General features: G+C 45.0%; 3 protein-coding genes across 3 annotated transcripts; 2 read left to right on the plus strand and 1 right to left on the minus strand.

Annotated features, from left to right (window-relative positions):
* Positions 1-19,618: 19,618 nt before the first annotated feature.
* On the plus strand, positions 19,619-25,797 carry LOC125529384 (hydroxyproline O-arabinosyltransferase NOD3). Its single transcript, XM_087524052.1, has 8 exons — positions 19,619-20,453; positions 20,527-20,594; positions 20,676-20,877; positions 21,287-21,384; positions 21,467-21,536; positions 21,627-21,698; positions 21,896-22,009; positions 25,383-25,797. The coding sequence occupies exons 1-8, from the start codon at positions 20,049-20,051 to the stop codon at positions 25,446-25,448; spliced, it is 1,095 nt and encodes a 364-aa protein (XP_087380178.1). The 5' UTR covers positions 19,619-20,048; the 3' UTR covers positions 25,449-25,797.
* Positions 25,798-44,395: 18,598 nt separating this feature from the next.
* Positions 44,396-45,685, plus strand: LOC147991573 (protein ANTAGONIST OF LIKE HETEROCHROMATIN PROTEIN 1-like). Its single transcript, XM_087538733.1, has one exon. It carries the CDS (start codon positions 44,396-44,398, stop codon positions 45,683-45,685), a length of 1,290 nt encoding a protein of 429 aa, XP_087394859.1.
* Positions 45,686-47,903: 2,218 nt separating this feature from the next.
* LOC147991574 (protein LATERAL ROOT PRIMORDIUM 1-like) lies at positions 47,904-50,936 on the minus strand. The gene is made up of 2 exons (XM_087524057.1): positions 49,811-50,936; positions 47,904-49,708 (listed from the first exon to the last, which is right to left on the minus strand). Exons 1-2 carry the CDS (start codon positions 50,370-50,372, stop codon positions 49,374-49,376), a joined length of 897 nt encoding a protein of 298 aa, XP_087380183.1. The 5' UTR covers positions 50,373-50,936; the 3' UTR covers positions 47,904-49,373.
* Between the last annotated feature and the right edge of the window lie 21,153 nt (positions 50,937-72,089).

Genomic DNA, 72,089 nt, shown 5'->3' on the forward strand with positions numbered 1-72,089 from the left:
CCGCTTGACATGTATGCACGGAGGGATTCGACATTGGCAGGCGGTTTCTTAGTTGCCCCTTAGAGGTTAGTGCTAAGTTCATCATTTTACTTGAGTTAATGCCACCGCTCATCTGAAATACTATTTAACATTGGTAGGGATATGAGGCTTGTGCCTTTGTTAACTGGCTGGATGAAGAATGGCATGGCAGGGCTTGGAGTGTTATCACCAAGCTCACAGAAGATAACATAAAGCTGAAGAAGAAACTGGCTGATCTGGAATGTACAATCAGTACGATGAAGCAAGAAAGAATCAATCATAGGCAACAGATGAAAGCAAGAGACAAGAAGGAACTAGCATGTGTAGTTGTGGTTATCGCATTAGCCATGTTCTATGCGTTGTTTGCAATGATGATTAGGGGTTTTGTTTGACAGTATTTATAAAGCACATCTAGATGTGCTCTAAGTAATGCACATCTAGGTCATCTGCCATTGATGTTACGTGAAGATTCATGCAGATATTTTCCTTTGATTTTTTCTTTTCCTTTGTAGTTTGATTATTACGGCTTCATCAATAAGAAGAGCTCAATGTATTGCTTGCCAACTATCCTAATCCATTCGTACCGGTACCGGTGCATAATCCCAAAACTCATTCCTTGTTTTTGTCCTGAAAAAAGAAATCAGCCAATAGGAGTCATGCGGCTAGTATGCATTCAATGACTTCAGACTACTTAGCATACATGCATGCAATGGTCATCGGGCATCCTATCAATCTCATCGCAGACGGTTAGTAATATGTATTCGACAGAGATCTTCTACATTATCGCCCACGGGTTGGTTTGTGGAACTGTGTGCCTTGATGAGCACACAATTCCTAAAAAAGATAGTGTGGGTTGTCTATAATGATTGCACACAATTCTGATTACCGACATGTTTGCCGGGTATCACATACATCTTGTTACGTCGAATTGTTTGTGTTCACCTTGATCATCGCAAACAGTTCATTGGAGTGAACTGTATGCCTATATCGCACAAATCTTGATCTGGCTACCCATTTTTGTTGGTCTGTCTAATCGCAAACAGTTCGTATGGATCAACCGTATGCCCCGCATCGCACACACAAGTAAAATCAGAACCGTGTTTGATGTATCATTCATCGCAAAATGTTTTGCATCTTTTTTGATTGTTTTTACATCATTGTTTGTGATTAATGCATCGCACACAGTGTCGTCAAAGGGTCTCTGATCGTAGTGTCGCGTTAGCAGCATCCTACAGTAGTGAAAGGTGGTCAATGGACAAAGAATTAAGCACTATATCTCAGGTACACCTATTAATGTTGAAACCAATATTATCCAAACCATGACACCAGAGGAACACATAAAAGAAACCTTCCAGAACACTCCAGAACCCTGAAAAAGATTAGGTATGATACGATAAGTAAACAGACTCCAAAAAATCCGCAAAATTATTTTCTGTTAGTTCTAGAATATTAGAAAAATTAGGAAAATAAGAAACAATCAAGAAGGCAACCTAGGTGGGCACGATACACCAGGGCGCGCCCTGGTGGGTTGTGTGCCCCTCGAGAACCTTCTCGACTCCATTTTCCTTTCGTTTGCTTGTTTCCCAAGATAAAAAATCTTTATATATCCCCCGGACGTATTGACCATCGCATCGCATAGAAATCCTCTATTCTTGTTTCATGTTGTTTTCCTGACAGATTTGAAAATATGTCATCTCAAGATTCGGATGGAGAGAGCTATGTCGCAGACTATATCTCTAATCCAAAAGTTTATGGGGATGCGGAGCATTATGGTTGGACCATGGAGGAAGAAGAAGATTATGATTTGAAGGGAAAAGAAGAGACAAGCTCAGATGAAGATGAAATCCCATTACCGCAACCTGGGGACATGCAGGTGGAATTTAAGAAGTCGAGTCTCCCCAATAAAGCAAAGAAACCTAAGATCCAGTTTATCCCTTTTCATCTTATGTAGGAAAACAAGCAGGAATTATGCAAAAAGATATTAAGGCTTGAGCAGGAGATCGATGACTTGAAGGAGGAAAATTCCTTCCTCAAGCGTAAGATGGGGAAAAAGCTCGCTACTACCTCATCACCACCATCATCATCATCTTCCCCACCAAAGGAGACTTGAGTACATGGGTATGGGCACTCCCCTTTGCTTTTGCCAAGCTTTGGGGAGGTGCCCCGATATCGTATCACCATCACTTTTATTACCTTTACCTATTCTTAGTTTGATCTTTAGTTATCTCATGAATTAGTTGAATAAAAATTTAGCATGATCTATTTTTGAGTGTTAGTTTTGTGATCTATCTATGTAATCGAGTGAGAGTTATATAGTAAAGTTTAGTTTGAGTTTTGCTTCTTTACTTTTATGTTTCAATCAAATAAAAGAAAAATAATGAAAACGACCATATGCTAATCTTATGGTAAGTAATGACATCACATAAGGAAAAGTATAAGTGGTAAAATTTATTGAAGGTTGACAAACATAGCATTGGTCAATGATGCAATTCATGAAAGAATTAATAAGGGAAGAGAAGATTCACATGCAAATACACTATCTTGGATATCTTTTATGATTGTGAGCTCTCATTAAATATTATCGCACCTTGGTGGGTGGTGGGCCCCTTGGGCACCTTCCCAACTCTGTTTTCCTTCCATATGCTTGTTTCCTGAGATGAAAGATCTTTATATATACCTCTGGACGATTTGATCACCGTATCACGGAGAAATCCTTTATTCTTGTTTCGTGTTGTTTTTTCGACAGATCTAGATCGCTATGGCTATCCCAAGCTCCTCCAAGGACAAGTTCTTTGAGAAGGTCATCAACCCCTACTTATCGGAGGTGTTGAAGCACCCTTAAGCCATTGAGATGCATGAAGGCGTGCTCCACATCCGGGACGTTCAGGGCCCCAAGAAGACGGGAAGCATGGAGGCCAGGCTCGAGGCGGTGGAGCAGGAGATCTTCAAGTGCCAGGGGATGGTGGAGTGTGGACTCAATGCCAATCACCTCATGATCACGGAATTCACCCGTGATCACAAGGTGGATGGTCGATCTATGAAGGACATCATCTTCACCTTCAACGAGCAAATCAATTTTCTGCAAAGCCAAATCTATGATCTCCAGAATCAAGTTTTTGAGTATGAAGCAAGATTTAAAGGTATGAACTTAGTGTTGGAAATATGCCCTAGAGGCAATAATAAATTGATTATTATTATATTTCCTTGTTCATGATAATCATTTATTATCCATGCTAGAATTGTATTGATAGGAAACTCAGATACATGTGTGGATACATAGACAACACCATGTCCCTAGTAAGCCTCTAGTTGACTAGCTCATTGATCAATAGATGGTTACGGTTTCCTGACCATGGACATTGGATGTCGTTGATAACGGGATCACATCATTAGGAGAATGATGTGATGGATAAGACCCAATCCTAAGCATAGCACTAGATCGTGTAGTTCGTATGCTAAAGCTTTTCTAATGTCAAGTATCATTTCCTTAGACCATGAGATTGTGCAACTCCCGGATACCGTAGGAGTGCTTTGGGTGTGCCAAACGTCACAACATAACTGGGTGGCTATAAAGGTACACTACGGGTATCTCCGAAAGTGTCTGTTGGGTTGGCACGAATCGAGACTGGGATTTGTCACTCCATGTGACGGAGAGGTATCTCTGGGCCCACTCGGTAGGACATCATCATAATGTGCACAATGTGACCAAGGAGTTGATCACGGGATGATGTGTTACGGAACGAGTAAAGAGACTTGCCGGTAACGAGATTGAACAAGGTATCGGGATACCGACGATCGAATCTCGGGCAAGTATCGTACCGCTAGACAAAGGGAATTGTATACGGGATTGATTAAGTCCTTGACATCGTGGTTCATTCGATGAGATCATCGTGGAACATGTGGGAACCAACATGCGTATCCAGATCCCGCTGTTGGTTATTGACTGGAGAACGTCTCGGTCATGTCTGCATGGTTCCCGAACCCGTAGGGTCTACACACTTAAGGTTCGATGATGCTAGGGTTATAAAGGAAGTTTGTATGTGGTTAGCGAATGTTGTTCGGAGTCCCGGATGAGATCCCGGACGTCACGAGGAGTTCCGGAATGGTCCAAAGGTAAAGATTTATATATGGGAAGTCCTGTTCTGGTCACCGGACAAGTTTCGGGGTCACCAGTATTGTACCGGGACCACCGGAAGGGTCCCGGGGGTCCACCGGGTGGGGCCACCTGCCCCGGGGGGGCCACATGGGCTGTAGGGGTGTGCACCTTGGCCTATATGGGCCAAGGGCACCAGCCCCAAGAGGCCCATGCGCCAAAGGATAAGGAAAGGAAGAGTCCTAAAGGGGGAAGGCACCTCCGAGGTGCCTTGGGGAGGAGGGACTCCTCCTAGCCGCACCCTTCCTTGGAGGAAGGGCCAAGGCTGCGCCTCCCCCCCTCTCCCTTGCCCCTATATATATGTGGGGGGTGGGAGGGCAGCCATACCAATGTTCTGGTGCAGCCCTCCCCTTCTCCCAAGTCCTTCTCCTCTCCCGTGGTGCTTGGCGAAGCCCTGCAGGATTGCCACGCTCCTCCACCACCACCACGCCATTGTGCTGCTGCTGGATGGAGTCTTCCTCAACCTCTCCCTCTCTCCTTGCTGGATCAAGGCGTGGGAGACGTCACCGGGCTGTACGTGTGTTGAACGCGGAGGTGTCGTCCGTTCGGCACTTGGTCATCGGTGATTTGGATCACGACGAGTACGACTCCATCAACCCCGTTCACTTGAACGCTTCCGCTTAGCGATCTACAAGGGTATGTAGATGCACTCTCCTTCCCCTCGTTGCTAGTTTCTCCATAGATAGATCTTGGTGACACGTAGGAAAATTTTGAATTTCTGCTACGTTCCCCAACAGTGGCATCATGAGCTAGGTTTATGCGTAGTTTCTATGCACGAGTAGAACACAAAGTAGTTGTGGGCGTTGATTTTGTCAATTTACTTGCCGTTACTAGTCTTATCTTGATTCGGCGGCATCGTGGGATGAAGCGGCCCGGACCAACCTTACACGTACTCTTACGTGAGACTGGTTCCACCGACTGACATGCACTAGTTGCATAAGGTGGCTAGCGGGTGTCTGTCTCTCCCACTTTAGTCGGATCAGATTCGATGAAAAGGGTCCTTATGAAGGGTAAATAGCAATTGGCATATCACGTTGTGGTTTTGCGTAGGTAAGAAACGTTCTTGCTAGAAACCCATAGCAGCCACGTAAAACATGCAAACAACAATTAGAGGACGTCTAACTTGTTTTTGCAGGGTGTGCTATGTGATGTGATATGGCCAAAAGGATGTGATGAATGATATATGTGATGTATGAGATTGATCATGTTCTTGTAATAGGAATCACGACTTGCATGTCGATGAGTATGACAACCGGCAGGAGCCATAGGAGTTGTCTTTATTTATTTATGACCTGCGTGTCAACATAAACGTCATGTAATTACTTTACTTTATTGCTAACTGTTAGCTGTAGTAGTAGAAGTAATAGTTGGCGAGACAACTTCATGAAGACACGATGATGGAGATCATGATGATGGAGATCATGGTGTCATGCCGGTGACGATGATGATCATGGAGCCCCGAAGATGGAGATCAAGAGGAGCAAAGTGATGATGGCCATATCATGTCACTATTATTTGATTGCATGTGATGTTTATCATGTTTATACATCTTATTTGCTTAGAACGATGGTAGTAAATAAGATGATCCCTCATTACAATTTCAAGAATGTGTTCTCCCCTAACTGTGCACCGTTGCTAAAGTTCGTCGTTTCGAAGCACCATGTGATGATCGGGTGTGATAGATCCTTACGTTCACATACAACGGGTGTAAGACAGTTTTACACATGCAAAACACTTAGGGTTAACTTGACGAGCCTAGCATGTACAGACATGGCCTCGGAACACAAGAGACCGAAAGGTCGAGCATGAGTCGTATGGTAGATACGATCAACATGAAGATGTTCACCGATGATGACTAGTCCGTCTCACGTGATGATCGGACACGGCCTAGTTGACTCGGATCATGTAATCACTTAGATGACTAGAGGGATTTCTATCTGAGTGGGAGTTCATAAGATGAACTTAATTATCCTGAACATAGTCAAAAGGTCTTCGCAAATTATGTCGTGGCTCACGTTTCTGTTCTACTGTTTAGATATGTTCCTAGAGAAAATTTAGTTGAAAGTTGATAGTAGCAATTATGCGGACTGGGTCCGTAAACTGAGGATTGTCCTCATTGCTTCATAGAAGGCTTATATCCTTAATGCACCGCTCAGAGTGCTGAACCTCGAACATCGTCTGTGGATGTTGCGAACATCTGACATACACATTTTGATAACTACGTGATAGTTCAGTTAACCGGTTTAGAGTTGAGGCACCGAAAACGTTTTTGAAACGTCGCGAAACATATGAGATGTTTCGAGGGCTGAAATTGAGATTTCAGGCTCGTGCCCACGTCAAGAGGTATAAGACCTCCGACGATTTTCTTAGCCTGCAAACTAAGGGAGAAAAGCTCAATTGTTGAACTTGTGCTCGGATTGTCTGAGTACAACAATCGCTTGAATCGAGTGGGAGTTGATCTTCCAGATGAAATAGTGATGGTTCTCCGAAGTCATTACCACCAAGCTGCTAGAGCTTCGTGATGAACTATAATATATCAGGGACATATATGATGATCCTTGAGATATTCGCGATGTTTGACACCACAAAAGTAGAAATCAAGAAGGAGCATCAATTGTTGATGGTTAGTGAAACCACTAGTTTCAAGAAGGGCAAGGGCAAGAAGGGATACTTCATGAAACGGCAAATCAACTGCTGCTCTAGTGAAGAAACCCAAGGTTGAACCCAAACCCGAGACTAAGTGCTTCTGTAATAAGGGGAACAGCCACTGGAGCAGAATTACCCTAGATACTTGGTAGATGAGAAGGCTGGCAAGGTCGATAGAAGTATATTGGATATACATTGTGTTAATGTGTACTTTAATAGTACTCCTAGTAGCACCAGGGTATTAGATACTGGTTCAGTTGCTAAGTGTTAGTAACTCGAAATAAAAGCTATGGAAGAAACGGAGACTAGCTAAAGATGAGATGACGATATGTGTTGGAAGTATTTCCAAGGTTGATCAAATATCGTACGCTCCCTCTACCATCGAGATTGGTGTTTGTGTTGAGCATAGACATGATTGGATTATGTCTATCGCAATACGGTTATTCATTTAAAGAGAATAATGGTTACTCTGTTTATTTGAATAATACCTTCAATGGTCTTACACCTGAAATGAATGGTTTATTGAATCTTGATCGTAGTGATACACATGTTCATGCCAAAAGATAGTAATGATAGTACCACCTACTTGTGGCACTGCCACTTAAGTCATATCGGTATAAAATGCATGAAGAAGCTCCATGTTGATGGATCTTCGGGCTCACTCGTTTTTGAAAAGTTTGAGACATGCGAACCATGTCTATTGGTGTATATGCATGAAGAAACTCCATGCAAATGGACCGTTTGGACTCACTTGATTTTGAATCACTTGAGACATGCAAATCATACCACATGGGCAAGATGACTGAAAGCCTCGGTTTCAGTAAAATGGAACCAGAAAGCAACTTGCTGGAAGTAATACATTTTGATGTATGCAGTCCAATGAGTGCTGAGGCGTGTGGTGGATATCGTTATGTTCTTACTTCATAGATGATTTGAGTAGATGTTGAGTACATTTACTTGATGAATCACGAGTCTGAATTATTGAAAGGTTTAAGTAATTTCAGGGTGAAGTTGAAAGATCGTCGTGACAAGAGGATAAAATATCTATGATATGATCATAGAGATGAATATCTGAATTACGAGTTTGGCACAGAATTAAGACATTGTGGAAATTGTTTCACAACTAATACAGCCTGGAACACCATAGTGTGATGGTGTGTCCGAACATCATAACTGCACCCTATTGGATATGATGCATACCATGATGTCTCTTATCGAATTACCACAATAGTTTATGGGTTAGGTATTAGAGACAACCACATTCACTTTAAAAGGGGCACCACGTAATTCCGATGAGATGACACCGTATGAACTATGGTTTAGAGAAACCTAAGCTGTCATTTCTTAAAAGTTTGGGGCTGCGACGCTTATGTGAAAAAGTTTCAGGCTGATAAGCTCGAAGCCAAAGCGGATAAATGCATCTTCATAGGACACCCAAGAAAGTTGGGTATACCTCCTGTCTCAGATTCGAAAGCAGTAAGGGTTTGTTTCTAGAATCGGGTCCTTTCTCGAGGAAAAGTTTCTTTCGAAAGAATTGACTGGGAGGATGGTGGAGACTTGATGAGGTTATTGAACCGTCTCTTCAACTAGTGTGTGGCAGGGCACAGGAAGTTGTTCCTGTGGCACCTACACCAATTGAAGTGGAAGCTTATGATAGTGATCATGAAACTTCAGATCAAGTCACTAACAAACCTCGTGGGATGACAAGGATGCGTACTACTTCAGAGTGGTACGTAATCCTGTCTTGGAAGTCATGTTGCTAGACAACAATGAACCTATGAGCTATGGAGAAGCGATGGTGGGCCTGGATTCCAAAATGGCTCGAGGCCATATAATCCGAGAGAGGATCCATATATGAAAACAAAGTGTAGACTTTGAGAGAACTACTTGATGGTCGTAAGGCTGTTAGGTACATATGGATTTTAAAAGGAAGACATACAATGATGGTAGGTATCACCATTAAGAAAGCTCGACTTGTCGTTAAGATGTTTTCCGACAAGTTCAAGGAGTTGACTGTGATGAGACTTTCTCACTCGTAGCGATGTTAAGAGTCTGTTGGAATTATATTAGCAATTACTGCATTATTTGTGAAATCTTGCAGATAGGATGTCAAAACATTGTTTCCTCGACGTTTTTTTGAGGAAAGGTTGTATGTGATACAAACCGGAAGGTTTTGTCAATCCTGAAAGATGCTAATAAGTATGCAAAGCTCCAGCAATCCTTCTAGGGACTGGAGTAAGCATCTCGGAGTTGGAATGTACGCTTTGATGAGATGATCAAAGATTTTGGGTTTATACAAAGTTTATGAGAAACTTGTATTACCAAAGAAGTGAGTGGGAGCACTATAGAATTTCTGATAAATATATATTGTTGACATATTGTTGATCAGAAATGACGTAGAATTTCTGGAAAGCATATAGGGTTATTTGGAAAGTGTTTTTCAATGGAAAGCCTGGATTAAGCTACTTGAACATTGAGCATCAAGATCTATAAGGATAGATCAAAACGCTTAATGGGACTTTCAAATGAGCACATTCCTTGACATGATCTTGAAGGTGTTCAAGATGGATCAGTCAAAGAAGGAGTTCTTGCCTGAGTTATAAGGTATGAAGTTAAGACTTAAAGCTCGACCACGGCAGAATAGAGAGAAAGGACGAAGGTCGTCCCCTATGCTTAGACATAGGCTCTACAGTATGCTATGCTGTGTACCGCACCTGAAGTGTGCCTTGCCATGAGTCAGTCAAGGGGTACAAGAGTGATCCAAGAATGGATCACAGGACAGCGGTCAAAGTTATCCTTAGTAACTAGTGGACTAAGGAATTTTCTCGATTATGGAGGTGGTAAAAGAGTTCGTCGTAAAGGGTTACGTCGATGCAAGCTTAACACCTATCCGGATAGCTCTGAGTAGAGATACCGGATACGTATAATGGAGCAACAATTTAGAATAGCTCCAAGTAGAACAGTTATTTGGAATAGCTCCAAATAGAACGTGGTAGCTGCATCTAGGAGATGAAATAGAGATTTGTAAAGCACACACGGATCTGAAAGGTTCAGACCCGTTGACTATAACCTCTCTCACAAGCATAACATGATCAAACCCAGAACTCATCGCGTGTTAATCACATGGTAAATGTGAACTAGATTATTGACTCTAGTAAACTCTTTGGGTGTTAGTCACATGGGGATGTGACCTTGAGTGTTAATCACATATCAATGTGAACTAGATTATTGACTCTAGTGCAAGTGGGAGACTGTTGGAAATATGCCCTAGAGGCAATAATAAATTGATTATTATTATATTTCCTTGTTCATGATAATCGTTTATTATCCATGCTAGAATTGTATTGATAGGAAACTCAGATACATGTGTGGATACATAGACAACACCATGTCCCTAGTAAGCCTCTAGTTGACTAGCTCGTTGATCAATAGATGGTTACGGTTTCCTGACCATGGACATTGGATGTCGTTGATAACGGGATCACATCATTAGGAGAATGATGTGATGGACAAGACCCAATCCTAAGCATAGCACTAGATCGTGTAGTTCGTATGCTAAAGCTTTTCTAATGTCAAGTATCATTTCCTTAGACCATGAGATTGTGCAACTCCCGGATACCGTAGGAGTGCTTTGGGTGTGCCAAACGTCACAACGTAACTGGGTGGCTATAAAGGTACACTACGGGTATCTCCAAAAGTGTCTGTTGGGTTGGCACGAATCGAGACTGGGATTTGTCACTCCGTGTGACGGAGAGGTATCTCTGGGCCCACTCGGTAGGACATCATCATAATGTGCACAATGTGACCAAGGAGTTGATCACGGGATGATGTGTTACGGAACGAGTAAAGAGACTTGCCGGTAACGATATTGAACAAGGTATCGGGATACCGACGATCGAATCTCGGGCAAGTATCGTATCGCTAGACAAAGGGAATTGTATACGGGATTGATTAAGTCCTTGACATCGTGGTTCGTTCGATGAGATCATCGTGGAACATGTGGGAACCAACATGGGTATCCAGATCCCGCTGTTGGTTATTGACTGGAGAACGTCTCGGTCATGTCTGCATTGTTCCCGAACCCGTAGGGTCTACACACTTAAGGTTCGATGACGCTAGGGTTATAAAGGAAGTTTGTATGTGGTTAGCGAATGTTGTTCAGAGTCCCGGATGAGATCCCGGACGTCACGAGGAGTTCCGGAATGGTCCGGAGGTAAAGATTTATATATGGGAAGTCCTGTTTTGGTCACCGGACAAGTTTCGGGGTCACCGGTATTGTACCGGGACCACCGGAAGGGTCCCGGGGGTCCACCGGGTGGGGCCACCTGCCCCGGGGGGGCACATGGGCTGTAGGGGTGTGCACCTTGGCCTATATGGGCCAAGGGCACCAGCCCCAAGAGGCCCATGCGCCAAAGGATAAGGAAAGGAAGAGTCCTAAAGGGGGAAGGCACCTCCGAGGTGCCTTGGGGAGGAGGGACTCCTCCTAGCCGCACCCTTCCTTGGAGGAAGGGCCAAGGCTGCGCCTCCCCCCCTCTCCCTTGCCCCTATATATATATGTGGGGGTGGGAGGGCAGCCATACCAATGTTCTGGTGCAGCCCTCCCCTTCTCCCAAGTCCTTCTCCTCTCCCGTGGTGCTTGGCGAAGCCCTGCAGGATTGCCACGCTCCTCCACCACCACCACGCCGTTGTGTTGCTGCTGGATGGAGTCTTCCTCAACCTCTCCCTCTCTCCTTGCTGGATCAAGGCGTGGGAGACGTCACCGGGATGTACGTGTGTTGAACGCGGAGGTGTCGTCCGTTCGGCACTTGGTCATCGGTGATTTGGATCACGACAAGTACGACTCCATCAACCCCGTTCACTTGAACGCTTCCGCTTAGCGATCTACAAGGGTATGTAGATGCACTCTCCTTCCCCTCGTTGCTAGTTTCTCCATAGATAGATCTTGGTGACACGTAGGAAAATTTTGAATTTCTGCTACGTTCCCCAACACTTAGCTGCCAGTTGCAGGACTCAGGAGACTCGGGCATCCTCTTATGATGGTGAACCACTGCCATGGAAGCCGGAGGATAAGTTTGCTACCACCTCATCACCACCACCTCCATCTTCATCACTAAAGGAGACTTGAGTACACGAGTATGGGCACTCCCCTTGGCTTGTGCCAAGCTTGGGGCAGATGCCTTGGTATAGTATCGCCATCACTTTTATTATCTTTACCTATCTTAGTTTGATCCTTAGCTATTTCATGATTTAGTTGAATAAAAGTTTAGTGTGATCTATTTTTGAGTGCTAGTTTCATGACCTATCTATCTATGTAATCGAGTGAGAGTTATATAATAAAGTTTAGTTTGAGTTTTTGCTTCTTTACTTTTCTATTTGAATCAAAATAAAAGGAAATAACGAGAAAGATCATATGCTAATCTTATGGTAAGTGATGACATCACATAAGGAAAAGTATAAGTAGTAAAATTTGTTGAAAGTTGACAAACATAGCATTAGTCAATGATGCAATTCATGAAATAATTAATACGGGAAGAGAAGATTCACATGTAAATACACTATCTTGGACATCTTTTATGATTGTGAGCCCCCACTAAATATCTTATGCCAAACTATTGACGTTGGACAAGGAAGACAACGCAATGATCTATGTTTGTTCATATTCACATAGCAGTTATATTGTCATAGATCCTTCAACATGTGGTGCTTGCTCAATATATTTTCTAGCCAAAAATCCGCACTAAGTAGAGATACTACTTGTGCATCCAAAAACCTTAAACCCAAACTCATGTTTGAGAGTCCCCCATACCTACCGATGGATTGAGTAAGATCCTTCAAGTAAGTTGTCATCGGTGCGATAAGGTAATAAAAATTGCTTCTAAATGTGTTTGACCATTTAGTATAAGAGAAAATGGAGCGTTGTACGAACTTGTGATGGCAAAGTAATAAAAGTGACGAACTGCATAATAAAGGTTGCTATCATAAGGGGCAATATAACGTGACGTTCTTTTGCACTAAGAGACTGAGCATACAAACTAAAAAGCGCATGACAACCTCTTCTACTCTCTGCGAAGGGCCTATCTTTTACTCTATGTATTTACTTTTCATGCAAGAGTCAAAGTATTCTTCCCTATTCCTTTTATTTTTCTCTTTTTGCAAGCATCATGTGGTGGGGAAAGATCTAGGCACATATACCTAGTTGGATATGAGTGGGCATGAGTTATTAGTGTTGACATCACCCTTGAGGTGAATGAGTTGGGAGGCGAAATTACAAGTCCCTATCTTTCTATGCGTCCAGTTGAAACTTTTTTGCTCATGTGTATACGGTGGGTGTTAGAAATCATAGAAGATTAAGTGATGGTTGAGTATGTGGACTTGCCAAAAGGCTCCGATATGTGACCCTTTGTGAAAATATGATGAATTGTAGTTGCAAAGTTGACTAAGAACATAGTTTATTGGTTTTCAATAAATTTTATGCTTTCTACTTTGATGTTGTGATGAATTGTTACTTGTTCATGAGAAGTTATATGATAAAGTTTTATAATAGAGTTTGTTGTTATTATAATAATAATCATGATGGTACTATGTCCGTACTTTGTTTTTATTGACACCTCTCTCTCTCTCTAAGCATATGGGCATGTTTTTCGATATCGGTTTTTCACTTGAGGACAAGCGAGGTCTAAGCTTGGGGGAGTTGATACGTCCATTTTGCATCATGTTTTCCTACTGTTATTTATAATATTTTATGCATAATAATGCTTTATGGAGTAATTCTAATGCCTTTTCTCTCATAAATTGAAATGTTTACACAAAGAGTGAGAATGCCGGCAGCTGGAATTTGGACCTGAAAAAGCTACGTCGGAGCTACCTATTCTACACATCTCCAAATAAGCCGAAACTTCACGGAGAATTATTTTGAAATATATGAAAAATACTAGAGCAAATAACTACCAGAGGGGGGCACCTGGTGACCACAAGACACCAGGCGCGCGAGGCTCCCCAGGCGCGCCCTGGTGAGTTGTGGCCAGCCGAGCCCACCTCCGGTGCCCGTCTTCTGGTATTTAAGGTATTTTGACCTAGAAAAAAAATAAGGAGAGGACTTTCGGGATGGAGTGCCGCCGTCTCGAGGCAGAACTTGGACCGGAGCACTTTTGCCCTCCGACAGAGTGATTCCGCCAAGGGAACTTCCCTCCTGGAGGGGGAAATCAAAGCCATCGTCATCACCAACAACCCTCTCATCGTTGGAAGGCCAATCTCCATCAACATCTTCAACAACACCATCTCCTCTCAAACCCTAGTTCATCTCTTGTGTTCAATCTTTGTACCAAAACCTCATATTGGTACCTGTGGGTGACTAGTAGTGTTGATTACATCTTGTAGTTGATTACTATATGGTTTATTTGGTGGAAGATTATATGTTCAGATCCACTCTTCTATTTAATACCCCTTTGATATTGAGCATGAATATCATTTGTGAGTAGTTACTTTTGTTCTTGAGGTCACGGGAGAAGTCATGTTGCAAGTAATCATGTGAACTTGATATGTGTTCGATATTTTGTGATGATATGTATGTTGTGATTCCCTTAGTGGTGTCATGTGAACGTCGACTATATGGCACTTCACCATCTTTGGGCCTAAGGGAATGCATTGTGGAGTAGTTATTAGATGGTGGGTTGCTTGAGTGACATAAGCTTAAACCCTAGTTTATGCGCTACTTCGTAAGGGACTGATTTGGATCCATATGTTTAATGCTATGGTTAGATTTTATCTTAATACTTTTCTCGTAGTTGCGGATGCTTGCGAGGGGGTTAATCATAAGTAGGAGGTTTGTTCAAGTAAGAACAACACCCAAGCACCGGTCCACCCACATATCAAATTATCAAAGCAGCGAACGCGAATCAAACCAACATGATGAAAGTGACTAGATGAAATTCCTGTGTACCCTCAAGAATGCTTTGCATATTATAAGAAACTGTTTTGGTCTGTCCTTTGCCACAAAAGGATTGGGCTACCTTACTGCACTTTATTTACCGTTACCATTACTTGTCTGTTACAAATTATCTTGCTATCAAATTACCTGTTACCGACTATTTCAATGCTTGCAGAAAATACCTTGCTAAAAACCACTTGTCATTTCCTTCTACTCCTCGTTGGGTTTGACACTCTTACTTATCGAAAGGACTATGATTGATCCACTATACTTGTGGGCATCAATAAGGTGGATCGAAAAAGGTTAGGAAACAAACTAGACAAAATTAGGTATAATCTGAACCGAATCGGGCTCCAATCGCGTGTGACCATGTCTAGTACAAGTGTATGCGCTTGTACAAAGCGTCCACACCACTTTTGTCGCTTCAAGCCAAAAACAACACAACGATCAATGGCCTTTGGTACGAGCGCATGTGCTCGTACCACCAGTCGTTCTCCCCTATAACACTTGCGGTAAAAACACGTTTTTTCAAGAGTCAGAGTTATTTTGGAGAGAACGAAGGCGCTTGTACCATGGGTCATACCCATTTTCGACCAGAGCAATAGAAACATCCCGAGCCGGAGACGGCGTCTGGTATGACCGAGCGCTGTGCCGCCTAGAAAACTGTTAGTCTTTATAGAAAAACAAGACAAAACTAAAGGAATGGAAATTTTGACACTTTAGACTTGCCTAAAGATGTTACCAACAATTTTTTGGCGCTTAGACCAAGACTTGTTCTTAAATTATGACTTCATTCCAACTATCTTTTCTCTCCTTAGCCTCGGTGAGAGGTCAGTCCTAGCTTGTTTGCTGGGATGCATAGCATTAGCATAATCAATTATATCGTATTCCCGTGCATTCCTTACCTCCATCTTTAGGGATGGATCCTCTATGCAAGTAAGTGGGGGTTCAGTCTGTGTGGTGGTTTTATCCGAAGTCACCATTGTACCGTAAGGGATACAGATTGCCATCTCCAAGGCCTTCCCTTCATCCTTATTCATGAACAGGACATTCACCAATGCCTTGTCTATTTCACTTCAGTATGATATTTCAGTGACAAACTATGGTAGGAGAAGAGCCCACAAAATCCATCGAGATGTCGTGTCTTTCTTTGCCAAAACTCCCTTCATTGTTTGCCAGTCTGTGTAGATAATGACTTTTGTCTCTATAGTATAAGGCCTAAACTTTTCACAAGCAAATACACTAGATGTAGTTCTCTATCATTTTTAGCATAAATCCTTTGTGCATCATTTAGAGTGTGGCTAGAATACTAAATGATAATGAACTTATTACTTCTATGGTGTCTCAACACAACACTTACAGCGTTGTGTCAGTTTCACATACTACCTCAAAGGGTTGATCTCAATTGGGAGGTGTAATGACAGGTGCCATGAGCAACCATTGTTTTAGCTTTTTGAAGGCTATCTTGCACTCCTCATTGAATTCAAAGAGAACACTCTTCTGCAAAATATAAGTCAAATATTTTGAAATACTAGAGAATTTTTAATGAAACGTCTATAGAAACTCACATGCCCAAGAAAACCTTGCACCCCATTTATGTCTCATGGATACGAGAACTTTTCTATTGCAATTTTTTTTGCTCTATCTAGCTCAATACCTTTTCTGGGTATTTTGCGACCCAACACAATTTCTTCATTTACCATGAAGTGACACTTCTCCCAACTTAAAACAAGGTTAGTGTACTCACACCACGGTAAAACTTTGTTAAGACCGTAAAGGCAATCATCAAAAGAAGTTTTGTAGACAAAAAAATCGTCCATGAAAACTTCCACAATTTCCTCCACAAAATCAGCAAGTATAGCATTCATGCATGTTTGGAAAGTAGCAGTAGCATTGCAAACTCCAAATGGCATGCGGTGGTAAGAAAACATACCGAAAGGGAAAGCGAACGTAGTTTCTCTTGATCATTGGGACGCACGACTATTTTTGAAAATCCAGAGTATCCATCAGGGTAACAGAAATGAGTGTGATTTGCCAATCTTTCAAGCATTTGATCAATGAAGGGCAATGGATAATGGTCCTTTCGCGTATTCTTATTTAATCTCCTGAAATCAATGCACATTCTTTACCCAACTATTGTTCTGGTGGGGATTAGTTCATTGTTTTTATCAGGTACCATAGTAAACCTTTCCTTATGAATACAATGAACTCGGCTTATCCACTTACTTACAAAAATAGTCAATATGATTCCCGCATCAAGTAAACAAATTAGTCCTTTTCCTAGACTTCTTTCGCTTTAGGATTTAGCTTCCTTTGATATTCGCGCACCGGTGTAGCCCCTTCTTCCGTATATATCCGATGTGTGCATATAGAAGGACTTATCCCTTTCAAATCATAAGTAGAATACTCAAGGGTCTCCATATCCGCCCCATATTTGGGCTTGATTTGAGGGGTGTAGGATCGGAGAAGATAGGTTTAGAGGGGGGGGTGAATGGACTCTTAACTAACCAAGGTGCGGTTTTTGGTTTTCTTGTAATTTAGGCAGGTTTTAGCACTAGTTAAGATATCACCAAGACTTCCTACACATGCATTTCTAAACATAGGGCAGCGAAAATAGTAAAGCATGCAATAGTGTGAAAGTAAGGGGTAGAGATGGAAATTCAAACGCAATGAAGACATGGTGATTTTTGGCGTGGTTCCGATAGGTGGTAGTATCATACACTCATGTTGATGGAGACTTCAACCCACGGAGGGTAACGGTTGCGCGAGTCCACGGAGGGCTCCACCAACGAAGGGTCCACGAAGAAGCAACCTTGCCTATACCATCATAGCTTACGTCTACAAAGGACTAGTCTCACTCGAGTAGATCTTCATGAAATAGGCGATCTACTTGCCCTTACGAACTTCTTGGTTCAACTCCACAATCTTGGAGGATCCCAAGTGACACCTAACCAATTTAGGAGACACCACTCTCCAAAAGATAATAGACAGTGTTGTTGATGATGAACTCCTTGCTCTTGTGCTTCAAATGATAAACTCCCCAACACTCGATCACTCTCTCATAGATTTGGCTTTGGTGGAAAGGGGATTGAATGTAAAGCAACTTGGGGAAGGCTAGAAATCAAGGTTGAAATGGTAGGAATGGAATCTCTTGATCTCAACACATGAGTAGGTGGTTCTCTCTCAGAAAATGAGTAGTAAGATTTGTGGTTCGTTCTGATGGCTCTCTTAGAGAATAAGTGGGTGTGGAGGGGTATATATAGCCCACACCCAAGATCCAACCATTACAAGTCTTTAACCCAACTCGGTGACACCGGATAGAATTCTCGGTGAGACCGACTAGTGCAAAAGATTCAAATGTTGGAGGTTTTGGTGAGAATGAACAGTACACCTCGTTGTGACCGAAGTGCAATGGCTAGGGCAAGACCTCGTTTCAGTAGTTTCGATTGTTTCATCTCGGTAATTCCGAAATGAAGCAACTTCATCATAGAAACTTGGTTACGCCATCTCGGTGAGACCGAGACTCATATCGGTTGTACCGAAAAGTTAGGATTTGACATGTAGCAGTGTATGGGCTCATCTCGGTGGGTACGGACGGGAAGATATCGGTGGGACCGAGATGGACATTTAGGGGTTTGGATAAATGAAATGTGGAGAAGTGTTTGAGGATTCGTGGAGTAATATCACTAAGCATTTTAGCAATTGAGTCATGATCAAAACCTCATCCCTTTTAATAGTATTGACTTTTTCTATGGACTCAATGTGATCTTGGACCACTTAACGAAAAGGGTAGAGTCTTGTAGCTATGCCAATTCTTGTCCTTATGATTTTGAAGGGGTCCACATCTTCATGTCCTTGCCATGCCACTATTGAACTTATTTGAAATGTACTAGATAAAAGTGTTAGTCCAATAATATGTATGACATTAATTATCAAAACCACCAAGGAAGCAAGTGTGCTTTCAAGGGGCGCCGATCAGTCCGGGCGTTTGAGGCGCCCGTCTCGGTCAAAATTCCATGACCGGCCAGTGACCGGGTGATCTGCCCGGATGTATGAGGTAGGTTTGGGCGCCCGGCCGTAGATGCTATAAGGAATAAAGACACACGATGTGATGAGCTAACAAAAACAGAACTCTTCTGAATAAAAGTTGGATTAAATCAATCATCTAGGCTAACAATTTTTTTTGATGACATGCGGTGTTAGTGGGCTAATAAAAACAAAATTCTTCTAGACTAAATTTGGATAAGGCTAGTTCTTTAGTTTAAAAAATAAGCCGCCCTCTAATTATGTTGAAATTTTTAAATTAGTTATTCCATAACTAATTTAGAAGATCCAATGAATAAGAGGGGCGGCTTATAAAAAAACCTAAAGAAGGAGCAACTTATTTTTTAAGCTGCCAAAAGCACCGGTTCTAAATTCGTCAAGATTAGTAATATGTGTGCTATTTTGGGCTAAAAAACATTTGTGACATATGTGCCAAACTTATGAGAAACACTCCTCCCCAAAACCTCACATATGCCGCCTCACGCCTCTGCTCATCCATCTCGGTGAGCCTCCACCGGTGGCCGCTCCTCCCGCGCCTATGACAATGATGCGGCCAAATTTGGTGTTGACCATCATTACAAGTTCACATGGGATGACTCACGAAGTGAAGAGAAGTGGCAATACGGATGGGTTGTTAGAGGTGTGCGAGAGTTTGTTTCACCTGCTGCAACACACGAACTTTTTCTAGTTTATTATTATGTAAAAAAACTTTTTAAAGAAAAAAAAACAAACTGTCCAAGTACCATGGAACATTTTATCCACCTGATTTTAAAGGAAAAAAACAATAACTGTTGGTTACACATGCGCTCTTACCCGTTACAGCGTTTATTACTACCACATCGCCGTAACGAGCTTCTCTCGTTTCTTCCTTCCCCTACGCCTACACCACCACTCCTTTGTCCTTACCGGAGAGAGGTCGGCGCTCTTCGCGGCCGCCGCCGAAACCATCCCGGGCGGAGGCGGCCGGCGAAGAGTCACTCCCCCCCTTCGTCGTGAGTAGAAGTGAGTAGTCACCTCCTGCTACTCCCGGCGCTCTCTGCGGTGTCGGGGGTTGACCGCGATCTCAGATCCACCGAATCCGATTCCCCGGCACGAACGAGCCGAATCGGGAGCCCCTAAACCCTCAATCGTCCGCGGCGCCGCCGAACCACCTGGCCTCCGACTCTCCCTTTACTGGGTGAGCTCACCTTTTGCTGTGATCCCACGGGACCCGAGGCGCAACCCGCCCCCTTGTCCCCTTGTAGGATCGGAGCGTCGACGATGATCGTCGGGAGGAAGAATGCCGGCAAGGCCTCTTCCTTCTTGCTCATCCTCATCTCGGTCGGCTGCTTCTTCGCGACCTACAACTTCCTGACAATGGTGGGCCACAGCCGAAGCGGAGACGGGCCACGCAAATTGCTCGGCGGCGGCGATCAGGGCGGTGCCGTCGCCTTCGGGTCTGGTTCGGACCCGTCGAAGAGGTTCCACGTCGCCCTTACGGCGACGGATGCGCTGTACAGCCAGTGGCAGTCGCGGATAATGTACTACTGGTACAAGCAGATGAGAGTCAGGCCTGGCTCGGATATGGGCGGCTTCACGCGGATCCTTCACTCTGGAAAGCCGGACGGTTTGATGGATGAGATACCCACCTTAGTTGTTGACCCCCTCCCTGAAGGCGCTGACAGGGTGAGGTTTTGGATATTCCATTTTGTTACCATTTGTGGAGTTGAAGCTTTTGCTAATATGATGTTTTGTTCAGGGTTACATTGTCCTCAATAGACCCTGGGCATTTGTCCAATGGTTGCAGAAGGCGAACATCAAGGAGGAGTAAGCATATTTCCTTTTGTTCTTTGTTTGTCTTTACTGGATCATTTAGGTTCATTGGTTTCCTAATAAAACGATTTGCAGTTATATACTTATGGCTGAGCCAGATCATATCTTTGTGAAGCCTTTGCCAAACTTAGCTCACGGTGAAGAACCTGCCGCATTTCCCTTTTTCTACATCAAACCAACTGACAATGAGAAGATACTAAGGAAGTTCTTTCCAGAAGAAAAAGGTCCTGTCTCAAATATTGATCCTATTGGCAACTCCCCTGTGATTATCCAGAAGGTACATCTCTTCTCTTGTGAGAAGATTAGTAGTAGAATACTTAGCTGTGCTAAGCTTTATACTTCTGTTACCATGACTGGTTCAGCTATACTAGATGCCAAGATGGCATAATGTGCCAAAACTTTGTTCTTTTAGTCATTGTTGAGGAAATCGTTAACTGGTATCTGCTCGGTCGGCTGGTGATAGGGGATTAATAGGCTAATCGGCAAGTTAATCGGCCATTTAATCAATTAATCGGACGATTTATCGGGTAATCGGCTACTCGCGGACCCTATGAGTAGGGATTAATCGGCAAGTTAACTAGTTAATCGGATGAATTCTTGAACAGGGCTTTTAGTAAGTACTATTTCAGTACACTCACCTGTCATGACAATTTTATCCTATTTTGGATGTCCTCAAAATATCTAAGGCCCAGCTTGAGAAGATTGCTCCAACCTGGATGAATGTTTCGCTAAAAATGAAAGAGGATGTGGAGACAGACAAAGCTTTTGGATGGGTCTTGGAAATGTCAGTACAGTTCTATATACTTTTACCTATTGACTTAACATGCGCGAGACTTATTTGGAGCTCCTTTCTATCATATTTATAGGTATGCATATGCTGTTGCAAGTGCATTGCATGGTGTGCACCACAGCCTCCAAAAAGATTTCATGATTCAGGTGCATAGTAATTCTGCCACTTGATAGATTATTCCGTTGTTTGTTTGTGGCAGCTCATATCATCAAATATGTGATTAATTCTCATTGCAGCCTCCATGGGACGCGAAATCAGACAACACATTCATCATCCATTATACTTACGGATGTGACTATTCATTAAAGGTGACTGCTGTTTAACCTTAAACATCTGTCAACATCTTGAAGATGCCTGCCATTGTTCTGTAAAATCTACTACTTTCATAACTAAATAAAAGACGTTTTTGCAGTTCAGAGGTAGTATTTCTCTATTACTGCAACAAAATTGTAACTTTATAAGCTTCTCATGATAGCTTGTTTATGATTATCTTGTAAAAATGTAGGGTGAGCTGACTTATGGTAAGATCGGGGAATGGCGTTTTGATAAGAGATCTTATCTTCGCTCACCACCACCGAGAAATCTTTCATTACCCCCTCCAGGAGTTCCTGAAAGTGTGGTATGCACATACTGTTTTGCATTTTTTTTTTCAGTACAACGAAATGCCATTTCCTTCTAAAACTGGTGACTTCACGTTTCTGAAATTTCTGAATTGCCTTGCGTCAAAGTGTAAAATCTTATCTTTCTGGCATTCACAATAGTGTATCCATGTTTAGCCTACTTCTTTATCTCCTGTAAATTGAACTTGTCGTGGGTAAGTGGGTTCTATGTTAATAGACATAGCAAAAACAACCGAATAAGAAGGAATCTTATTGACTCTTCCTGCTGCGAATATTGATGTTTGCTCGCGTGATCTTGATCCTTGTATATAACTGATTGTATATATTTTGTAATGGGTGTGGGGCTGGTGATAGTGAGTCATGGCGAGGCGATTACTGTAGTATACCTTTAAAAAAGGGGAAATTGTAGGGGAGGCCCCGACAGTAAAGCTAATAAGAATAATATATACAAGAGAGGATATGTACAAGGCTGGAAGGGGGTGAGGGGAGGGGGCTATTCAGAAGAACACACATAGACAGGCTTGGCACAGAATTAGCCTTTAGATGGCCCAGCGAAGACCTGAGAGAGGTGGCAAGCTCCTCCTTCGTTCTGTGAGAAAGATGGCAACGATCCCTCTTGAAATTAAACAACCAAGAGCCCCTACTATGAGTAATGTTGTCAAAGACTTCTTGCGGCTCTTTGCTTCCAAATATTCTATGCCACAACTGCCAGGACTTCAAAGAAGAAAGGCTTGTTGATCTTGTACTTCACCTGGGAGACCATTTCCTACATGGATGGCAGGGAAGATCAAAGTGAATATCAAGAGTATGCCAACAGTTAGAGCTGAAGCTACAGAGCCAGAAGAGGTACTCGCGTGTTTCCAGAGCATCAGATCGGCAGAGAGCACAACTGGAGCCTCCAGGGGGGGTTGGGGTGTGTGTGTGTGTGGGGGGGGGGGGGGGGGGGTGAACACGTTACGGCACTTGGATTTCTAGAGTCAAGAAGTAAAAGGACCTGAATGTGCTGAAAATAGGTGCTATATATTTTACAAGAGAATTTTGACCCCAGTAAGAAGGACCAAGAATCAGCAACATCAGGGAAAGATGCAGGCTGGACAGATATTGCCTGAATTCATGGAATTCATCAAAAGCCTAGCTGGACAGAGGAAAATGAAAAAGATCTAAAAGGGTATTGGACAGCAAGCACGTCATGGACCAATATAAGGTTATCAAGGGTAAAGGAATGAAGCCTGGGAAATCTTCTCCTCAAAAGGTGATCAGATCAGTTGCCGCTCCAGATGAGAGCAATATCTCTTGCAATAGAGCAAGAGCCTGCTGTCTGAATTTGTGATAAATTTTGAAGACATCATGCCACCAGAAGGATCCCATGGGCCTAGATGCATGAGGAGGGATATTGGTGTAGTAATTCCAGATGGGATTGACCCAGGGGATGTCGTCCTTGTTATAGAATTTAAAGAGATGTTTCATCAACAGAGCTTCATTCTGAGCAGAGAGGTTGATAATACCAAGAAACCCATTGCATTTGCGGCGGTAAACACTAGACCAGGCTGCCAAAGCCTTAGGTCTATTGGAGAATTCAGATTTACCGCAGACACAAATTCTTCTAGATATATCAACAATGTCTTTGACACCATCAGGGACGTCTGAGGTACCCGTGTAAAAGGTTGGAGGAGCGGTTATCACAGCTTTGGCCACTAAGAGAGACATGAATGACAAGCTGGAAGCTAATCTTCTGTCGATATGATTGATGAAGGGGGCATAATCCCTAATTTTCGGTCTAGTGATACCAAGAGGGAGTCCTAGGTAGGTAAAACGAATTGACTCAATTTTGCAGCCAAACAGATCGGCTAAATTAGCCATTTTGTCCTCAGGCATGTTGATGGGGTGAATGCTGGATTTATGGAAGTTGAACCTGAAGAAGGCCAGTGGATTGACAAAAGCTCTAAAAGACCTTTTGAGGCAAAGGAGCTGACAAGGGCAAGCTTGGATAATGAGAAGAGTATCGTCGGCGTATTGAGCAATTGGGGGAATCATCACCGGCAGCATGGATCGGGAGATGAAGAAGATTGAGCTGCAAAACTTTGTTGATTATGGCTTAAAGAATGTCATAATTTGGTTGTCAATCTATTTTTAGGACTTATCTGGTTAAGCTTACGTTTGTGTACACAAGTTCCTGGTCATTTTTTTAATCATATCTCATAGCCTTGGCAGATGGCATGACCAGATCAAGGGCGACTGTCCTACATTTTGACCCAAACCCAGCCAGGTCTATAACAGAGTGAAGGAACTAATGCATGTATTCAGAAGACTATTGTCAAATAAGCCTGGACGGCTGGACACATCATCTTCTCCAAAGATTCAGTGGGAATTCCATACCATATTAGCTTGTAACCCAATATACAAAGTTTTACTCCATGAGCCAGGACATGCATGTAGCCAACTTGCGAATGATGCATTGGTATTAGTTTTTGTATCTTTTGAGCCACCCAGTAAAAAAGAAAACGTTACTGATGGGGCACTAGCACCTGTGGCATGTTTCGAATCCAGGTGGGCTGTGTTGAAGTGTATATTCAAGCACAGAAGCCGCTAGCCAACTGAGCTGCGCTCAGTTCTTAGCCACTCATTAGTAGAAGGGATTCGCTTAGTTCTTAGCCACTCATTAGTAGGAGGGATTCTCCATTAGTTTCTTCCAATGAAGCATGAGTTAATGCACTTGTATTGTGCTATGAGAGCTTTGTGAATATCAGTCTCATGCCATTGTTCTCAAGACGAGTTTTGCCACTTACTACTGGCACATAGATGTACGTACTTCAACATGAACCTGGCATATATGCATTTTGCATCAGTTGGTGGCGCAGTAGCGTCCTTATGCAAGTTTCTGCTACAGGCTGTGATTCCAGCAAAGATGTTATAAGTGGCATGTGGTACCATGATATCTCATGTGCACTATCATATAATATATGCAATTTTTGAATTGGCCGTGTCAATGGATTATTTATTGTGATCTATACGTCAATCTGATAAAAAAAACAATTACGGGTCGGTCATAAAACTTCTGAACCTTTGCTTCTCGCTATCCAACTAGGGTGTTACGCTATTGAAATTCTCACAATTCTTCTGGATTTGCTGCTATTGTTAATGGAAAATTCATTCGGCAATAGACAAAAAAGTTGATGCAAAAGCTAGACAGCCTGCAGAAATTTACGTTGGACGACTTTGTTCTTTATCAGTATCTTTCTTCTTCTTTCAGTTTGACATGCGCTAGAGCTTAGTACAGCTGGATCCGTTACAATTTAAATTAGCGTTTCGTGATAAAATGTAAAATCCCTTCCTATGGTTGTTTTCTGATCTGAAATTACATTTTTTTTTCAGGCCACCCTTGTGAAGATGGTCAATGAGGCCACTGCAAACATTGTAGGGTGGGACGACGAAATATGAATGATGATTTTGCCAGAGAGGAGCTTAATTCATCTGATGCTGGGGTAGAATCAAAGAATCTCAATGATCAATAATACCAGAGCATTCAATTCATGTTCTCTTGAGCGGAGGATGGTGGCTAATTCCTACACATTAACCTAGAATCAGTTGTTGACAAGAGAATACGTAGTCATTTGATCCTTTGTCTCATTTTTGGGTTGTAAAGCAGAAACATAAGCTCTCTTTTTTCAGTCTCCTGGTCCATTCAGTTGTACTACAAAGCAGAAATGAAGGATCCTTGAGTACTCTCATACTTACCATGGGAAGTATATTACAGCCTGGAACAAATTCTTGTGGCTGCTTAAGAACATCCTGCTGAATGATGTGAATGATAAGCTGTTACCCGCAAAAATCCACCCACGTCATGTTCTCCTTTTCTTTTCGAGAGACTTAAGACTTTATATATCAATATTGTTGTTTATGTTTACCTCACTTTCTATTCTAGAGGCACCGGGCCACTCGAAATTGATTTGCATGTATAGCTGTGCTATATTAGGGTCTCTTTGATTCATAGGATTCTCCAGAACACAGGAATAGAAAGAACAAAATATTGTTATGTCATGTATGTTCGAATCCTGCAGTAATTTCATTTGTTGGATTGTATCATAGAAAATCCTTATGATTCTTTGCAAAAGTAGTGAATGCAAAATTCCCCATGAAATGCAGTGTAAAGGAGTTATTTAGTAAAGATTGTTTTTTTCTTTTCTTTTGCAAAGGACACATGCAAGGTGGGACTCGGCTGTTTATGCGTATTGTGTGGACGATACAGCACTACAAATTGGCACGGTGGAATTCAAGCATGTACCCAGATAAACCAATGGAGTGGCCCATGAGCTAGCTCGTTTTAGGCCTCATTCAGTTTGGAGGATTTTTATGGAAAAAATATAGAAACAAAGATTTTGTAGGAAATTTTCGTATAGATGCATTTGGTTTGTAGGAAACGCGTACGAGAATTTTGTAGAAATACTATTCATTTCCTATGTTTTTGGAGGAATATACACATCTACTCAAAATTCATTTTGTGCGTACAAAAGAGGCAAGACAATTCCTTAGAATGGCAAGTGTCATCCTGTCAAATTCTTATACTACTCCTAATTCCTACATTTTAGTTTCACCCAAACCAAATGAGGCCTTGCTTTTCATAATAATTTATCCTGTCCTTGGGACGATGAGCCCCCTAGACCCTAGTTGCTTACTTGCTTGCTAAGGATATACAATATTCTAAATTAATAAAACTAGCCATCATGGCATTTCTTAAAAAAAGTAAGTTTTTTATTTGTATGTACTCCCTTTGTAAAGAAATATACTAAGATTTTTTAAATCACTAAAGTATTTACAGAGGGAGTATATTGATTAGAACACTCGAATATTTTAACTTTATTATTTTATTTTGTTTCTTATTTACATATTTTTTATGAATTTCTAAAGGGAAATTAAACTAAAACATCGAAAATGGGCTGCACTGACTGCGCGCCATTTACCTTGCACACGTGTGTTCGGCTACAGGCTATTAAGGACATCTTCAATAGTTTATATATTAGTTTGTTGGTAAAATATGTCATGTCATCAACCAACATCTTAACATACAACAACTCCAATGTGTTGTATCTAGTTTGCCCAATAGGATGCGAGATAATAGATAAGGTGCTCTCTCATTCTACATTGAAATTTGTGCAAGAGGTGTTGGTTCATGTACATACAACCTTCCTCTCTTTCCTCATTTATTGTATGTCACATCATCAAAAATCCTATGTAGCAAAGTCTATCAATAACTATCTTACAACCATTGAAGATGCCTAAGTGGAGTTATGCTTTGTGGATATCACAATTCATCGTTTGTTGTGGTTACCTTGGCTGCCGTTTTGGCAGGATTTCACCGTTCGACTCCATGGGGCATATGTTTTCCACATCAGTTATTCTGTGTATTGTTCACTGATTTGTGGGACCCCGCGATCATACAGATGCACAGTGACATTTTTGTTGGATTTTTACCAGATTTCGGCATTAATTTAGGGGGATTTTTACCAGATTTCGGCATTAATTTAGGGGAATTTTTACCAGATTTCGACATTAATTTAGAGGGGTTTCGCCAAATGTGACTCTCCAGCCATTGATAGTGGGCCAGGTACATTTTTTTAACATCAGTACTGACACAAGCGCTCATATACACACGCATACACTCACCCCTATGAACGCACACACGCACACCCTATCCTTATGAGCACCTTCGAAAGACTGAGCCGGCATATTATCTTGAAATTTACGAAGTCATCATAGGCACCTCGTCGTCGACGGGAACGTCTCCTCCCATTGAATGTGCATCGCCGGAAATCTTGAAATAAATCCAAAAATAAATGCGAGCACCAGGATTTGAATCCTGGTGGACTGAGAATACCACAGTCCCTCTAACCATCCAAGCATAGGTTGGTTCACGTGGGCCAGGTACATTGGCACACCACACATGCGCCTTAGATAGCTACATACGGAAGTTGCACCGTATTTGCATCAGGAGACAAGTTTGAGCACTTGTTTTATGTATTTTACAAGTTTAAACATCAAATTAGTCATCATGTGCAACTTAATGTATCACTAGTTTCACTGTCAAAAAAATGTATCACTGGTGTATTTGCCTCTCTTTTAAAATATGATGCTAAGATTGTGCTTCCACCAAGTCAGGTGCACAAGTTTTAACATGATGCACCAGTTGCAAAATAAAATTAGAAAATTTTAAAACACACAATAAACATAAACTTAAGCAGTCACCCTTGCATCTGCATGTCTGATACGTCTCCGGCGTATCTATAATTTATGAAGTATTCATGTTGTTTTATTATCATTTTTGAATGTTTTATAATCATTTTATAGCAACTTTATATCTTTTTTGGGACTAACCTATTGACCCAGTGCCCAGTGCCGGTTGCTGTTTTTTGCTTGTTTTTTACATCGCAGTAAATCAATATCAAACGGAGTCCAAACACCGCGAAACTTTTTGTGGATTTTTTATGGACCAGAAGACATCCAGTGGGCCAGAGCAGCACCTGGGGGTGCCGCGAGGGGGGCACAACCCACCAGGGCACGCCTGGGGGCCCAGGCATGCCCAGGTGGGTTGTGCCCACCTCGGTGGCCTCCCGCACCCCCTCTTCGCCCTATAAATTCCCAAATATTCCAAAACCCTCGGGGGTAACCCTAGATCAGAAGTTCTGCCACCGCAAGGCTCTATAACCACAAGAAATCAATCTAGACCCCATTCTGGTACCCTGCCGGAGGGGGAAATCATCACCAGTGGCCATCTTCATCATCCCGACGGCCACCACGATGAGGAGGGAGTAGTCCACCCTCAGGGCTGAGGGTTTGTACCAATAGCTATGTGTTTAATCTCCCTTTCTCTCTCGTGTTCTTGAGATGTCACGATCTTGATGTACCGCGGGCTTTGTTAATATAGTCGGATCATATGGTGTTTCTTCCTCTCTATCTTGTTGTGATCAATTGAGTTTTCCCTTTGAGATTTTGTTTTATCGGATTGAATACTTTTATGGATTTGAGAGCACTTGATATATGTCTTGCATGTGGATACCCGTGGTGACAATGGGGTATTTTATTGATTCACTTGATATATGTTTTGACACTCAACTCGTGGATTCCCAAGGTGACATTGGGGTAATCTACGCATAGGGGTTGGTGCACATTCTTGTCTTCGTTTCTCCGGTAGAAATCTTGGGGCACTCTTTGAGATTCTTTGTGTTGGATTGAGTATTATGAATATGAAATTATTTGGTGTTATTCTAGTACGAACTCTTGAATAGATCGATCGGAAAGAATAGCTTCGAGGTGGTTTCGTACCCTACAAATGATTTCTTCTTATGTTCGCCGCTAGATGTGAACTTTGGAGTGATTCTTCATCGCACGTTGAGGGATGGTTATATGATCCAATTATATTAGCATTGTTGAGAGATTGCACTAGCGAAAGTACGGACCCTAGGCCTCATTTTCAAGCATTGCAATACCTTTTTGTGCCTGTTTACTATTTGCTACCTTACTGTTTTTATTTATTCAGATTATAAAAATATATTTCTACCATCCATATTACACTTTTATAACCATCTCTTCGCCGAACTAGTGCACCTATACAATTTGCTATTGCATTAGGTGTGTTGGGGACACAAGAGATTTCTTGTATTTGGTTGCAGGGTTGTTTGAGAGAGACCACCTTCATTCTACGCCTCCCATGGACTGATAAACCTTAGGTCACCCACTTGAGGGAGAATTGCTACTGTCCTACAAAACTCTGCGTTTGGAGGCCCAACACGAGTCTACAAGAATAAAGTTGCGTAGTAGACATCAATGTCCTATAGTATTGAGGTAATTAAGGTGTTATTGCTTCTACACAATAATTTTATATGCATATTATAGAATAAAACAAGATCAAATGCCTAACTAAACTATTACCACGAGGCATTAGCAAAACACACAAGTCCAACTATTTAAGATGGAGAATAATCTCAAGTCTGGAGAATCATTCAAGATGATTCTTTTTTGACCATTTTGATTTCAACATGCATAGAAATGGCCATTCAAGGTCACTTCTGTTCTAACCATCCATTCACTTAAGGGGATTGCACATGGGCCTGAACTTCAAGTTGAATTAATCAAGCGAACCAACCTGTGGTTGGATGGCTAGGAGGTCAGTGGTATTCCCGGTCCACAAGAATTACTTAAGCGAACCAACCGGTGATTGCATTATCCTGGATTTATTTTAGGCCTCCAACGATGTGGTTTTAGTGGGAGGAGACGTTCCTGGCGACTACGAAGACGTCTGTGGTGACTTCGTTAATCTCAATATGATGTGTCGGTCCAGTCTCTCGGAGATGCTTATAGGGATTGGGTGTGCGTGCGTGCATTCATGCACCGTGTTAAAAGAATTGTAATACTCAAGCCAACGAAGTGGCTTGTCACTTGTTTGCTTTGTACATATCTTTCAAGTTTATGCTTCTAACGAAACTGCTCCATGTTTAATGTACTAGAAATGGACCAACAAATTTAAAAGCTTTTGCATCAGTTTCATAGTTAAAAATTGAAGTGGCGCTCTATTTAATGATGAAAGAGAGAGCAATCATACGGAGGTAGTACTATCTTAATCATTGGAAGAGGCATAATCTAGATATAGAAGTTAAGCACGTGTGCATTAGGGACTTTAGTTGCTAAACTCTTTAATGCACTTAGTACCTCAGAGCAAATACAATAGCAGGCTTATAGCCCGCTTATATTGCATTTTTTCTATGTGGAGTAGAGAGACATGAAAAATTTAAAGAAGTGGGCTCTCATGCAAGAGTTTGTCTATATGTGTGCTCCTATAGGCAGATACAATAAATATGAATAAAGAGATAGAGAGAACCTTGGGTCCTTCCCAATGCTCCATGGTGTACAGGTGCTAAGCATGCCACATAGGCAGAAAGTCTGATATGACAAGGTAGTTAAGAGGAGAGAGAGGCGTTTGGTGACCCAAGAAAAAACCAATGCCAAGCGGGTAGACCTATGCAAAATACTTCAATGAAAGAAATTTGCCCAATGCATGGAAGAGTTTAGTTGTTTAAAAATTAAATGAAGGAAGTTTAGCACAAACAAACTAAGCACCTATGCATTGAGGACTTTGATTGCTAAACTTTTCAATACACCTAACCCCCCATCTTAGCACCTGTTCATTGGAAGATGTCTTATTGTATGAGCGACTATAAGCGATGAGTATAAATGACATTGCAACATCATATAGCGATACTATTAGCCATGCTCACATCTAAGCACATGTGCTTTCGAAGAGGCCTAATCTAGATATAGATCTTAGCACCAAATCCAAGACATCTCATAAGAGACATTAAATGAGGTTCTTTTAGATACTTCACAACACAAAGAGCAAGTACAATAGATCGCTGTAGGCGGGCTATAAGGGATGCCACATCAGATTTGTGCCTAGTTGAAGGAGAGAAGAGATGAGGGAGAAGATAAGCGGGCTCCAAGCTTACAATCGGCTGTAACACAAGACCCAACAAGTTTTGTGAGAGAAAGAGGTGGGTCATATATTAATTATATGACATACCGATACGTCTCCAATGTATCTATAATTTTTTATTGTTCCATGCTATTATATTATCTGTTTTGGATGTTTAATGGGCTTTAATATGCTCTTTTATATTATTTTTGGGACTAACCTATTAACCGGAGGCCCAATGCCAGTTTCTGTTTTTAGCCTATTTTAGTGTTTCATAGAAAAGAAATATCAAACGGAATCCAAACGGAACGAAACCTTCGCGACGATCTTTCTTGGAACAAACGCAAACCAGGAGACTTGGAGTGGAAGTCTAGAAGTCCGCGAGGCGGCCACAAGATAGGAGGGCGCGCCCGGGGGGGTAGGCGCACCCCCACCCTCTTGGGACCCACAAAGCTCCACCGACGTACTTCTTTCGCCTATATATACTTTTATACCCTAAAAACATCAGGGGGATCCATGAAACCACTTTTCCACCGCCGCAACTTTCTGTACCTGTGAGATCCCATCTCGGGCCTTTTCCGGCGATCTGCCGGAGGGGGATTCGATCACGAAGGGCTTCTACATCAACACCATAGCCTCTCTGATGATGTGTGAGTAGTTTACCATAGACCTTTGGGTCCATAGTTATTAGCTAGATGGCTTCTTCTCTCTCTTTGGTTCTCAATACAAAGTTCTCCTCGATGTTCTTGGAGATCTATTCAATGTAATACTTTTTGCGGTGTGTTTGCCGAGATCCGATGGATTGTGGATTTATGATCAAGTTTATCTATGAATAATATTTGGTTCTTCTCTGAATTCTTATATGCATGATTTGATATCTTTGCAAGTCTCTTCAAATTATCGGTTTATTTTGGCCTACTAGATTGATTTTTCTTGCAGAGAAGTGCTTAGCTTTGGGTTCAATCTTGCGGTGTCCTTTTCGAGTGACAGTAGGGGCAGCAAGGCACGTATTGTATTGTTGCCATCGAGGATAAAAAGATGGGGTTTATATCATATTGCCTGAGTTTATCCCTCTACATCATGTCATCTTGCTTAAAGTGTTACTCTGTTCTTATGAACTTAATACTCTAGATACATGTTGGATAGCGGTCGATGTGTGGAGTAATAGTAGTAGATGCAGAATCGTTTCGGTCTACTTAACACGGATGTGATGCCTATATTTCATAATCATTGCCTAGGTATTCTCATAACTATGCGCTCTTCTATCAATTGCTCGGCAGTAATTTGTTCACCCACCGTAATACATGCTATCATGAGAGAAGCCACTAGTGAAACCTATGGCCCCCAGGTCTCTTTTTTATAATATTGCATCTCTTTTTATTTACATGGCATCTCGTTTACTATTTTGCAATCTTTACTTTCCAATCTATACAACAAAAATACCAAAAATATTTATCTTATTATCTTTATCAGATCTCACTTTCGCAAGTGACCGTGAAGGGATTGACAACCCCTTTATCACGTTGGTTGCGAGGTTCTTGATTGTTTGTGCAGGTACTAGGTGACTTGCGTGTTATCTCCTACTGGATTGATACATTGGTTCTCAAAAACTGAGGGAAATACTTACGCTACTTTGTTGCATCACCCTTTCCTCTTCAAGGGAAAAACAACGCATGCTCAAGAGGTAGCAAGAAGGATTTCTGGCGCCATTGCCGGGGAGATCTACGCTCAAGTCAAGACATACCAAGTACCCATCATAAACTCTTCTCCCTCGCATTACATTATTTGCCATTCGCCTCTCATTTTCCTCTCCCCCACTTCACCTTTGCCGTTTTACTCGCCCCTTTTTCGTTCACCTTCTTTCGCTTGCTTCTCGTCTGATTGTGTGTTGGATTGATTGTTTGTCACGATGGCTCAAGATAATACTAAATTATGTGACTTTCCTAATACCAACAACAATTATTTTATTAGCACTCTGATTGCTCCTATTATCGATGCTGAATCTTGTGAAATTAATGCTGCTTTGTTGAATCTTGTCATGAAAGATCAATTTTCTGGCCTTCCTAGTAAAGATGCCGCTACCCATCTAAACAACTTTGTTGATTTGTGCGATATGCAAAAGAAGAAAGATGTGGATAATAATATTGTTAAATTGAAGCTATTTCCGTTTTCTCTTAGAGACCGTGTTAAAACTTGGTTCTCTTCTTTGCCTAAAAATAGTATTGATTCATGGAATAAGTGCAAAGATGATTTTATCTCTAAGTATTTTCCTCCCGCTAAGATCACCTCTCTTAGAAACGATATTATGATTTTTAAGCAACTTGATCATGAGCATGCTGCACAAGCTTGGGAGAGGATGAAATTAATGATATGTAATTTCCCTACCCATGGTTTGAATTTATGAATGATTATACAAAAATTTTATGCCAGATTAAATTTTGCTTCTAGAAATCTTTTAGATTCGGCCACGAGAGGCACTTTTATGGAAATTACTTTAGGAGAAGCTACTAAACTCCTAGATAATATTATGGTTAATTATTCTCAATGGCACACCGAAAGATCCACTAGTAAAAAAGTTCATGAGATTGAAGAGATTAATGTTTTTAGTGGAAAGATGGATGAACTTATGAAATTGTTTGCTAATAAGAGTGTTTCTTCTGATCCTAATGATATGCCTTTGTCCACTTTGATTGAGAATAATAATGAATCTATGGATGCGAATTTTGTTGGTAGGAACAATTTTGGTAACAACGCGTATAGATGAAACTTTAATTCTAGGCCGTTTCCTAATAATTCCTCTAATAATTATGGTAATTCCTGCAACAACTCTTATGGAAATTTTAATAAGATACTCTCTGATTTTGAGACTAGTGTTAAAGAATTTATGAGTTCACAAAAGAATTTCAATGCTTTGGTTGAAGAAAAATTGCTTAAGATTGATGAGTTGGCTAGAAACGTGGATAGAATTTCTCTTGATGTTGATTCTTTGAAACTTACATTATTCCACCTAAGCATGACATCAATGAGTCTCTCAACGCCATGAGAATTTCCATTGATGAGTGCAAGGAAAGAACCGCTAGGATGCGTGCCAAAAAAGATTGCTTTGTGAAAGCGTGTTCTTCTAGTTTTCATGATAATAATGATGAAGATCTAAAAGTGGTTGATGTGTCTCCTATTAAATATTTGCTTTCCATTATGAATATTGATAAAGATGGGACTAGAGATGAGTCAACTTTAGTTAAAAGGCATCCCAATGATTCGGAGTTTTTAGATCGTGATGCTAAAATTAATAAAAGTGGGATTGAAGAGGCCAAAACTTTACATAGCAAAGAACCCACTATTTTGGATTTCAAGGAATTTAATTATGATAATTGTTCTTTGATAGATTGTATGTCCTTGTTGCAATCCGTGTTAAATTCTCCTCATGCTTACGATCAAAATAAAGCTTTTGCTACACATACCGTTGATGCTTTAATGCAATCCTATGAAGAAAGCTTGAGCTGGAAGTTTCTATTCCTAGAAAACTTTATGATGAGTGGGAACCTACTATTAAAATTAAGATTAAAGATTATGAATGCTATGCTTTGTGTGATTTGGGTGCTAGTGTTTCTATGATTCCAAAAACTTTGTGTGATGTGTTAGGTTTCCGTGAATTTGATGATTGTTCTTTAAATTTGCACCTTGCGGATTCCACCATTAAGAGACCTATGGGAAGGATTAATGATGTTCTTATTGTTGCAAATAGGAATTATGTGCCCGTAGATTTTATCGTTCTTGATATAGATTGCAATCCTACATGTCCTATTATTCTTGGCAGACCTTTCCTTAGAACGATTGGTGCAATTATTGACATGAAAGAAGTAAATATTAGATTCAAATTTCCGTTAAGGAAAGGCATGGAAAACTTTCCTGGAAGGAAAATTAAATTGCCTTATGAATCAATTATGAGAGCCACTTATGGATTGCATACCAAAGATGACAATACCTAGATCTATTCTTGCTTTTATGCCTAGCTAGGGGCGTTAAATGATAGCGCTTGTTGGGAGGCAATCCAATTTTATTTTTGTTCTTTACTTTTTTTTCCCGTTTAGTAATAAATAATTTATGTACCCTCTATTATGATTGTGTTTTTATATTTTGATTAGTGTTTGTGCCTAGTAAAGCCTTTAGGATCTTCTTGGGTGATTGTTGTTTGATCTTGCTGAAAAAATAGAAAGTATGCGCTCACGAAAATAATTTTCATTTTTACCAGAGAGCGATAAAATACCACTTCCAACTGCAGTAGATCAATATAAAAATTATTTAGGCCATCCTAATTTCTCAGAATTTTTGGAGCTACAGAAGTTTTCGAAACTCCAGATTGATACAGATTGTTCTGTTTTGACAGATTCTGTTTTTCGTGTGTTGTTTGCTTATTTTGATGAATCTATAGCTAGTATCGGGGGGTATGAACCATAGAGAAGTTGGAATACAGTAGGTTTAACACCAATATAAATAAATAATGAGTTAATTATAGTACATTAAAGTGGTGGTTTGCTTTCTTATACTAACGGAGCTCATGAGATTTTCTGTTAAGTTTTGTATTGTGAAGTTTTCAAGCTTTGGGGTAAAGATTTGATGGATTTTGGAACAAGGAGTTGCAAGAGCCTAAGCTTGGGGATGCCCAAGGCACCCCAAGGTAAAATTCAAGGACAACCAAAAGCCTAAGCTTGGGGATGCCCCGGAAGGCATCCCCTCTTTCGTCTTCGTCTATCGGTAACTTTATTTGAGGCTATATTTTTATTCACCACATGATATGTGTTTTGCTTGGAGTGTCTTGTACGATTTGAGTCTTTGCTTTTTTGCTTTACCATAATCATCCTTGCTGTACACACCTTTTGGGAGAGACACACATGAATCGGAATTTATTAGAATACTCTATGTGCTTCACTTATATCTTTTGAGCTAGATAATTTTGCTCTAGTGCTTCGCTTATATCTTTTTAGAGCACGGTGGTGGTTTTATTTTATAGAAATTATTGACCTCTCATGCTTCGCTTATATTATTTTCGGAGTCTTTTAGAACAACATGGTAATTTTCTTTGGTTATAAAATTAGTCCTAATATGTTGGGCATCCAAGATAGGTATAATAAAAACTTTCATATAGAGTGCATTAAATACTATGAGAAGTTTGATACTTGCTAATTGTTTTGAGATATAAAGATGGTGATATTAGAGTCGTGCTAGTTGAGTAATTGTGAAATTGAGAAACTAGATGATTCCCCGCACGTTGCTGCGGGAATGTAAGGTAAAAAAGACATTGATGATTACATAGAATGGTAATTTTGATGATCAGACATGTTAATAGTTTGGTGGGGGCGGCCGTGGGGGTGGCTGATAACGGGAATTCCTCATCAATATCTATATGCCTCCAATAATTTATATGCATTTCTTCCATCAGCATTGCAACACAAATGAAAAGTCCAAGAAAATTGCAATTATATTACTCGACATGAGCACTTTAGCTGGCAGAAGATCTCTAAAGTAAACTGAAATAGATTGGAACTTGAGAGTTTCCCATCAGTTGTTTGCAATCTTTCGGTGTGGGAAAAGATCAGGAGAGGCCTCAACTTTTAATATTCCTGCCAAAGACTAAGCATCATTGAAGTAGTACCTATGGGTAGCAACTTAAATCTCCTTAGCCAACTAACATAATGTTCACAACTACAAATATAAAAACAGTATTGGAACTATGAAGTTTCTTAGTGGAAAACAAAACATATCCCACCATTAACTATATTGCAGAGATGAAGTAATTTTCCAGTAGAAACCAACCATTTGTTAATGATATACTCGACATGGTGTTAAATGACAGAACATGACTGCACTTTTAATATTTAATCCATGTCTTTATCTATTGAGATGACAATATATATCACAAAGTTTGTCGGTATAGTGCCAAAACCTGAGCGGTATGACATCAAATCCATTGATTTGTATCTTTTAAATTTTAAATGAAAGTTGTTATGTGGCCAAAGTCCTCCCAACTTCATGACAAAAGAGAACAGATCCGCAAGAACAGTGAAATAAGCATAATGGTATGCGTTGATAATCCAACTCAGCAGCCTTGGCACATCAGTGATTACTCTTATTTATCTTCAGGTGCAGCTTTCCACCTCAGAATTTTTTCCAACAAATCGTGTTGGTAACTGAAGCGGGCCTCTTTGGTATTCCTTAACAGATGATATGGTGTAATAACAGACAAAGAGAAGCCCATCGGTCGATCCCTTCATATATCTTAACATCCCCTACATCACAAAGTCAACAACTAGATACTTCACAATTCGGTGCCATCTGGTGTTCATTGACAATTCATAGCATGATATTCATATTCATACTATGAGTGTTACTATTTTAAGAAGTAAACATGCAGGAGCCCCTCTCTTCTCGAAGCCAAACAAACAGAGTACTGACAACAAAATCTCCTCGAAACAAACACTAATTTGCATACTGATTCAGTGATAGAACTACAACCCACTGCAAAAAGATAGTAGCACAATGTATCATAATTGGACAAAAACTATGTGTATCTAATAATTTAGATAAACTTATCCAATTCATCAATTGAACTCTATTCTACTGTGACATCTATACTGAAGCAAAACTCACGGTAGTTTGAGCAAGGGATGTAGTGAGGGAGAGAACCTCGGAAGTAATCGACAGCAGCGTGGAGGAGTTGTTAAGGCCAAGAGGAGGAGGCACGCAGGTTGAAGGACCAGGCCTCCAACATGCCGCAGTGGAGCAACTCCAGGCAAGGGGTGCCGCCTACGAAGCGATGCCCACCCGTCACCGTAACGAACCTGAGGTTGGAGACGATGGAGCGATGCCACTCCATGGAAATTTAGCGGGGGCAGGGGAGGTCGCCGAGAAGTGGCGGCGTCGTTCCTTCAAGGCAGGTGGTCCGGTTTGGGCGCGTCGAGGCCGCAGGGTAGCGACGCGGTCCCACTATGTGCTCGGCGACAGATTTGGCTGGTGTGCCTGGATTCGTGAAGCGTAGTGGGCTGGGCGCCTGACAACAACCCGGATCTAGCTAGGGCTACCTTGGCTCGCGCGCGGGGGGCGGGGGGTGTTGCCCTGGAAGAAGGCCGGAGTGGTGCGTCGGTGGTGGTTCATGGTTACGGCGTCGCCGGCTCTGCTGCCCTCCTCTTCGTCGGCAGATATAGGAGATATGAAGACAGAGACCGATGGGCTTCTAGTGGGCTTCTCTCGGTCATTAAACTGACTCGTCGGTTACAGGAATACCAAAGAGGCCCGCTTCGGTTACCAGCATGATTTCCTGAAAAAAGAATGCTGAGGTGGTGCACATGAAGATAAATATGAGTGATTGCTGACGTGGCAAGGCTGCTGAGGTGGATAGGTTGTATGTCAAGAGAAATAGGGTAGTGGGGATGAGCTATTTAGGTATTATATATACTTGTGTTGAGGTTTGCAAGTCCCGTAGCATGCACGTATGGTAACCGTTATGTGACAAATTTAAAGCATGAGGTGTTCTTTGATTGCCTTCCTTATGAGTGGCGGTCGGGGACGAGCGATGGTCTTTTCCTACCAATCTATCCCCCTAGGAGCATGCGTGTAGTGCTTGGTTTTGATGACTTGTAGATTTTTGCAATAATTATGTAAGTTCTTTATGACTAATGTTGAGTCCATGGATTATACGCACTCTCACCCTTCCACCATTGCTAGCCTCTCTTGTGTCGTGCAACTTTCGCCGGTACCATAAACCCATCATTTATCTTCCTCAAAATAGCCACCATACCTACCTATTATGGCATTTCCATAACCATTCCGAGATATATTGCCATGCAACTTTCCACCGTTCCGTTTATTATGACACGCTTCATCGTAGTCATATTACTTTGCATGATCATGTAGTTGACATCGTATTTGTGGCGGATAATGAAGGACGAATTCAAGGGGGACGAGGGGGGGGGGGGGGCGAGACCCCCCCAACAATCGAGTCGTACCTCGTGAGCGATCAGCTATTCCGTAATATTTCTGCTTGCATACACGTTTGTAACCTGCTTCGCCCCCCCTATTCCGTTCTGCCTTCGTAATTAACATGGACCCTCATGCGTCAGCCCATGTACAGGTATAGTCCATTAGTTTGTTTTTTAAGCTTAGAGCCCATTAGTTACGAAGCACAAAAATGCCAATAAGGCCATCGTGGAAAAAAGGCCCTGCTAGTCATATCACGAAGCCACATATCGCGAAGTCGCTAGTCTGTTCGTTTCCAAGCCGCTGCCCGCTGCTGCGATCGAGACTGCCGCTCAAATCAGATCTCTCCCTCTCCCCGCCATCGAGAAGCGAAGATGGAAGCGAACGCCGGGACATGCAGGCGCCGCTGCGCCGGATCCACGAAAAAGTTGCCGGCAGCCCGGACACACGGCGGTTGAGCGGCAACAACGCAAACGAAAAAAGGTAATTTGTTTTCTCATCAGATTAGTTTGTGCCTTTAAAAACTATATATAGAAGTATAATCATACACAAACTATAGGCATTAATCAACAATTATAACATTCTCAGTTATTTATTTGTGTTTGTGTAGACATGAAGATGTAGAAAGATGAATCATTTCGTTATTTTTTCAAACCAGTTGGTTCATGTTCTCAGCCATGAGAAAATGAAGCTATTGTGCAATCCAGTGAAGCGAACAAGCCTAATCCTAACTAACGCTAAAGAATTCCATTGATGTCATGAGGTAAGTAAGAACTATTTAATTTCAGACATTTAAAATTTCGTGATATCTGATAATTATTTTACGAAATAGACTGGCCATAATTAATTTAGTCCATATGCAAGCTTCTAATCAATAAATTATATATACCACAAATAAAATTCCATGAATCTACATGTCTTGTGTCGTTGTCTTCCTATCAGTGCTCAGATCTCTGTTTCTTCTTATCAGTGTAACAAGCCGGTTAATTCTATTAAGAACTTAGTGAAAAGTGGGTTAACCTAAAGCAAAAAATCTCTTGTGCCAATGTCTTCGCCCCCCTATGGTCAAATCCTGGCTCCATCCCTGAGGATGATGGAGACTATGATTCCCCCACAAGTCGGGATGAGACTCCGGGCGAAAAAAAAGGAAGCCATAAAAAAGAAGGCCCAAACAAAAAATGAAAGAAAAAAAGAGAAGGGGCAATGTTACTATCTTTTTTTCACACTTGTGCTTCAAAGTAGCACCATGATCTTCATGATGGAGAGTCTCTTATGTTGTCACTTTCATATACTAGTGGGAATTTTTTATTATAGAACTTGGCTTGTATATTCCAATGATGGGCTTCCTCAAATTGCCCTAGGTCTTCATGAGCAAGCAAGTTGGATGCACACCCACTTAGTTACTTTTGTTGAGCTTTCATACACTTATAGCTCTAGTGCATCCGTTGTATGGAAATCCCTACTCACTCACATTAATATCTATCGATGGGCATCTCCATAGCCCATTGATACGCCTAGTTGATGTGAGACTATCTTCCTCTTTTTTGTCTTCTCCACAACCACCGTTCTATTCCACTTATAGTGCTATGTCCATGCCTCGCGCTCATATATTGCGTGAAAGTTGAAACTTTTTGAGAATGCTAAAGTATGAAACAATTGTTTGGCTTGTCATCGGGGTTGTGCATGATGGGAGCATTTTGTGTGACGAAAATGAAGCATGGAAAAACTATATGATTTTGTAGGGATGAGCTTTCTTTGTCTATGTTATTTTAAGAAGACATAATTGCTTGGTTAGTATGCTCGAAGTATTATTATTTTTATGTCAATATTAAACTTTTGTCTTGAATCTTTTGGATCTGAACATTCATGCCACAGTAAAGAAAAATTACATTGAAAATTATGTTAGGTAGCATTCCACATCAAAAATTATGTTTTTTATCATTTACCTACTCAAGGACGAGCAGGAATTAAGCTTGGGGATGCTTGATACGTCACCAACGTATCGATAATTTTTGATTGTTCCATGCTATTATATTATCTGTTTTGGATGCTTAATGGGCTTTAATATGCTCTTTTATATTATTTTTGGGACTAACCTATTAACCAGAGGCCCAGTGCTAGTTTCTGTTTTTTTGCCTATTTCAGTGTTTCGTAGAAAAGGAGTATCAAACGGAATCCAAATAAAATGAAGCCTTCGCGAGGATATTTCTTGGAACAAACAAAAACCAGGAGACTTGGAGTGGAAGTCTGGAAGTCCGCGAGGCGGACACGAGATAGGAGGGCGCGCCCAGGAGGGGTAGGCGCACCCCCACCCTCGTGGGCCCCACGGAGCTCCACTGATGTACTTCTTTCGCCTATATATACTCTTATACCCTAAAAACATCAGGGGGAGCCACGAAACCACTTTTCCACCGCCGCAACCTTCTGTACCTGTGGGATCCCATCTGGGGCCTTATCCGGCGATCTACCGGAGGGGGATTCGATCACGGAGGGCTTCTGCATCAACACCATAGCCTCTCCTATGATGTGTTTGTAGTTTACCACAGACCTTCAGGTCCATAGTTATTAGCTAGATGACTTCTTCCCTCTCTTTGGTTCTCAATACAAAGTTCTCCTTGGTGTTCTTGGAGATCTATTTGATATAATACTTTTTGCGGTGTGTTTGCCGAGATCCGATGAATTGTGGATTTATGATCAAGTTTATCTATGAATAACATTTGATTCTTCTCTGAATTCTTATATGCACGATTTGATATCTTTGCAAGTCTCTTCGAATTATCGGTTTAGTTTGGCCTACTAGATTGATCTTTCTTGTACTGGGATAAGTGCTTAGCTTTGGGTTCAATCTTGCGGTGTACTTTTCGAGTGACAGTAGAGGCAGCAAGACACATATTGTATTATTGCCATCGAGGATAAAAAGATGGGGTTTATATCATATTGCTTGAGTTTATCCCTCTACATCATGTCATCTTGCTTAAAGCGTTACTCTGTTCTTATAAACTTAATACTCTAGATGCATGCTGGATAGCGGTCAATGTGTGGAGTAATAGTAGTAGATGTAGAATCATTTCGGTCTAGTTAACACAGACGTGATGCCTATATTTCATAATCATTGCCTAGATATTCTCATAACTATGCACTCTTCTATCAATTGCTCGGTAGTAATTTGTTCACCCACCGTAATACATGCTATCATGAGAGAAGCCACTAGTGAAACCTATGGCCACCGAGTCTCTTTTTTATTATATTGCATCTCTTTTTATTTACATCGCATCTTGTTTACTATTTTGCAATCTTTAATTTCCAATCTATACAACAAAAATACCAAAAATATTTATCTTATTATCTTTATCAGATCTCACTTTCGCAAGTAACCGTAAAGGGATTGACAACCCCTTTATCGCGTTGGTTGCGAGGTTTTTGATTGTTCGTGCAGATACTAGGTGACTTGCGTGTTATCTTCTACTGGATTGATACCTTGGATTGATACTTTGCTGCATCACCCTTTTCTTCTTTAAGGGAAAACTAACGCATGCTCAAGAGGTAGCACGTACTAGTATGACTAACTATTGTATGAGTGGGCTATTAGGTTGGCTATAACTGACATGACAACTCCATATTGTCGGCTCTTTGCTATAGTATTAACCATGCTCTAAGATATACACCCTTCGTCTAGGTTTATTTGGCCCCCTTGTATTTTGGGTCAAAGTTTGACCATTTACAACAACTCATGATTTATATGCTACAGAAATATCTATCATCGGATTTGTATCCAAAAGAAGAATACAATCGTAAAAACATTATGACATATATTTTATTACAATCATAAAAAATATTATATTGGAGTAGTTAACTATGTCAAGCTTTGAGACTAAATGTGAGGGGCCCTAATAAACCCGGACGAAGGAAACTTCCAATTTAATGTCATTAGGTATAGCTTAAGATATATTAGCACACTAGGACTGCGACGCAGACTTTTTGTGCTCGAGTTCAAATGAGCTTGTATGAATAGTAAAATCCAAAAAAATATTAAAAAAATCATCTTTTTGCAACAAAATCGAGAAATGTTTTACATGCGTGCAAAATTTCAAGATAAAATCACATTCCTGAAAGCGTGGACAAAAAAATCCATGCTAAAAAAGTCTATCTTGGGAAAATCATCTTTTTTGCCCAGAACTCCAAAAATGTCATTCGTCACAACTTTTTGCATGCATGTGGAACTTTTCTCAATGTTTGTTGAAAAAAAAAAGAAATTATATTTAAAAAATTGTTTTCATTTTTTTGGATTTTCTGTTCACACGAGCTCATTTGAGCTCGAGCTGAGAAGGGCACTTTCGACTAGCACTGCCCTTAGGCCAACTCCACCGCGCGACCTCATCCTGTCCGCGCGCGTCCGTTTAGGGTAAAACGGACGAATAGCGCGGCCCAGCGCGCGGCCTCAAACGGACAAATGTTCGGATTTCGTCCATTTTCGACCCATCCCCGGCCCAAACTTGCGCTCGGTTTGGGGTGAAACGGACGCGCGCGGACGGCCTGGACGCACGCCCTTGTCCCCCCCCCCCCCCCCGTGGCCCGCCTGTCAGGGACACTAGCAGTCCCTCCGCTCCCAACGCTTCTACCCTCTCTCTCCCTCCCCGCCCCGCCGCCGGCGCCGCCGCTATTCTCCGGCCGCCTCCTCACCGCGCAGCCCCCGGCCGTCCCTACCAAACCACGTCTCGACATGGCCGCCACCACGCCCGCGCTTTGGTCGTAGTTTTGGCCGTCACCGTCTTTGTGGGTCGCAAAGGGGAGACAACCGCCGGCGACGTACCACGGCGGACTCGGTAGCTTCCGACGAGAGCTCCAGAGCGGCCAGTAGCCGGCCGACAACCACCCTTGCTGCGTCGAGATGATCATCGCGGCCTCTTCGCCACCGCGACCGCAAGGTGTTCGGCATTTTTCCCACAAAGGTATGGACAGTGGAGACGAGTTTTTCTTCCATCACTTCCTTTGTTCATCGAATGATTCGTCGTCGGATGATGAAGATCTCGTGGTGGCTGCACTGGTCGTTCACGACCACATTCAACGACAGCTTCCTCGGTACAGGGGGTTAGTACCTAGCCGTGCTCCCAACCTGAACCGCAACAGGAAGAGAGGCCATGCCCTGCTCTATGCCGATTACTTTGCCAACACCCCGCTCTTCAAGCCGGATAAATTTCGTCGCCGTTTTCAAATGGCAAGGCATGTGTTCAATCGTATCCGAGAGGGAGTGGTTGCTCATGACCCATACTTCGAGTGCAAGACGGATACCCTTGGCAAGCTTGGATTCTCCTCTTACCAGAAATGCACCGCGGCCATCCGCATGCTTGCATATGGAATTCCAGGCGATCTGGTGGATGAGTATGTGCGTATGAGTGAGACAACATGTCTGATGTCAATGTACAAGTTTTGCCAGGCTGTGATCGAGGTGTTTGTCCAAGAGTACTTCAGGAAGCCAACTGCCGCTGATACAGAGAGATTGTTGGCGACCAACACAGCTAGAGGCTTTCCAGGCATGCTTGGCAGCATAGATTGTATGCACTGGGAGTGGAAGAACTGTCCATTTGCTTGGCAGGGCCAGTACAAAGGGCATGTCAAGGCGTGCACTATCATATTAGAAGCGGTGGCATCACAGGATCTTTGGATATGGCATTCTTTCTTCGGCATGGCAGGTTCTCACAATGATATCAACGTGCTGCAGCATTCTCCAGTCTTCGCGAGGCTTGCAGAAGGCCACTCCCCACCTGTCAACTTTGAGATCAACGGCCACCAGTACAACAAGGGATACTATCTAGCAGATGGTATATATCCTCAGTGGTCAATTTTTGTGAAGACAATCTCGAAACCCCAAGGTGAGAAGAGAAAGAGATTTGCCCAAATGCAAGAGAGTGTTAGAAAGGATGTGGAACGTGCTTTTGGTGTGCTTCAATCCCGGTGGGGTATCGTTCGAAACCCTGCACTGTCATGGGATGAAAGGAAGCTTTGGGAGGTGATGACTGCTTGTGTGATCATGCATAACATGATCGTCGAGGACGAGCGTGATGAGAGTATCTTCAACCAAGGATTTGATTATCAAGGTGACAATATTGAGCCCCTGCACCAAGACCCGGCCACATTTGAACAGTTTGCCCAATTCCACCGTAAGATGCATGATTGGCACACTCATTTGAATATTCAAAATGACTTGGTAGAGCACGTGTGGGATCACATTGGCAACCAATAGATGTATTGGTCCATTTTATGTTCAGTGTAGACAATTTCGATTTGGTTGTAAAACTATTTTAATTTTCAGACAAACATTTGGATTGTAAAAACTAGTTTTGATGAAAATATAGGCATTTTTGGCCGCGACGGACATGATGGGGCAAAAGGGATGGGGCCGCGCGCTGGGCGCACGGCCACCGCATCCCAGAACATGCCCCAACACGACCCCATTACCCTACCCAAACGGACAGAATCCGGACAAAACAGACGTCCGTTTGGGGTCATGCAGTGGAGTTGGCCTTAGTACAATCATAACATAGTTCAATATTATTGGCAAAGACAAACAAGCTCATCTTAACATATTTTCGCGGTCGTTGTTTATTTGGAAGTTTATGGGTGATGTTTGAGTGAAATCAAGCTAATAAAATAACTGTTACCAATAATTTATCTTATTTTTTGCGAGGAAATAAAGATATATCATGGAATTATTCATTGCAAGTTGCTGATTCATGATGGGAAAAAGCATGGCATGCCTTTAAGGAAGGAGATTTAAAGCAACATTGAAGTATTATCCACAATTGATCGACTAGCGTCTCTGGCGCCCCTTTGATGTTGTGGAAACTTGGTGGTCTTTTTTTCTGCTTTTCAATTATGTTTTATTTGGGATTGCTTGTTTTGTGACCCCAACATACTTTTTATGTCGGTGTGGTGCTACTCGGTGTATGGACTTGTTGGTTGCTTTATCTATAAAGCGAGGTGAAAGCCTATTTCAAGATTTGATTATACTAAGAAGCACATGAAACAATAAAGCTAGTCAACAAAATGCTATGCGACGTTCGAATATTCAGGATGATATCTAATCACCAACATCTCAAATGTAAATACGTTCCAGAGAAAATCGAACAAAAATGATACCGTTATGTTAGAAGCTAAAGGATCTGTGTCTACTCACTCAGATGAAAAGGCAAACGCCAATGAACCTTGTGGTATAGTAGAATGTTAGTTTAGTAATGCGGTGGAAATTTCTTTTAACAAAGCTAACTTAACAGATATTTGCTTATCATTCACAAAACTTCAGTTCAAAATCAAACACAACCTCCCATAAAAAAGTCAAACACAACCAACAAATTAATGGAAAAAAGTTTTCATGAATAAAAAATGACACATGACATAATGATCTTCATAACCTTATTGTGGCACCAAATATATATTCATAACAATTTAGACAATTAACCTGAGAAATAATTGGAACAAAGACTCTTGCCAAAAAATGATTAACCAGGACAGGAATTATTCATCATAAACCCTGTGCAAGAAGCACAGAAAAATAATATTCAGTTTTTAAATATTATAACCCAGTAACACCATACATATTATTCATTTATCTGATGCTCTGGGACTGGAATATTCATCAATACTGTAATCAACGTCTGAAATCATTGATAACTGATCCACAATAAAAGAATGGTAAGAATAACAACTTTCTGAAGCAGATAAGTATATTGAAATTCACAGTTTGGTCAAGTCGTCTCCAAGGAACTAAATATCAAGGTGGAATTAAATTAAACGGTACTAGCAAGAGCCAAATTACTTGGCAGGATTACAGGAGAATAATCAGCCTGTGACTATCGACCATATACTAACTTCATTCAGAAACTAAATTGAAAAAGAGAATCAGACTAATTAATTAGTACGAGGCATTGGCAAAGATCGAACAAGTTAAAGCAATGGCGCAGTAAATCAAGGTCTAGCTATAAATTAAATGGCAGGCCGCTGCATGGAGATGATGGTACACCAAGTCTACCACATCGAATAAAACAAGCGCCCTGCACAGTAGCCGTACTCCCGAAAGTTAGGCACGGCAGCATGGGCCAAAAGATCCCCGTAGAAACAACACATGAGATAACAGCGGCTTTGCTGATGACAAGATGGCTTACCCAACCCCTTCGACCAGCTACCACAGCATAATTTTCGTCCTCAAGCCGCGGTGGCTCAAGCAAATCGACCAAACTCACATTTGACATGACACAACAAGGTGGAAATAGCCAAAAAAATAACCCCGTGGTTCTTTATCTATTTATTATTTCCTTTGATCCAATGATCACCTGCCAATCTTAGAGGAACCGAACTGATATATTTTTCAATACATAGTAGACATCCTAGAAGTACTTTAAATCTGCAAAGAGCAGTGCTTCGGTACACCCATAAACTTACGATACAGATCTAAACATCGTTGGTTTCTCATGCAAGAAAAATTAGGTATAGTGATTTTCATAAATCATTTGTAATTTGCACTCCTAAACTGAAGTTACAGAAAACTTCTTTATGCAAGCTTTAGAGTCAACAGATCCACAGCACAATATGACTTTGTTGTGTAATAACTTGGCCTGCTTAGGAATGAAGAAAGACAAAATCAGACTGAAACTAACAAATCTCATTAAAAAAATTGAGAAAAGAAATCCCATAAAAATATGATCTTGTTATTTCTCGCCGCTAAGAACAATCTGATCAAAGTTAGAGATTCTTACAAGTATGGAATGGATGAAAAATCTTGATCGGAAATATATCTCTATCACTGTACTTGCTGAGACAAATTTAGTTCTGTGTTCATTGAGATATATATGGCCACTCCTTAGTACTTCATCCGTCTTATAATATAAGATATTTTTATAAACCATGTTAGCTTGAAAAAACATCTTATATTATGAAACAGAGGGGTGCATGTTTTCATTCTGGATTTGGGATCCGGCAGCAGGGGGAATAAATATGGGGGCTCGCAACAAAAGATTAAGTGAAGATGTCCCTTCATCATATTGTTAACAAGCAGCTACTACTAGCAAACAGGCCAAGGGTAATGTATGGAGCACTGTACCATTATTGGCTTCCATGATCGTGACCCAAGTAATTTACTAGAGTATCAGCTGCATATGTTATTTTAAGAGGGCAAAAGAATTCTTATCACCACATGCATTGCACATTGGCTCTCTTTTTCCCGCTACAAGTTCCAATGCACCGATAAGATGCTTAACAGCACATACAAAGCAAGTAAGAATCCAACCCATGTCTAGCTATTCCTACCAACCCCGTAAATTTGGGAAAGAGATAGTAGAGTATACGTGCTACTAGCTGAACAAGGTAAACAAGATTGACAATTCGGAAGCCATAGCACGCAAGAGGATGAAATGAAGTGGTCGATGGCGTGGGAACTAGGAAGAGCATCAAAGAGTCAAACTTTTCAGCTGTCAAATTAACAATAGTACTACTACCATCAACCTCTCCATGGCGTCAAGTGATTACTACAAATAATGTTTTGTCTAAAAAATTTACTCCAAAGAAGGACCCACAGAACATGGTGATTTTAACTGTATATGATTTGCAGTTCCCAACATATGCAAACATGTTAAGTTAAAAAAATGGCAACACAACAGCATCAGCCACATAGAGAAATCAGATAGTAGCATGTTGTACAGCAAGTTTACCTTGGAAATACTGACTGCTTTTCCTTTCATTTTCTTTCCAACTTCTACTACTATCAAAAGACTTGGAAGTTAGCTGTGGCACTGGCACACAGCATGCAGCAGCAAAATGGAAGACAGGGTAGTACCACTACTGGTGATGTGAGATGAAAGAAATGAGGTGACATGTAGTAACAAGATGGCTACCATTATTGCACCAGGCTTACTAGCTAGCACTACGAGTAACAGTTTTCAGTTCATGGTGTTACCATAGCCCATCCCGCCGAGAATGAGCGCCCCGCTGACGGTGTTGTACATGTCCGGCGGCACCGCGGAGGCGTTGCCGAGGTGGAGGTCGGAGATGCTACGCACTGCGGCCGCGTGCGCGTGGCTGGGCTCGTCGTTGCTGGTGCGGCCGTTGTCGGCGCCCTGGTCGTAGAGGAACCCCCTGAACATGTGGCCGTTGATGCTCACCGCCGCCTGGTACGCGAACTCGTCCGCGCCGTCGTCGACGGAGGTCACCCGCACGCACCGGAACACCGCCGGCGCGCGCACGTGCCGCGGCAGGCTGTCCCTGAACGGCGCGTCTGCAGAGGATGGGATAGAAGATGTGATTAGTGTCCAAGTTTCTTGAATTATGTGTGCTGAGACTTGGGATGTGCGTGCGTGCGTCTGTGCTGGTCGATCACCTTGTTGGCTCGAGGAGGTGCCGTTGGAGGTGGAGGTGCGAGAGGTGGTGGTCGTGGTCGTGGTCTGGGACGAGTGGAACCGCGGTTTCTTGGTGGCCGCCGTGGCAGGAGCGGCGGGAGGGGAAAGGTCGCCGCCGAGCGGGTGCTTCTCGCGGCGCCGGGCGGCCGGGATCCAGGTGCTCCTGACGTGCGTGGTGCAGTCGAAGCCGCGGCTCTTGCAGCACGTCCGGCATCGCTGGTGAGGGCAGTCCTTCTTCGCCTGGTTGCCGCAGTCGCTGCACGTGGTGGAGCCGCCGGATCCGGAGGAGACGCCGCCGTAGTCCACCGCGGAGGCCACCTGCTTCTTGTCGGCGGGGGCAACCGCGGGCGGCGTCGCGGGGGGCTGCGAGTGCGATTGCCAGAACTGGATGGCGCTGCCGGACTTGGGAGCGCCAGGGTCGGCGAGCCCGCACTGGCCCGCGGAGAGGAGCGCGAACCCTTGGTCGGCGCCGTCGGCCGCCGCGGCGGCAGCAGCAGCGGCCCTCTGGTGGTGGAAGGAGGAGGCGGGGGCGAGGACGACCATGCCGACATCACCGTTGGCCGCCGCTATCCCGTAGTTGAGAGCGGCGGACTGGCGCGAGGCGGGGGCCCAGAGCCCGGCGGCGGACGCGCCCGCGGCATTGAAGCCGAGCGAGAGGTCGTCGCCGCCGGCCGACGCGATCCAGTCCGCGTAGGCCGCGGAGACCGATGGGAAGCGCCGCCCCGACGACGCCACGCTTGCTGGCGGGGGCAGTAGCTCCCCCTCCCTAGCTAGCTGCTGCACCTGCACCTATCTAGGCTAAGCTTAGCTCCAAAGGCGAGCGGAAAAGGCGCAAGAGCAGACGAAGATGCTCCCTCTGAGAGTGAGGTAGCGTAGCGGCTAGCGGCTGAGCTGAGTGAGCCTACGGACGGACCGGAAACCCCTCCTCTCCATCCACTTTAAAGAAGAATCTCTCTTCCCAGCGAAGGAAGGGGCATCCAAGAGTAAAGAAAAGAAAACGCAAAAGACTCTACCCTACTACCACCTAGCTACCCTAGCTAGCTAGCTACCCTCTCTCTAGTCTCTAGAGCCTACCCTAGGTTAGCATAGCTTGCTAGGTAGGTAGCCTCCTCTCTCTCCTCCTCCCTTTTGGAGTATCTGTCTGTGTGTGTATACACCTACGGCCTACAGGACACTTGTGTTCTTTATCACTCTACTTCCTTTTTAAGACAAAGGAGTGTGTGTGAGAGAGAGGGAGCGTGTGTATGCTGTGTGCTGGTGAAGATAGGAGAGAAGGAGGGAGGGGCCGGGCGGGTGCTGCTTCAGCGTGTGTGAGGTCTGAAGAAGTGGCTGCGGGTGGGGTCTGCGGCTGAAAAATTCCTCTGATCGACCACGGGATCTCATCTTTCGCTCGCTGCGCCTGCGGCTGCGCCCAGTGGGGGATCGAGACTTCTTGTGGGGGCGCCGCACCGGGCACGCAGCGCGGCAGCCTGCTGGCAGCTTTCACTGACGCGCCCGCCCGGCTCCCCTTCTCTTCTTCTCCCTCCTGCTCTGCCGCTGCCGCTGCCGCCGTTTGCAGCTCTGCCCCCGCGTTAAAAGCAGCGGCAGCAGCGGCCACAGCCTACGCCCGCGCGCCAGTCTACACTCTACCATAGCCGGTAGCTGCTGGGTTGCTGGATCCATGGATCCGCGGCGCAGGGATTGATTGCTGGTTCGTATTGGGCGCGACGCGATCGACGGCTTTTTACCAGCTCCTGCGGGCGGTGCGATATGATACGCCGGGTCTTTCTTTTCTGCTGCTGCCGCCTAGGGCTAGCTAGGCCTCCATGGCATGGCGGTAGCATCTAGCTAGCCTGATTACTCGGCTGTGCATTGTGTACGAGCGAGCACAAGGACGCGAGGACGAGATAAGCGGATCTGGCGCCATCACGTGAGACCGGACCGGACGCGCCGGAGAAACGGAAGAACGCGCCGCGGTACGCCCGTCCGTCCGTCTGGCCAAATACAGGCTCGCTAGGTTTTCACTCATACCACATTGAATTCATGGTTTAAGAGCAACTTTAACGGGCCGACTCAAGCGAACGGCGATTTTATTTGTTTGGGTCGGCCAGACGGACACGGATGTTCGTTTTCGCATTTGGGTCAGTGCGTGCGCTGATGAAGCTATGTATCTAAGGTAAGGTCATGGACCTATCCAAACTGACTTACCCAAGGACATTTCCAGAAGAAATCATCTTTCAATCGACTTGAAGGTGTCTCACTCGACAGACTTGAAGATACTCGACCAAGAAGCAATCACTCGACCAAGACCAAGCCACTCGACGGTCAGGTGACCTAAAGGCGCTCTACTGCTACTAACTCGCCGCCTCCCAACGTTAAGCTAGTACTTGTTGTTGCACCAGGAGCTGTTACGCCAGGCGCAGTAGCATGGATATTTTGTACGCACTTAAAGGTAGGGCATTTCCCATTGATATAGGAACTTTTGTACCAGAAACAATAGTATCTCCAATTATAGCCCCTCTGGGGCATGCTAACGGTCGGTTATTAAGTAGCTTTTATGGTCATCATAGCACTTTATTAGTAGCGTTACCAGTAACACCCTGCCTTAATGTACATTGAACCCTTTGTATCGTGGGCTGGCTGGGGTCTTGGCGCACTCTATATAAGCCACCCCTCCTCCGAAATAAGGGTTCACACGCCTGTAATTCACACACGCATAATCCAGTCGACCGCCTCCAGGCTCCGAGAGGTAGGGCTATTACTTCCTCCGAGAAAGGCCTGAACTCGTAAATCTTACGTTCCTACAACTCCTCTATAGTTAAGATCTTACCTCTCCATACTTACCCCCTACATCACTGTCAGACTTAGAACCACGACAGTTGGCACCCACTGTGGGGCAGGTGTTTTAACGTTTTGTTAAAGGAGTTGCGATCTTTTCCGACCCGAATCATCATGGTTTTCGGCAGAGTTTTGGTGGAGGGCCGCGAGATCCGTCTCGGCGCGCTCACGTTCATCGTCGACGACTCCGCGTGGCTTCAGGAGGCTCCGCTCGACGTGGACGCACTCCCTGTCCGCGGGGCAACGCACTTTAGCGCGTGCGTCCGCGGCGTTCTCCTGCGGCAACCGTCGACCCCCTACCGGTCGGCTCCTGTGTTGTCCTCCCTCCCAGTTTCCAGCCGGCGCAAGCGCTCTGGTCGGTCGTGACTCCAGCGGTGGGTGAGACACGCGGTGGCACGCTAGTTGGCCACCCCTCAAGTCACGACGATTGAGCCCGACGAATCCCTCTACGGCCTGTTCGACCTGTCGACTGGCTCCGCAGAGACCGCATCCGAGTGCGACAGCAGCGATCCAGCGGTGGAGGTTCTGATGGTCGATGGACCTCCCAGTCCTTCCGGTTTTTCCCGCACCGACGGAGGCGCGGGTGGAGGCGACCCGTCGCGTCCTCATGAGGAATATGTTCCCGAGCCTCTCACGTCGCTGTAGAGAGAAGAACTTCGCCGCCGGAACATGGATGCATTGCACACTCCTATCATTGGAAAAAACCCCGAGGCTCGTGCCTTGGAGGACGCGCGCTTGGCAAACTTGGCCGAGCGCCCTCGACTAGAGAACCTCCAGCGAGCACTCGACGAGCGTGCGCGACAACGGGTTCCCGAATCCAGTCGACGTCAGCTCTTCCCGCCCCTGCAGGTATATCGAACTCCGATTCAGAATTTAGCAGCTGCAGCCCGCATAGCAGAATCGATTCAGCCTTCCCAGTCGGAGGCTGGCAGAGGCTTGCTGCAGATCAGAGCGTTGCTCAGGGCAGCAGGAGACCAGAATTCCGCTGTTTCTCAGTCGCAGAACAGGATTCACAGTAGATCCGTTGCCGCAGACACAGTCCAGTCGGCTCATAGCCCAAGATCGCCCCCGAAGCGTGAGGGACGTGCGGACCGGCGTAATCAGCATGGTAACCGTGAGCAATATGATCACCGATTCGATCGTGATGATCGACGTCGAGTGCCCACCCCTCCCCCGAGGAGCGGGTCGTATGCGCCTCGACAATAGGATGATATGCGCCCTCGTAGTGTTGGGCGAAGAATTCCAGTCAACTCCAGGGAGCCAGGCTTCGATGCGAGATCCATTCTCGTTCAAGGTTTGGTTGACAGGAACAGAGCTCACCAGGAAGGACACGACAGAGATGCTCCTACCAGCAGCAGAGCACATGTTTCGGGGCCAGAGTGCTTTAGTAGAGCCATCAGGGCCGCTGTGATTCCTCCCAACTTCAGGTTGGCGACTGGAGTCAGCAAGTTCACTGGCGAGTCCAAGCCCGATACTTGGCTTGAAGACTACCGAGTGGCTGTCCAGATTGGCGGTGGCCATGAAGCACCTGCCTCTCATGTTGGAGGGCTCGGCCAGAGCGTGGCTGAACCAGTTAGCAATCAACAGTATTTACACTTGGGAAGATCTCGCCCGAGTATTTGTCACCACATTTGAAGGAACATGCAAACGACCGGCAGGGTTGACGGAACTGCGGTCCTGCGTGCAGAAGCCGAATGAAACCTTGAGGGATTACATCCAGAGATGAATCATGTTGCACCACACGGTAGAGAATGTGCCTGACCACCAAGCAGTCTGTGCCTTCAAAGAAGGCGTCAAGTACAGAGAACTGAATCTGAAATTCGGTCGAACCGAAGATATGTCTCTGAACCGAATGATGGAGATTGCCACCAAGTACGCTAATGGAGAAGATGAGGATCGACTCCGGAGTGGCAAGCTGAAGTCAGTCGCCCAAGAAACCGGAGGAAATTCCAATCGGAAACAGAAGCGAAAAGCCGAGCCAGCTGCTCCTGGGGAAGCCTTGGCTGTGACTCAAGGAAAGTTTAAGGGAAAACCCAAAGGACCTTGGAACCCCAAGAAAGTTAAAGACCAGGACGGAAATGATGTGTTGGATTTGCCGTGCCTCGTCCACACCAAGAAAGATGAAGAGGGTAATTTTATTTACCCAAAACATACCACTCGACAGTGTCGACTCTTGATCCAGCAGTTCCAGGGCAAGCAACCCAAAGATAAAGAAAAGGAGTCAGACAAAGTTGAGGACAAGGAAGATAGCGACGATGGATACCCCCAAGTCAATTCCACCCTGATGATTTTTGCTGATGTTGAGAGCAAAAGTCGACTGAAAGTCATCAACCGAGAGGTGAATATGGTTGCTCCGGCGACACCAAGTTATTTGAAATGGTCTCAGACTGCCATCACGTTCGACCAGTCCGATCACCCAACGCATATTGCCACCCCTGGGAGGCAAGCTCTGGTGGTCGACCCAGTGGTTGAAGGCACTCGACTGACCAAAGTCTTGATGGATGGTGGCAGTGGTTTGAACATATTGTATGCTGAGACGTAGAAAGGGATGGGCATTCCGATGTCCAGACTCAGTGCCAGCAACATGAGTTTTCATGGAGTCATTCTTGGGAAGAAGGCTGAATCACTCGGCCAGATTGCTCTTGATGTGGTTTTCGGTGATTTCAAGAATTACCGCAAAGAAAAGTTGACATTTGAAGTTGTAGACTTCCAGAGTGCCTACCACGCTATTTTGGGCAGGCCGGCTTATGCACGCTTCATGGCCCGACCATGTGATGTCTGGCCCCAAAGGTGTGATCACTATTACGGGAAATCGGAAGAAAGCGGAAGAATATTTTCAGAAAGGTTCGAAGATCGTTGATGCTCAGATGGCAGTGGTGGAGTTGCAGGAATACCAGAACACTGCAAACCCGAGTGATTTGTTGCGAGCCAAGAAGCCCGCCACAGAATCGGCTTTTCAGTCGACTGGCGATACGAAGACAGCTCACATCCACCCGACCGATCCCGGCGCTGCTCCGACTCATATCTCGACAACACTCAACTCCAAATAGGAAGAAGCGCTCGTCCAGTTCCTCCGTGAGAACTGGGACATTTTCGCATGGAAGCCTTCTGACATGCCAGGTGTTCCCAGGAAGCTGGCTGAGCATCGCCTGAGAGTCGACTCAAAAGTAAAACCTGTCAAGGAACATCTCCGGCGATCCGCCGTCCAGAAGAGAAAGGCCATTGGCGAGGAGGTGGCTCGGCTCTTAGCAGCGGAGTTCATCCGAGAAATTTACCACTCCGAGTGGCTCGCCAATGTTGTTATGGTCCCCAAGAAGGACAAGTCACTTCGCATGTGCATTGACTTTAAACATATCAATCGGGCCTGCCCGAAAGATCATTTTCCTCTCCCCCGCATCGATCAGATAGTCGACTCGACTGCGGGATGTGAGCGATTGTCTTTTTTGGACGCCTATTCCGGGTACCATCAGATCCGTCTGTATGGACCTGACGAGATCAAAACAGCTTTCATCACTCCATTCGGGTGCTTCTGTTATGTTACCATGCCGTTCGGCCTCAAGAATGCCGGGGCCACATTCATGAGGATGATTCAGAAGTGTTTACTCACTCAAATCAGTCAGAATGTCGAGGCGTATATGGATGATATTGTGGTCAAGTCGCGGAAGGGTTCCGACCTGCTGGCTGACCTTACTGAAACCTTTGCCAACCTCAGGAGGTATGATATCAAGCTTAATCCATCAAAGTGCACATTCGGAGTTCCTGGCGGAAAATTACTCGGTTTTCTCATTTCCGAACGGGGAATCGACGCCAATCCAGAAAAAGTCGGCACTATACTCTGAATGAAAAGTCCTGTGCGAGTGCACGACGTCCAAAAGCTTACTGGTTTCTTGGCCGCTTTAAGTCGATTCATATCTCGTCTCGGTGAAAAGGCATTGCCCCTTTACCGATTGATGAAGAAGTCCGACAAGTTTGAGTGGACTCCTGAAGCTGATGCAGCGTTTGCAGAGCTCAAAGCTTTGCTCTCCACCCAGCCGGTGCTTGCTGCCCCAATCAGTAAGGAGCCTTTGCTGCTTTACATTGCAGCCATGGGACAAGTCGTCAGTACGGTACTTACGGTCGAGCGGGAAGAAGAAGGAAAGGCCTTCAAAATTCAGCGCCCAGTATATTATATTCTGAAGTTTTGACCCCGTCGAAGCAAAGATATCCTCATTATCAGAAGCTTGTATACGGGATTTATATGACCATAAAGAAAGTTGCTCATTACTTCTCTGATCATTCCATTACAGTCGTCAGCGACGCTCCATTATCAGAGATCCTGCATAACAGGGATGCAACCGGTCGAGTGGCAAAATGGGCGATTGAACTCCTCCCTCTAGATATCAAGTTTGAGGCAAAGAAAGCTATTAAGTCCCAGGCAATCGCAGATTTCGTCGCCGAGTGGATTGAACAGCAGCTGCCGACTCAGGTTCACTCGGAGCATTGGACCATGTTCTTCGACAGTTCCAAGATGCTGAATGGTTCGGGTGCCGGAGTAGTGTTGGTCTCCCCCAGAGGAGATAAACTCAGTTATGTTCTTCAAATCCACTTTGATTCCTCCAACAACGAGGCAGAGTACGAAGCACTTTTGTATGGGTTGCGCATGGCCATTTCACTCGGCGTCCGTTGCCTCATGGTCTATGGCGACTCAGATTTGGTGATTAATGAGGTGATGAAGGAATGGGACGTCAGAAGTCTAGCCATGACTGGTTATTGCAATGCAGTGAGAAAGTTGGAGAAGAAATTTGAGGGGTTCCAAAAGAGAAGCCATCCCCAGCAATGTGTTTTTGGAACACATTCACATACCATCAGTTCAGGAGGATCCCTTTAGTGAAGAGGCCCCGCGGCCAAAAAGCGCCACGGATTCGACTAAAGTTGAAATTCCAGCTGTAGTCGACCTGATCATGGAAGTCTTGGTCAGCACTCCCGACTGGACAGTACCATACATTGCATACATCCTAAGGAAAGAGCTCCCAGAGGACGAAGAAGAGGCTCGACAGATCGTCCAATGATCCAAGGCCTTTACAGTCATAAAAGGACAGTTATATAAAGAAAGCGCGACTGGAGTCAGTCAGAGGTGTATTACACCAGAAGAAGGTCGGATGATCCTTGATGATGTCCACTCGGGGACCTGTGGTCACCATGTGTTCTCTCAGACCATTGTGGCTAAAGCATACCGAGCAGGATTCTACTGGCCAAGAGCCAATGAAATGGCAAAAGAGATAGTCGACAAGTGTGAAGGATGTCAGTATTACTCCAATATGTCGCACAAGCCCGCGTCAGCTCTGAAAACCATTTCACTCGTCTGGCCCTTCGCTGTTTGGGGGCTGGACATGGTTGGACCACAGAGAACAGGCAGGAGCGGCTTCACTCATGTACTAGTAGCAGTCGGCAAGTTCACCAAATGGATTGAAGCCAAGCCTATCAAGAATCTTAACGCTTGCACTGCTATCAGTTTTGTCAGAGGGTTGATATTCAGATATGGAGTTCCGCAAAGCATCATCACTGACAATGGGTCAAACTTCGATTCTGACAAATTCAGGGCCTTTTGCGCCTCTCAGGGTACCCGAGTCAACTATGCTTCGGTCGCTCACCCTCAGTCGAATGGGCAAGCAGAAAGGGCAAACGGCCTAATTCTCAAAGGACTGAAACCTCGGTTGATGCGTGATCTCAAGCACGCTGCAGGTGCATGGGTCGACGAGCTTCCATCAGTCCTTTGGGGATTGAGGACAACCCCGAACCGATCGACCGGAAGAACCCCATTCTTTCTGGTCTACGGAGCCGAGGCAGTCTTGCCGAGTGACCTGCTTCACAACGCTCCCCGAGTCGAGCTCTACTCTGAAGATGAAGCAGAACAAGCCCGGCAGGACGCAATCGGCCTCCTGGAAGAAAAAAGAGAAATGGCCATGATCCAATCGACCGTCTACCAACAAGACTTGCGCCGATTTCATGCGAGAAATGTGAAGGGTCGAGCCTTCCAAGAGGGAGACTTAGTCCTCCGAGTGGATCAGCAGAAACCACACAAACTCGCCCCTACTTGGGAAGGCCCCTTCATAGTCACCAGAGTCCTTCGCAATGGAGCATACCACCTCTACAATGTCGATCGCCAGATTGATGAGCCGCGAGCCTGGAATGCGGAGCTACTCCGCCCCTTTTTTACTTGAATTCTCACTCGGATGAGATGTAATAAGAAAAAACTCCTGTAGTTTTTTTTCAAAGACAAGAGCGTTATAATTTTCCCAGTGATTGTTATCGTTTTTTGTTTGCGAATGAAATCCCCCAGTGGGTGGCTTAGCTGCGAATTCGTTTCGCCTAAGTTTGAAAAAAAATCCTACTGAGTGGAGAGTAGTCCTCCCACTCGTGGGCTTAGCTCCAGTCCAGTACTCGCCTAAGTTCTCTCACTGGAGGACTTAGCTGCAGTCAGGCACTCGCCTAAGTTTGAAAAAATCCTACCGAGTGGAGAGCAGTCCTCCCACTCGGGGGCTTAGCTGCAGTTCAGTACTCGCCTAATTTCTCACTTGAGGACTTAGCTGCAGTCAGGCACTCGCCTAAGTTTGAAAAAATCCTACCGAGTGGAGAGCAGTCCTCTCAGTCGGGGGCTTAGCTGCAGTCTAGTACTCGCCTAAGTTCTCTCATTTGAGGACTTAGCTACAGTCAGACACTTGCCTAAGTTTGAAAAAATCCTATCGAGTGGAGAACAGTCCTCCCACTCGGGGGCTTAGCTGCAGACCAGTACTCGCCTAAGTTCTCTCACTTGAGGACTTAGCTGCAGTCAGACACTCGCCTAAGTTTGAAAAAATCCTACCGAGTGGAGAGCAGTCCTCCCACTCGGGGCTTAGCTGCAGTCCAGTACTCGCCTAAGTTCTCTCACTTGAGGACTTAGCTGCAGTCAGGCACTCGCCTAAGTTTGAAAAAATCCTACGGAGTGGAGAGCAGTCCTCCCACTCGGGGGCTTAGTTGCAGTCCAGTACTCGCCTAAGTTCTCTCTCTTGAGAACTTAGCTGCAGTCCGGCACTCGCCTAAGTTTGAAAAAATCCTACCGAGTGGAGAGCAGTCCTCCCACTCTGGGGCTTAGCTGCAGTCCAGTACTCGCCTAAGCTCTCTCTCTCTCTCTCGAGGACTTAGCTGCAGTCAGACACTCGCCTTAGTTTGAAAAAATCCTACCGAGTGGAGAGCAGTCCTCCCACTCGGGGGCTTAGCTGCAGTCCAGTACTCGTCTAAGTTCTCTCTCTTGAGGACTTAGCTGCAGTCAGGCACTCGCCTAAGTTTAAAAAAATCCTACCGAGTGGAGAGCAGTCCTCCCACTCGGGGTCTTAGCTGCAGTACAGTACTCGCCTAAGTTCTCTCTCTTGAGGACTTAGCTGCAGTCAGGCACTCGCCTAAGTTTGAAAAAATCCTACCGAGTGGAGAGTAGCCCTCCCACTCGGGGACTTAGCTGCAGTCCAGCACTCCCCTAAGTTTGAAACACATCCTGCTTTACAGCAACAAGGGGCAGGTCGACTACCGCCTCCTCCTTGAAGAGCTTCGCCACAAATACAACACGCACTTCATCCTGCTCTACAGTAACAAGGGGCAGGTCGACTGTCGCCTCCTCCTTGGGGAGCTTCGCCACAAATACAACGTACGATCCATCGCTGACCCGCAAAGACGACGAGGTGCAGGTCGACTGCTACCGTCTCCTTCGGAGCTACGCCACAAATACAAAGGTTGTCTCGAATAAAGAACGATTTCCACTTGACGGGGAATGCATAAAGATATTTGACGATAAACCAAGTTCGGATAAATCCTAAAGGTTTCCGGACCACAGATCAAAGTGCTCGGGCATTCAGCCCGAAAGAGTTTAACGGTTACCAAAACCACTCGGCATTCCGAGGCAAATTTAAGGTGAGGCATAAAAGGTTGTTCACTCCGCAGGAGGAGGGCTGACAGGCTCGACGAACTCATCCAGGTCGATGCCGTCGGCTATCCGAGTGGCTGCAACGATGAAAGTCTCCATAAAAGTTCGGAAGTCATGTTTCTAGGTGTTGGCGACCTTGATTGCTGCCAGTTTGTCTTGTCGCACCTCCTTGCAGTGGACACGAACCAAAGACAGAGCCACATCAGCGCCACACCGAGCAGCAGACTTCTTCCACTCCTGCACTCGGTCAGGGATTTCATTTAGTCGAGTCATCAGGGACTCAAGATCATTTTGGAGCACAGCCTCTGGCCAAAGTGCCGGGTCGATCCGCGACATGGCGACCTTCAGTCGAGCCAAGTAGTCCACGACACCGTCAATGCGGGATTACAGTCGGAGCAGATTCATGGCAGTTTCATCTTTCACAGGAGAATTGATTGGATCCAAACCAGATTCGATCCGCCCAGTCTCCTCCTCGAAGTTCTGGCAAAACTCTGCATCATGGTCCAAGGATAAGTCAATTTACATACGCCGAGTCGACACAAAAAAAATCAGTCGGAACAAAATGTGCACCTTCAAGCTTGATGAACAACTTCTTGGCAAGACTCCTCAGGTAGCTCTCCAGATCATCCCTCCTGCGAGCAATGCTTTCCATCTTCTCGCCCAGGATGAGATTCTCCTTCTTCCAGCGCGAGCACTCCTTGTTGGCGTCATTCAGAGCAGACTTCATCCTAGTATTCTCTTCTTCCAACTGGCCGACCAAAGCCAGTTTCTGTGCAACTAGAGCGGTTTTGTCGTCAGCCTCCTTTCGAGCAGCATCCAAATCCTGGTCCTTCTTCACCAGAGCTTCTCTCAGTTTTTCTACAAAGAAATGATGCCTGATTCAGAAAGAGCAGAAGGGAACTCAAGCTTAAGACAGACCAGTCGACAAATTCGTCTTACCAGTGGCGTCGTCCTTGACCCTTTGCAGCTCTGTCATGGCCAGCTCCAAGTCAAGGTTCAGTTGGATCTGCTGTTTATCTAAGTCAGCAAAGCGAGCCCCAAGATCACAAGATTTCTTAAATCAAAGGGGAGAATTTATTTTTACAGCAAAAAAAAGTTACTAAGGCTACGGTCGACTGCCCGCAGTCCACCATAGCCTCGGGGACTACACCCAGCGGGTGCACTTTGTGTGCCCCCACCGGTTCTGATCCCACTCGACCGGCCCGCCAGAGTCGAGTGCAGGGAGTAAAAAAAAAGCTCAGACCACAGTCGACTGCCAGCAGTCAACCACGGTCTCGGGGACTACACCCAGTGGGTGCACTTGGCGTGCCCCCACCGGTTTCGACCCCACTCGACCAGACCGAGTGGAAGAGACAAACTATCAATTCGGTTTACACTCGACAAGATACAAAGACTACAGTCGACTGCCCGCAGTCCACCGCAGTCTCGGGGACTACACCCAGTGGGTGCACTCAGCGTGCCCCCACTAATTCAAAGTTCAAGCAACGCACCCGGTGGGTGTACTAACGCAAAGATTTTCAGAAAGGAGTCTTCAGATATCATATCCTAACAGAACAAGCGGCGACCAACTAACCTGAACGTTGCTTTGGAGAGCCGAGCTGGCGTCGTAGGCAGCCTGACTGGCGTCTCGCACCATCTTCATCTTCTCCATCATGACACCCGCCTGGCGTATAGCTTCCCTGGCAGCATTCACTTCGTCTTCTGGGACATGATGGGTCGTAAAAACCGAAGGTGGGTCGACAGGGGCCTGAGCAGTCGACGAAGAAGGCAAGGCACTCGACAGTGGCACGGCGAAGGTAACAGAACCCCGGTTGGCGTCGCCAGCGCCCTGAACGACTGGTTCCGCCCTCGGTGTCGACTGTAGCGCCTCGCTTGTAGGAGCTTGCCTACTCTTCCTCGTCAAAGGCCTCTCGGGCTCTTCATCATTGTCAGGAAGGTCAATAACATTGGGAGCTGTGTAGGGTGCAATTGCCAAAGTCACATCACCCAATGATGCACATTGCAATTGGATCGACCAAACAAAGACAGTACGGCAGAAATCATACCTAGATTAGAAGTGACTGCATCCTCCATCACCTCGTCCTCGTCCCTGTAAGCTGAGGTCCCGGAAGTGGCAGCACTGACAATCCCAAAATCCGACCAGTTAAAACAAGAAAAACAAACATCATGAAGCGTCGAGTGAATACGAAAGGAGACACTCACGCGGAAGCAACGGGGATGTCAATCTTAATCTTCGGCAATGCCTTCCGAGTCTTCAGCTCTGCAACTTTGGGGTGCTTTGGCGCTTTCTCAGTCGGGGTTGGTGAAGAGACCCGAGGACGCTTCAAAGACTGACCAGCCTAAGCAGTTACCTTTTCACGGGCACTCGGTCATTCTTGGTCGAGCTTGGATCGCCTCTCCCGGCGAGGAGGTGACTCGACTTCTTCTCCATCACTTGAGTCGTCGCTTCCTCCACCCCCTTCACCGTCGGAAGTCCACTCGCCACTGTCGCCGCCGCTCGCCTCACCTTCCATAGCTTGCTCTTGCTCTCCGTTGCGCATTGAATACATTTCAATAATGGCCTGAAAGAAAGCAGAGAGAACAAAGTCAGTCGACGCAGTGTATGCAGGAGCGAATTCAAATTACAAAGCAAAAACTCAGAATCAGACCTTCTCTAGTGCATGAGACTGGTCGAATGGAGGGACTCTCCTGGCTCCCCTGGGGTTGTCCTTGTTCCCGGTAATGCCCGACAGCCACTTCTCCAGTGTGTCGTCGTCGACCTCCTCCGGGTGGATCCGAGTGGAGTCTTCAAGACCCGAATACATCCACATCGGATGGTCTCGGACTTGAAGAGGCTGGATGAGCCGCTGAAGGAAGACCTCCAAGAGATCCATACCGGTGACCCTGTCACGGATAAGCTGGACCACTCGATCGACCAGCACCCTCACCTGTGCCTTCTTCTCCGGGAGCACCTTCAAAGGGGAGGGTTTCCTCACTCGGTCCATGGTAAAGGGAGGGAGGCCAGTCGACTGCCCTGGCGTCGACCGGTCCTTATAGTAAAACCAGGTCGACTGCCATCCGCGGACTGAGTCGGGAAGAATCATGGCCGGAAAAGAACTTTTCCCTCTCATCTGGATACCAAGACCCCCACACATCTGAATCACTTGTGTCCTCTCGTCACTCGGATTAGCCTTTTTCACCGCCTGGGAGCGACAAGTGAAGATGTGCTTGAAAAGACCCCAGTGAGGCCGGCAACCCAGGAAGTTCTCACACAAAGAAATGAAAGCGGCGAGATAAACGATTGTGTTGGGAGTAAAGTGGTGGAGTTGTGCCACAAAGAAGTTCAGAAACCCTCGAAAGAAAGGGTGAGGAGGCAAGGAAAATCCACGGTCGACGTGGGTGGCAAGAAGAACACGCTTACCCTCCCGAGGTTGCGGCTCAGATTCCTTCCCCGGAAGCCGCGCCGAGTCATAGGGGATCAACCCCCCTTCGTCCAGGTCGTCGAGGTCTTCTTGGGTGATCCTTGAGTGGATCCAGTCGCCCTGGATCCAGCCCTTCGGCAGGCCGGTTCGCGAGGAAGATCCGCCCTGGCTGGTCGCCTTCCCCTTCGACCTCGTCGTCGCCTTCTTTGCCCGCTCCAGAGCCGCCGTCTTCTCCTTCCCCATTGTCGCCGGCGAGATGCGTATGGAGCGGTGCCGCTGGGGCGAGAGCGAGCGCAGCGGAGGGGCGTGAAGAGGAGAAGAGGTAATGGGAACGCACTGTTTGGGAGACTCCGGTCCAACGCCTTATATGAGGCCGCTTCCGAGTGGCTGACGGGTAGGCCCAGGCGGCTCTATCAAATCCCGTAACAATCGCGCGCGCGATACGTGGCGAAAAAGGTGGCGCGAGGATCGAGGCGGCTCCGCTCTATCCCATCCGATTACTGCGGCCTCCCCCGTCCCGCGCGCTTCCCAAAATTCAGATCCCACGAAATCCACGGACAGCAGAACAACTTGTCAAACCAAAGATCTCCTCCGCACCGTCACTCGGAGCCTTTCGAGTAAAGAAACTCACTCGACGAAGAATTAAGAATGGATTAAGGCGACTGGAAAGGAAGTCGCTGTCAACACTCGGGTTCATTGATCCGAAACAAGGTATGCTCGCGGCATGAAAAACGAGTCGGAAAAATGCTCAAACCCTGTCCCACTCAAATCTCGATCCATTCGGGGGCTAATGATGAAGCTATGTACCTAGGGTAGGTTCATGGACCTGTCCAAACTGGCCTACCCAAGGACATCTCCAGAAGAAATCATCTTTCAATCGACTTGAATGTGTCTCACTCGACAGACTTAAAGATACTCGACCAAGAAGCAATCACTCGACCAAGACCAAGCCACTCAACGGTCAGGTGACCTAAAGGCGCTCCGCATGCTAACGGTCGGTTATTAAGTAGCTTTTATGGTCATCATAGCACTTTATTACTAGCGTTACCAGTAACGCCCTGCCTTAATGTACATTGAACCCTTTGTATTATGGGCTGGCTGGGGTCTTGGCGCACTCTATATAAGCCACCCCCTCCTCCGAAATAAGGGTTCACACGCCTGTAATTCACACACGCATAATCCAGTCGACCGCCTCCGGGCTCCGAGACGTAGGGCTATTACTTCCTCCGAGAAGGGCCTGAACTCGTAAATCTTGTGTTCCTACAACTCCTCTATAGCTAAGATCTTGCCTCTCCATACTTACTCCCCTACATCACTGTCAGACTTAGAACCACGACATGCGCCCAACGCTGACCTGAACCCATTTTTGACGGCGGAAAAAAATATGAACGCATGCATATTAAAAAAAGAAACAACATTAATTAAACATTAAAGCCGGCCACGAAGGCCGGCGAGAGTCCACGTGTCCATATTTGTATTTAAAAAAAATAAAAACAGCCTAAACTACGAGGCGGCGCGCTGCCCTAGGCGTCCTCGTCGTCGTCCTCGGGTTCCATGCGGTCGATGAGCGTCGGCGCCGGCCCGGCCCAGGCGAACGCCGTGTTCTAGAGCGCCGTCATGTCGGGCTGTGCCGGCGCAGACAGTGCCGGCGCGGGGGGTTGTGCGGGCTCCTGTGCAGCCGCGGCCTGACGCGCCTCCTCCTCGGCCTCGCGCTGCTCCTCCTCGAGGTCGCGCTCAAGCATCTCAAGGTACTCGCCGTCGCGGCGCTCCTCGGCCACCCTTATCTTGCGCCGATGCTCGAGGTACGCCTGCTCCTATGCCGGCGTCACTCCCATCCACACCGGCGGTACGCGTACCCACTCGTGCACTACTCCCGTCCAGAAGTAGCGCTCGATGGGGGACGGCTCGGGCTCCGGCTCCTGCTTGATGGGGAACGGCGGGGCCACCGGCGGCACCACACTGTCGCCCGCCGCGGAGAGGGAAAGGGCCTGCGTCATTGTCGCCTCGTACCGAGCCTCCTCTTCCGCCTCCGCCCTGCGCCGCTCGTCCTCCTCGCTCTTCCGGAAGACGGCCGCAAGTGCCGCCTGGTAGACGTCCTCCGCCGCCTGGTCCTCCTCGCGGACGACGAGCGCCGGTGGCGGCGACCTCTGGTCGACCTCGCGCACGCCCCGTCGCCTCGCCTCCTCATGCTCGAAGGCGAACTACCTCGCCCAGTTGGGCAAGTCGGTTGCATAGGCGGCCTCGCGGCGCTGCTCTGGAGTCAGCAACGCCCGTCGTCGCCGCACCTCCTCCACGTGAGCACGAGCCGACCGCGGCGCCGCCGGGATCCTATCTGGATCCAGATGCCAGTCGTGCGGCATCGTCATGTCGGGATACGACAGAGACTGGCGGTGCTGCCAGTGCCACTCCGCCTGGTGTACTGGCACGCTCACGAGCTGCCTCTGCCGGCGAGGCGCCGGCGTCGGCGGAGGCGGGAGGAACTCAGAGGAGAAAGGGGTGACGGAGGACTTGCCCTTGGCCTTGCTGCTGCTGGCGCCGGAGAAGAGGCCATCTCGCTGTGGTTGTGGTGGCTAGGGTTTGCCCATGACGAGGAAGCAAAGGATGGCAGATGTGGACGGCGAGTTTGGATGAGGACAGCCCCGCCGCACGGTCGGCTTAAAAAAGAACGAGCGCGTCGCTGGCGCGTGGGCCCGTCGTCATAAATTAAGCTGATCGTGTGGGCAGCGGATAGTTGGACGGCCGTCATGTGGGAACGCGGCGGACAGCGGGAAGACACGCAAAGCGTCCGTTCGGTGTCCGCACCGACGCATTTGACACGCAAATTTGAGCCGCAAATGCGTCGGTGTGGATATGATTTGTGTTTAGGTCAGCGCGTTGAGTCGTCATTTTTGTCTGCGCCGATTTAAACGGACGCAGGCGGACAAAATGGGTCGGTGCGTTAGAGTTGCTTTAAGAGCGGCTCTGACGGATGTGTCGTACTATGTGGCCCGATCGCCGTAATAATAACCGCCGGGAGCACGACTATCAGCACCAACAAAACGTCACTGCAGTAGAGTCGTCGTGCGGTCGTCAAAATTTATAAATCTTGCTCCGAAACGAAACTGTAGTGTCCAAGTAGCCTTGTTGGGAGCTCGCTCTATACCCCGTCGTCAGCGTGGATGGAAACTTATGTTCTTCCTCCTTGCGTCACGGTTGGATTTTTGAAGCTCTTCATTACCCATACAGCATGGATTGAACTTTTTGCGTAATTTTTTCTCATGACAGCTAGGAAGGTCTACTACGACAAGGTTCGTCCGGTTCCCATGAGGAATGGGTGATGACGACGACACCCCTTCGGCTTGCATCAGTGCTTGTAGTCGTTGCTATGAGGTCTAAAGACATGGATGTAATTTATATTATTTCTTGTGTACTTTATACTGTCATGATATTTCGTAAGTAGATTAAATATTTCTCTTAAAAAAGGAAGGTCTAGATTCAGAGTCCAAGGGACCTTCAACGGCTTGAACTTAGTTGTGGGTTGTGGGATTAGAAAGTGGCAACACTCAAGTGTTGTGTGTGCCACTCCCAACAACAATTTCATAGGACGCATGTCGTGCTCTGATAAGACAAGTAGACCTATTTTGAAAATATTGATGTACTCCCTTCGTCCGATGAAGAGTGTATATTTAGAAATTTTAGGACAAATTATGGAGTTGAGTAAAATAATGCATTAAAAAGGTGCAAGCCATCATCTCTCTTCTTTTTAATTACCCAACCCTCAATGAGCTAAGTGCATGTAGAAATTAAGAAGACCGTGTGTAAATTGATATTGGTCTTGATTATCGTGTGAGGAGAGAGAAGTACTTTCCCCCAACTTTAAAGTGCATTGAGAAGATAGAAGTACATTTTTTTATGGATAAATTTTGAAGCTAGATGTACACTCTTCACCGGACGAAGGGAGTATCACTTTGTTAATTGTACGATGACACTTGCTTGTATGCAACCTTTTTATAGCCGTTGCAATTCTCTTTGTTGCAACATAGCAAATTCCTGAAACACATGTCGATTTTCTTCTGCTCTAGTATGAAAATAATTTTTGTTATAGTATGACATTTTCTTTTTGTTCTTAGCATGAACTCGATAGCATGGAAAAATCTGAAACGACCCTTTTGTGATTGGTTTTTGTAGGGAACACCCTCTAACAGCGTCATTCACGAATGAGCCTTCTAGATAGAACAATCGTTCTCGCCAGGGAAACCACGGAGTGCACGTTCTCTCCCGATTAGACTCCAATAATTTCGAAGGATTGAATTCCTAAAGGAAAATTTACATTGGAGCAAAGGAATGATTCGTCAAGTTTCCTATGAAATACATGTGGAATAGTGCAATCCATATAAGTATTGGAGAAGAAGACAAAAAAGGTTATTTACACCTTGTATTTCTTATTTTATTTTTGTCTAGATCTTTGTGTTCTTACCGTGTGGTATTCAAACAACAATTTGAAGCATTCCTATTTCCTTAATTCACGTGTTTTTATATTCATGTGTTTTTAGTTCATGTGTTCCACACGCTGAGGCACCTACTCTCTCCGTTTCGAATTACTTGTCGCAGGTATGGATGTATCTAGATGTATTTTACTTTTAGATACATCCATTTCTGCGACGAGTAATTTGGAACGGAGGGAGTATAAATTAGTTTTGCCTAAAAAAAATAGTCTACATTAGCTACAAGCTGGACTCTAGACCATACTCTCTCTGTCCGGTGAAGAGTGTATGTTTGGTTTCAAAATTTGTCCACAAAAGAGCAATGTTCAAGAGATCGTTAACTGGTAGTTGCTTGATCAGTTTAGGAGTAGCGATTAATTGGTGAATCGGCCTATTAACTGGATTAATCGGTCGACCATTAATCGATAGATTGAATAAAAACTTGTCAACATATGTCTAGATTTTTTAATGTATTATATCATACTCTCATGCTTCCAGCTATGTAGTATACCAAACTATGCTACCATACACATATGAAAAGCATAGAGAGAAGGTAAAATTATTAATCCTATCTTTTAAGGAGCGGCATGGGGCCGGAAGGGGTTATGGGCCAAAAATTTTGGCTTTGTTTGTCCACCCGTTAATGGTCAGCAGGGATTAATCGGCATGACAACTGATTAATCTGTCTAACTGGCCAATTAATCGGCCCGGCAAGTTAACGCGACGAATATGTGTTATTCGATTTGGCTATGCTATGAGTAGCGATTAACTGGCATGTTAACTGATTAATCGCATGAATTCTTGAACAACGCAAGAGAGTGTGCTTCTATCTTTTCAATGCACTTTGAAGTAGGAAGTAAATACTTCTCTCTCATCACACCGTAATCAAGACCGATAATAATCTACACATGGTTTTCTTAATTTCTACATGCACTTAACTTATTGGGGGTTGGGTAATTAAAGAGAAGAGAGATGGCGGCTTGCATCTTTTCAATGCATTTTTACTTCACTTCATAATTTGTCCTAAATCTCTAGATGTACACTCTTCACTGGATAGAGGGGGTAAGACTGCTCACAGTGGGGAGTAACATAGAGTAGTAACTTGCCGATGTTACTATTTTATGTTACTACCTCCGTAGTGGGTAGTAACATATGAGTGGTATCATGAAATACTTCATTTATTAGACTATAAACTCATTATGCCTTGAAATGTGTGATGTTACAGTAAGTAGCTAAGTTACCACAAATCCCTCTCTCCTCATTAATTAGCTGCCACATAAATAATCTTATATTAAAATGTGTGATGTTACTAGTTAAGTTACTCTCATTGTGACTAGTCTAAGAAATGTGCAATCTATAAAGCAAGGGCCAATTTGACATGCAATTTTTTTAACACATGACATGAAAAATATTACAATGTACCCGATTAGATCATTGTAGAAAGTAGAGAGACAATATTTGTTAACGAGAATTATCAAACATGATTACATCCCCTGGCATGATTATGTGTCGTGTGCTCCTTCCCTCGCAGTGTACTCTATAAAGTAAATATAACACCTTTTAGATCACTATATCTCATTCAACTCAGCAAAAAAATGTTTAATTCTTATAGTCTGTTTAGTGTATCTTATTAGACTTTCTCTTAACTTCATGGATCACCCCCCCCCCCCCCCCCCCCAAAAAAAACTTCATGGATCACCCGTTGATCACCTTTCAAGTGTTCGACGCAATATTAATTCATACACAGGGTAGCAATGGTAGTAGCAATGGTTGCGCTACCACTTTGCTACTTTTTTTTTGAACACTCCACTTTGCTACTAGGTCGGCATAGTCGAGGGGAAATTATTGGTGCTGGCGCTCGGCCTGAGGATGTAAAGTGTCCGCGCGGGGCTCACTCCGTTGCAGTCCGTACTCCCGGAATTCAGCCCGGCGTGCCGCCTGGGTTCTCGCGCTGACGCCGCGCAGTCCATTCGCCCGGCTTTCGATTGATGGATGGACGCGCTCTGGCCTGCTCTTCCATTTATGCGCCTCCTCCTCCTCCTGCGCGCGTCTCGTTGTCCCCTCCGCGCGCGCCCCAGCTGTAAATAAATTTCGAAGCCGCCCGGGACTCTGCACCGCCGGGCGGCGCATGCAGGCGGCCACCGCATCTACCGGAGCGCCGTGCGCCCGTCGGTCAGGCTGGCTGGCTGGCAGCGCGCCCATGCCAATCAATCCCCTGTTCCTCGCTCGTCTCGCTGGTTGGTCACGGCTTTTGAATAACTAAGAGTCTGTTTGGTTTAATAAGTCATCTGACTTATAAGTCAGGTGATTTAAAACCAGTGATTTATAAGTCACGCTTGTTTAGTTGTCACCTGTCTTATAAGTCATCTGAGCACACCTTTTTATCTTGTTTTTTTAATGTAAAAATGATGAAACCCACGTAAAAAGGGTGACTTATAAGTTTTAAGTTGGGGTGGAGCAACTTATGACTTATAAGTTGGGCCTGTTTGGTAAAATAAGTCACTTTTTTTACTTTTCGACTTATAAGTTGGCGACTTATTTGGAACCAAACATGGCCTAAGGGCATCTCCAGCCGTTGGCCCTCCAGGCGGCGCCTAAAATCGCCGCCTGGGGGTGAGCCGGCACAAAAATTGGGCCTGGGGGCGAGTTGGTCCCCAGCCGCCGGCCCCAGGGCCGCCCCAGGCACGTTTTAAAATAAAAAAAGTTCGGCGAAGTTCGGCTTAAACACGATAAAATTCGTCCAAACACGATAAATTTCGGCCAAACACGATAAATTTCGGCACATTTCGGTGAAGTTCGCGGATTTTCATTACATAGCACATATACATAAACTAATCTAAAGGAAAAACTGGCTGAAGTCGCCGCCGTCGCCGCCATCGTCGTCGACGGCCTTCTCCTCCTTGACGCGGGCGCCCCTGCTGGACCCCTGCCCGGCGTCGCCATGGCGGACTGGTGACGACGCATCGTCGTCGTCGTCGCTGTCGCAGATGACGACGACTCCGCCTTCGTCGCGGCCGCATCGACGCTCCGCGAAGCGAAGCAGGGCGGCGCGCTGGCGCTCCTTCGCCTTCTCCGGGCGCCCCTTCTCCATCGCTATGGAGTCCCTACGCGCCCATTCCAGGGCCGCGTCGTCGTTGTCGAGCTCCGTCGTCACCGGCGCGGCCGGTTCCTTCACCGGCGCGAGCCCCGGCTCCGTCTTCACCGGCGCGAGCCCCGGCTCCGTCTTTGGCTTCACGAAGCGCGAAGGAGGAGCCGACGAGTAGGCGTGCCGGCCGCCCTCGTTGATGACGATGCCGGCGCTGCGAGTGCGCCGGCCGAGCGGCATCTCCGCCGCGGGCTCGGCCTTGACGCCGAGCAGGGCCGGAGTGCCGGAGGAGTGCGATGAAGATCGGGAGGAGGAAGAAGAGGAGGAGGACCCGAACCTCCTTGGCGTCCATGGCCCGGCGCGTCGGTGCTGCGCCGGGGCGGCCGCCCTCGCCGGGTACGCCAACGGCGGGTCGTTGCCGCCCTCGAGGTACATCAGCACGCCCTCGAGTGTGCGGCCGGGGACGCCCCACCGCAGGTGGCGCCCCTCGCTGTTATGCCGGCCGCCAACCCCCGGCGCGCCGTTGATGGACGCCAAGCGCTGCTGCTGGCGGCACTCGAA

Source organism: Triticum urartu, chromosome 1A (assembly GCF_056163025.1).
Source record: "Triticum urartu cultivar PI428250 chromosome 1A, HENAU_Tu73, whole genome shotgun sequence".
In the NCBI taxonomy this organism is placed as follows: Eukaryota; Viridiplantae; Streptophyta; class Magnoliopsida; order Poales; family Poaceae; genus Triticum; species Triticum urartu.

What these genes read in the sequence shown, in the direction of transcription:
- LOC125529384 (XM_087524052.1), top strand. Translation starts at nt 20,049, where the DNA reads ATGATCGTCGGGAGGAAGAATGCCGGCAAGGCCTCTTCCTTCTTGCTC. An exon ending in AAGGCGAACATCAAGGAGGA is followed by an intron (nt 20,595 to 20,675) that starts GTAAGCATATTT and finishes AACGATTTGCAG; the next exon opens with TTATATACTTATGGCTGAGC. An exon ending in AAAAAGATTTCATGATTCAG is followed by an intron (nt 21,537 to 21,626) that starts GTGCATAGTAAT and finishes TTCTCATTGCAG; the next exon opens with CCTCCATGGGACGCGAAATC.
- LOC147991574 (XM_087524057.1), bottom strand. Translation starts at nt 50,372, where the DNA reads ATGGTCGTCCTCGCCCCCGCCTCCTCCTTCCACCACCAGAGGGCCGCT. An exon ending in CACCTCCTCGAGCCAACAAG is followed by an intron (nt 49,709 to 49,810) that starts GTGATCGACCAG and finishes CATCCTCTGCAG; the next exon opens with ACGCGCCGTTCAGGGACAGC.
- LOC147991573 (XM_087538733.1), top strand. Translation starts at nt 44,396, where the DNA reads ATGGACAGTGGAGACGAGTTTTTCTTCCATCACTTCCTTTGTTCATCG.